General features: G+C 32.7%; 8 protein-coding genes across 8 annotated transcripts; 1 reads left to right on the forward strand and 7 right to left on the reverse strand.

The window, feature by feature from the left end:
• Positions 1 to 7,969: 7,969 nt before the first annotated feature.
• Positions 7,970 to 8,460, forward strand: LOC119610886. The gene is made up of 2 exons (XM_037966286.1): positions 7,970 to 8,010; positions 8,076 to 8,460. The coding sequence occupies exon 2, from the start codon at positions 8,079 to 8,081 to the stop codon at positions 8,451 to 8,453; it is 375 nt and encodes a 124-aa protein (XP_037822214.1). The 5' UTR covers positions 7,970 to 8,010; positions 8,076 to 8,078; the 3' UTR covers positions 8,454 to 8,460.
• A 10-nt stretch (positions 8,461 to 8,470) lies between these two features.
• LOC119610885 (hyphally regulated cell wall protein 3-like) lies at positions 8,471 to 10,073 on the reverse strand. The gene is made up of 2 exons (XM_037966285.1): positions 9,867 to 10,073; positions 8,471 to 9,562 (listed from the first exon to the last, which is right to left on the reverse strand). The coding sequence occupies exons 1-2, from the start codon at positions 9,867 to 9,869 to the stop codon at positions 8,555 to 8,557; spliced, it is 1,011 nt and encodes a 336-aa protein (XP_037822213.1). The 5' UTR covers positions 9,870 to 10,073; the 3' UTR covers positions 8,471 to 8,554.
• A 999-nt stretch (positions 10,074 to 11,072) lies between these two features.
• Positions 11,073 to 12,349, reverse strand: LOC119610888 (dentin sialophosphoprotein-like). The gene is made up of 2 exons (XM_037966288.1): positions 12,294 to 12,349; positions 11,073 to 11,932 (listed from the first exon to the last, which is right to left on the reverse strand). The coding sequence occupies exons 1-2, from the start codon at positions 12,294 to 12,296 to the stop codon at positions 11,126 to 11,128; spliced, it is 810 nt and encodes a 269-aa protein (XP_037822216.1). The 5' UTR covers positions 12,297 to 12,349; the 3' UTR covers positions 11,073 to 11,125.
• A 2,969-nt stretch (positions 12,350 to 15,318) lies between these two features.
• Positions 15,319 to 16,206, reverse strand: LOC119610883 (nuclear pore complex protein DDB_G0274915-like). Its single transcript, XM_037966282.1, has 2 exons — positions 16,134 to 16,206; positions 15,319 to 16,063 (listed from the first exon to the last, which is right to left on the reverse strand). Exons 1-2 carry the CDS (start codon positions 16,134 to 16,136, stop codon positions 15,362 to 15,364), a joined length of 705 nt encoding a protein of 234 aa, XP_037822210.1. The 5' UTR covers positions 16,137 to 16,206; the 3' UTR covers positions 15,319 to 15,361.
• Positions 16,207 to 18,170: 1,964 nt separating this feature from the next.
• LOC119610887 (uncharacterized serine-rich protein C1E8.05-like) lies at positions 18,171 to 19,376 on the reverse strand. Its single transcript, XM_037966287.1, has 2 exons — positions 19,285 to 19,376; positions 18,171 to 19,108 (listed from the first exon to the last, which is right to left on the reverse strand). The coding sequence occupies exons 1-2, from the start codon at positions 19,285 to 19,287 to the stop codon at positions 18,353 to 18,355; spliced, it is 759 nt and encodes a 252-aa protein (XP_037822215.1). The 5' UTR covers positions 19,288 to 19,376; the 3' UTR covers positions 18,171 to 18,352.
• A 2,956-nt stretch (positions 19,377 to 22,332) lies between these two features.
• LOC119610881 (flocculation protein FLO11-like) lies at positions 22,333 to 42,061 on the reverse strand. Its single transcript, XM_037966280.1, is given in 6 exon segments — positions 22,333 to 23,019; positions 23,022 to 24,303; positions 24,582 to 24,632; positions 27,831 to 27,894; positions 40,782 to 41,461; positions 41,821 to 42,061. Coding segments are annotated over 6 exon segments (2,526 nt in total). The 5' UTR covers positions 41,824 to 42,061; the 3' UTR covers positions 22,333 to 22,573.
• A 7,216-nt stretch (positions 42,062 to 49,277) lies between these two features.
• LOC119610884 (cuticle protein 16.5-like) lies at positions 49,278 to 50,417 on the reverse strand. Its single transcript, XM_037966284.1, has 2 exons — positions 50,153 to 50,417; positions 49,278 to 50,061 (listed from the first exon to the last, which is right to left on the reverse strand). The coding sequence occupies exons 1-2, from the start codon at positions 50,153 to 50,155 to the stop codon at positions 49,456 to 49,458; spliced, it is 609 nt and encodes a 202-aa protein (XP_037822212.1). The 5' UTR covers positions 50,156 to 50,417; the 3' UTR covers positions 49,278 to 49,455.
• An 11,144-nt stretch (positions 50,418 to 61,561) lies between these two features.
• LOC119610882 (TOX high mobility group box family member 3-like) lies at positions 61,562 to 62,678 on the reverse strand. Its single transcript, XM_037966281.1, has 2 exons — positions 62,487 to 62,678; positions 61,562 to 62,375 (listed from the first exon to the last, which is right to left on the reverse strand). The coding sequence occupies exons 1-2, from the start codon at positions 62,487 to 62,489 to the stop codon at positions 61,647 to 61,649; spliced, it is 732 nt and encodes a 243-aa protein (XP_037822209.1). The 5' UTR covers positions 62,490 to 62,678; the 3' UTR covers positions 61,562 to 61,646.
• Positions 62,679 to 72,089: the final 9,411 nt, after the last annotated feature.

A 72,089-nucleotide genomic window follows, 5' to 3' on the forward strand; every position in this document is an offset into this window, starting at 1 on the left:
CTCATTACTGTGTCATAACGTCCATGACGTCTGTATTAAAAGTATGTATTTCAGGGTCCATGGACATGATGACACTTTTTAAAGTATCAAAACACAATGACAAATTTAATATACCTCCCATGAAGTCTATTATAAACAGCAGACAGTCAGATACCAACCAACACCACACCAGATCATGTACTATTAAGATATTTCCAAGTGATAACTTGTTAATGATCAAGTTGGTGACGGAGAGGATGTTGATATATGCTTGTTATATTGTGGGGTCATTACAATGCGTGTTATTTGAGCTGAACATAAACAATAATTGGGAGAGGCTGGTGTTTTGTGCATAAATAATAAATTGAACATATTAAATATAGATTTTATACTTCAATAAAATAAATAGTTAGATATTTTTGGTAGAATTAAGTTTGAGGCAAGAAAATTTAAAACACAAATGATATATACGATAATTTTATATTTTCCATAGCTTCCGTACTAACCATTCCTTACAACCACCGAAACGTAACTATTTAATATATTTCAACATATTCCTTTTCGACACTCTTTAAACAAAATGTATTTCTCTTCAACTCTACACCCTAAATGATTCATATTATTTATTGTTTATTTATTAATATTATAAACAATTATAAAAGATAAATAAAAAAATCAAAATGACGCTATCACAGTTTGATACAATATTTTTAAGATTATAAATTTATTTTATATCTATATAGTATATTTTTTAGTATTAATAACAATAGAGGTGAATAAACTGTCCATTTAAATTAATATTTAAACTAGTATAATTAAGTTAAATAGTTTAACTAAATACTATAGAAACAACAAAATTAAGTTGAATAATTTGCAAACAAAAAAACAATACCTCGACATACATATTTACAGTTTTTTTTGTTTCAAAATGCAATACAAGAAATACATTAATTTTTTGAACAAAATATTTTTAAGGTGACCAGGTATATGGTTAACGAGGAAACAATTATTGCGACGAAAGCAAATTATTAGAAAATATGACCAAAGATATCATCGGCTCATGATATGTGTTTCCACTATGAAACTAGACTATAGTCTAGTCTATAGTCTAGTCTATAGTCTAGTCTATAGTCTAGTCTATAGTCTAGTCTATAGTCTAGTCTATAGTCTAGTCTATAGTCTAGTCTATAGTCTAGTCTATAGTCTAGTCTATAGTCTAGTCTATAGTCTAGTCTATAGTCTAGTCTATAGTCTAGTCTATAGTCTAGTCTATAGTCTAGTCTATAGTCTAGTCTATAGTCTAGTCTATAGTCTAGTCTATAGTCTAGTCTATAGTCTAGTCTATAGTCTAGTCTATAGTCTAGTCTATAGTCTAGTCTATAGTCTAGTCTATAGTCTAGTCTATAGTCTAGTCTATAGTCTAGTCTATAGTCTAGTCTATAGTCTAGTCTATAGTCTAGTCTATAGTCTAGTCTATAGTCTAGTCTATAGTCTAGTCTATAGTCTAGTCTATAGTCTAGTCTATAGTCTAGTCTAGTCTATAGTCTAGTCTATAGTCTCTATAGTCTAGTCTATAGTCTAGTCTATAGTCTATAGACTATAGACTAGTCTATAGTCTAGACTATAGTCTAGTCTATAGTCTAGTCTATAGTCCTATAGTGTCTAGTCTAGACTATAGACTAGACTATAGACTAGACTATAGACTAGACTATAGACTAGACTAAGACTAGACTAGACTATAGACTAGACTATAGACTAGACTATAGCTAGACTATAGACTAGACTATAGACTAGACTATAGGACTAGACTATAGACTAGACTATAGACTAGACTATAGACTAGACTATAGACTAGACTATAGACTAGACTATAGACTAGACTATAGACTAGACTATAGACTAGACTATAGACTAGACTATAGACTAGACTATAGACTAGACTATAGACTAGACTATAGACTAGACATAGACTAGACTATAGACTAGACTATAGACTAGACTATAGACTAGACTATAGACTAGACTAAGAGGACTAGACTATAGACTAGACTATAGACTAGACTATAGACAGACTATAGACTAGACTATAGACTAGACTATAGACTAGACATAGACTAGACTATAGACTAGACTATAGACTAGACTATAGACTAGACTATAGACTAGACTATAGTCTAGTTTCATAGTGGAAACACATATCATGAAGCCGATGATATCTTTGGTCATATTTTCTAATAATTTGCTTTCGTCGCAATAATTGTTTCCTCGTTAACCATAATACCTGGTCACCTTAAAAATATTTTGTTCAAAAAATTAATGTATTTCTTGTATTGCATTTTTGAACAAAAAAAACTGTAAATATGTATGTCGAGGTATTGTTTTTTGTTTGCAAATTATTCAACTTAATTTTGTTGTTTCTATAGTATTTAGTTAAACTATTTAACTTAATTATACTAGTTTAAATATTAATTAAATGGACAGTTTATTCACCTCTATTGTTATTAATACTAAAAAATATACTATATAGATATAAAATAAATTTATAATCTTAAAAATATTGTATCAAACTGTGATAGCGTCATTTTGATTTTTTTATTTATCTTTTATAATTGTTTATAATATTAATAATAAACAATAAATAATATGAATCATTTAGGGTGTAGAGTTGAAGAGAAATACATTTTGTTTAAAGAGTGTCGAAAAGGAATATGTTGAAATATATTAAATAGTTACGTTTCGGTGGTTGTAAGGAATGGTTAGTACGGAAGCTATGGAAAATATAAAATTATCGTATATATCATTTGTGTTTTAAATTTTCTTGCCTCAAACTTAATTCTACCAAAAATATCTAACTATTTATTTTATTGAAGTATAAATCTATATTTAATATGTTCAATTTATTATTTATGCACAAAACACCAGCCTCTCCCAATTATTGTTTATGTTCAGCTCAAATAACACGCATTGTAATGACCCCACAATAAACAAGCATATATCAACATCCTCTCCGTCACCAACTTGATCATTAACAAGTTATCACTTGGAAATATCTTAATAGTACATGATCTGGTGTGGTGTTGGTTGGTATCTGACTGTCTGCTGTTTATAATAGACTTCATGGGAGGTATATTAAATTTGTCATTGTGTTTGATACTTTAAAAAGTGTCATCATGTCCATGGACCCTGAAATACATACTTTTAATACAGACGTCATGGACGTTATGACACAGTAATGAGTGTAATGGTATACATTGATGTTATGAAACACTCAAACGTGTCATAATGTACATGGTGATTGTGACACTTTTAAATAAGAAATGGATTGGAAGGTGACGTGTCATAATGTCCATGGATGTTATATCGTACCAAAAAGAATCATAGTGTACATGGACATAACCTCCACTTTCAAAAGTGTCATAATATCCATGGATTTTGTGACACTTTTAAAACATAAATGTATTGGAAAATTTGTTTATTATTTAAAAAGGAGGCACTCTTATCCTGGAGAGAACTGCTCGTAAATTTAGTGTATGTTCGATGTCACATGTCCATGGACTTGTAAAAAGTGTCGTAGTGTCCATTAATCTGTAAACTTGAAGCTCTAAAGAAACAAATGTGGTCATTCAAGACCGGAATACAGACAAGGATGATTGGGCTGTGAACACTGTCGTAAGCGACGACGTAATCTCAATCTATACTGATGGCTCAAAGACAGAATCTGGGAATTAAATTTCGAAAATTCGACCATACATATATACTTGCACGGCCATGCATCAATCAGTTGTATTTAATCATTGGCTCAACTGACACAACATCACGTTGAGTCGATATGGGTTCTAGGACATGGGGGCATCCGGGGAAATGAAATATCTGATGAATGCGCAACCAAAGGGTCGTCCCTAGATTTAACCCTTGCGCAAAAGATATTTACACTCCCCTGGTGACCCTATCAAAATTGATAGATGACTGGGCTTTGAGTGTGACGGAACTCAGGTGGTCAAATATCACCAATTGTAGAATATCGAGACATAGGTAGGAACGTATGGGGTACCCACGTTATAACTACTGAAGAATCTGTTTGGGCGAAGAAGAAGTGGAATTGGTACAAGACCTTATACGTGACTGCCCAGCCTTACAAGAGCACAGACTACTCTATCTTGGTAGAGCTCTTATCCACGATCTGCACTGTCTTAGAGATGCGTCACTAGTAAACATTATAGGCTTTATTAGAAACACCGGCTGGTTTTTACAAAGACCGCAAGAACTGCGTAATCAATGAAATTAGGGAGAGAAACTATTCTCTAAACATAAGGGAATGTGAATTCTAATGGTATCACAATGGGCCACAAGGCCTCCAAATGAACTCGCTAACAAGCGAGCAACCTACGTAGCCTAACCTAACCTATAGCGAGGGAGCATAAGAAATAGCAGGAAGCTAGAGTGTGGTATGTGGAGAGACTAAGGTCTAGAAAAAGTGTTGAATAAAAAAAATTAAACAGACCCTGCATTAGCGCTTCATATAGCGGTTCCTCACAATCGCATACAACACTCTTACTTACAATTTTTCAATAAGATGTTGTTTTTTTGTTGCACACCTTAATTTTTATTTCAGAAAATTTTGTTAATTTTTTTTTTTTTGGTAAAGACGAAGACAAAACAAATTGATTCTGCATATATTTCATCTTAAATAATTCTTACTTTTGATTTTTTTTTGGCTTTAATGTAAAAAAATATATAATATTCATATGTATTGCAGAAAAGCAAATATTCAAAATGAGGCCACAATAATAAGCTACTTAATTTGTTTTTGTTTTCTGTGGAAGTTTTATCTTTGTTGAATTTTGGCTTTTGTCGATTAAAATGTTTATTTTTTCTGCGCTTCAGATTGCGTCTGTGTATCTGAGTGTGCAGTTTTTTTTGCAACAGATGAAGTCAACAAACAGCAGGTAAGAAAGAGCATTTAGCGAAAATTTGCATTTACAGCCACAGAACAGTGGGTTGTAAGGTGGTGGGGATTTGAGACAATAATTCTCACGTTATAGTACATTGTAGGTGTAGGATTTGAATACAATATCTTAATTATACATTTAAAGAAAAACCAACATTCTGAATATAAGTTATAGTTCCGTATATAACTAACTATGAAGTTTTAACATAGTTAGTTCTAATCGAATACAAATTTTTAAAACTTAATCATTATTTGCAAATTTGGTTGAACTTAAAACTTGAAAATATACAGATATATTAAGTTTATTGACATCATCTAGTCCCCTAAACAAACGTCCCGTTTTTAAGTAATTCATAAATGTTGTATGGCCAGACATGGTATGTGGAGTGATGGAAAAAATTTTCCATTTATGGACTTGTTTGTGAGGCAACCAACTTTTATTTGTCCTCTAAAAAAGCTTTAATACTTGCTCTGAAGCGAACAATAGTTTTATGTTTTTGGATTATTGAAATTTGTTGAAAGAAAAAAACTTTTTTATAAAAACTAAAATTTATTTCATTTGAGTAGGTAGTTATTTCACAAATCGTAACATCACATTATCTTGAGAAAATTTTAATCAACTAGAATAGCTAAGCAAAACTCTAGTACAAATGTTCCTATTCTATTTTAATGGACCTTTAAGGCAATTAGCCCAATCCCGCGAAGATCTAGACTTTCTTTTCGATGATATAAAATCACTGGCTGAAGTGAAGAGGTTGCCGACGGCATTGGTATTCTTCTCAACTTCTAGAAATACTGCGAAGAAGAGGAAAAGTGTGGTCTGCGCAGATTTAACTTAACATGGATGGATATAGAGGAGAACACGATTTGCGTTAAGCATGCCTGTATTCCACCTTAAAAACCTCACTGATCATTGATCTATTGGTAAACTTGCTAAAAGGTTTAAACTACCCTATAATGATTTTTGTGGAACCGGTGACGTGAAAATAACTGGAACATGCCATTTTTCTGAATTTGAAGACAGAAAGACTTCGTTCACAGAATATTATCAGCATTTCTCTATCAGAAAGAAGACGAAAAAAGTTCTTTAGTTAGATTTATTAAGACAACGAAATGGCTTGAAAGCATCGTATACTGATTTTCATGGAACTGGTGACGAGAAAATAAAGGGAACATGCAATTTCTCAGAAATTGAACGCGAAAAGAGTTCGTTTACAGAATACTATTAACACTTCTTTATCAGAATGAGATTTAGTCAATAACCACGCCTTAATAAAGGCAACGAAATGGCTTGAAATCGTTGTAAACCAGACCGTAGGAATAATTAGTGTAACATAATTAACCTAACCTATAAGCTTAAAGCTTTAAGGAAACGAATGACTATTGAATATTCTGGATAGGAGAAATTGAACTTACAGTAAGGCAACTTTTTAAAGAGCTGTGATGTGAAGTGTAGTATTGAGAAGCATTGTAAAGAGTCAAAGCTGAAGTATTTTTGGGAGAAGAGAACTAGCAGAGGTGTTGGAAATAGAAACAAAGTACTGACTGGTATTAATGATGAATGAAGCTTTAAGGGCAGAGTACTAAACCCAAACTTAAAAGAGTTGGCATAGAAAAGTTAGAGGCATAATAAGTACATTGCAGCTGCTGAAGGAGAATAAACTTTCAGGATCAAAGTATTGCTTGGAGGGGGAAGAGAAAGTATATTCAGGAGCCAGCTTAGAAGGTACCAGAGGGGGGAATCGAAGCTGGAAACATGCTTTGGAGATAGAGTATACATAATACAGACCGACAGTCTGTGTGTCTATAGAAATGCTGTTATCAAACTATAGGTCACAATCCATTGAAACTGGTTGAAATCAGCGCACTGCTACATCTATAACATGTACAGTAAGTGCCGGTTCACAGAGGGAAACTTGTTTTGGTAAACTTTTGGTTTTTGTTTGTGAGGGAATGAAATCTTTGATATTTCTTTCTCTTACTCTCACACACAAAATCAAAACGTTCCCAAAAAGAGTTTCCCTATGTGAACCGGCACTAAGGCCCCCTGAATTTGGAATTTTTAACTCATAAATGAATACTTCCCAACTAAAATTGGAGCAACTTTAAACAGTCACTAAAAATTGAAAGAGTTTATATTGACCAAAAGTCCACATAAGAACTTTCCGAAACTCAATTTAATAATACAGGCCAACTAAACGTTAAATAGTTACTTTTGTTGAAACCTAGAGGCCAAAATTTCTCCATCACATCGCATATTGGATATATCGTGACCTAAAATTTGGAAAACCACCGTTTTTGGTGATATTTGAAACGTTATAAAATCTATTATTATGTCGCCTGAAAGTCCAATTTGTCAGCTTCAAGATTCTAGTCTTCGTAAACTCCAGATTAACTATAAATTGGTATTTTCAAATAGTCTGGAATATGTTTTATTAATCCAGAAATAACCTTTAAGAAATTCCATATTTACTGGATCACATCACCACGATTTGACGGCCAAAATATTTTCAATTACATAATCTATAACTAATCTAAACGTTAACATGTTAAGCAATTCAAACCACTGTGCATGGTAGTAATTTAGTGGGAATACATGAATTTAATGTTACTGATACTCAATGAAAGTGCATCCATAAATTGTATCTTAAATATTTTGTCACTTTCTTTAAATAAAACAAGTCAACTTTTGTGTGCGTTTTCATTTACGACACGTAACGAACATTAAACCGACCACTTAATACACTTCTAATTAATTAATTTGAAAAGGCATGTTGCTTAAAAAAAGATTTAAGTAAACTAAGGCCGAATATACCTCGATCGTGAAAGCAAATGAGCAGATTTGTAATAATTGGAAATAATTTCGGGAACACACATATAAGTTAAAGTTTGATTAACCACTAAACCACATAACCAAATAGTTCAAACTTTTCCCTGTAGGGTATACCACAGTATCAAAGTCAATAGTCTGTAAAATTTTGTTTAATCATTATATCAGTTGGTATAAAAGAAAGTAGACTTACATTGAGCCTATTTAGTGTAGTTTCATATTTTGCAATATAAAGTAAAGTTAAACTAAAAAGGTAAATTTCTGTAATAATATAAACTTAAAAAATATATAAACAAAGTAACTTTTAAATATTTACAGAATATGGGTGAATTGCTTCACATGTTATTAATTAAAATTGTATTACTATGGCTCATTAGTCTACCCGCCTCAACACTGGCCAGTACAACACCCATGTCAAATGAAATTAACCCTACAAAGGCAGAAAAAGTTTATGTTCGTACTTCGGATTTAGTGTTGAGAGAAAATAGTGGCATACCCTTGATATATCATTTCATCACCGATTATCCTCATCCACACATACCCTCTAATAACTATATAAAACCTTGGGAAGTGGTGGCCTCAAAATCGATAAGAGTTAAAAATCTGGAAGGTGTTAATAGTCGAATTTTGAAAAAGAATAATATTTTGTATTTAGCTAAAACAAATGAATCGGAAGAGAATAAAATAAATAATTGAGAAAAAAGCCGGAACTGTTAAAATTTTTTTAGATTTTTTATTTGTTGTTGTTTTTTTGGTCTTTAAAGGGGATTTAAAAGAAATAGTCTCTTGTTTAAGGTTTAGTATACATAACCACCATCAGCGGCGTATTGGGTATCAACACCAGAGGCAGCAGCTTGTGGAGCAGAGTAGCTGGAGTCGGTGTAGGAGGTAGAGTAAGAGGGAGCTGAGTAGGAAGCAGCAGCTTCAGGAGCAGAGTAGCTGGAACCAGAGCTGGAGTCAGAAGAGAAGCTACCACGGCTGCTGAAACTAGCAGAGCTATCGGGAGCAGAGTATTGCTGGGAAGTGAAAGTGGAAGCAGCTTCAGGGGCTGAGTAGCTAGAATCAGCAGTGTAGCTAGTGCTTTCAGGAGCGACAAAAGAAGCAGCACCTATGGGAGCCGAGAAGCTGGAGCTAGATTTGTAAGAGCTGCTGGCGGCGGGAGCTTTGTATTCAGTAGTCTTGAAGGAAGAGAAAGAAGCAGCACTTTCAGGAGCAGAGTAGCTAGAATCAGAATCGGAAGAGAATCCACTGCGGCTGCTGAAACTGGCAGAGGTGTCAGGGGCAGAGTATTGGTTGGAAGCGAATGAGGATGAAGCTTCTGGGGCAGAGTAGCTGGAATCAGATTTGAAAGTGCCAGAGCTGGTAGAAGCGGGAGCTTGGTATTCAGTAGTTTTGAAGGATGAGAAAGAAGCAGCACTTTCGGGAGCAGAGTAGCTGGAATCCGATTTGAAAGAGCCAGAGCTGCCGGAAGCGGGAGCTTGGTATTCAGTAGTCTTGAAAGTAGAGGCAGCGCTTTCGGGAGCAGAGTAGCTGGAGCCGGAATCTGAAGAGAATCCACTGCGGCTGCTGAAACTAGAAGAGGCAGCAGGTGCAGAGTATTGTTGAGAGGTGAAGGTGGAAGCAGATTCAGGAGCAGAGAAGCTGGAGCCAGATTTGAAAGAACCACTGCTGGAGGCAGGAGCCGAAGCATAATGTTCATGTGAGCTGCTGGCTGCACCATGGGGTGGCAAGTATGTTCTGTCCAAGTGGCTGACATCGGCGGCAGCCAAGGCAACGACAGCGAACAAAACAGCGGTGAAGAATTTCTATAAGAGAGAGGATGAAAATTAAAGAATGTTAGTAATTGCCTAAATTTGATGAATTTTAGAGGAACCATAGACTTTTTTCAGCTATTTTAATTTGTTATTTTTAGAACACTATATTTTAGTAATTTCGAATATTGCAAATTTTTTTCTAGATTTTGGATTACGTCACAAAGTTCCATTTGTATTAAACATATAGTTAAATTTTTTTTGATGGTACTTAATTTTTAATGAAACATAATTTCGTTAAACACTTTTAATGATTTTTTTTTAAATCCTTTAATATTTCTTAAAATCACTAACTAACCATTTTTGTAGAAGTATTGCTTTCAAGAATGAAACTACTGATACTGATTTAATAATTGTCATACACTTGATATTTATACTAATTTTGTTTAGAACATGAATTAGAAATAGATATTCTAATTTTCTTGTTGTCTATTTTGCACTTTTTAGATGCGTCTAGTGTTTATTTTAGTATTTTGGTTAAAACTTGCTCTATTAAAGTTCTCAGACATTGGAATCTTTCTTTTGCTAACTGGGCAAATCTAAGATAACAACTTTTTCTTCTAGTTAAACTAAAATATGTTAATTTTTTTCGTTTACCAACAAAAATAATAAAATATTTTGTTTATGTTATGTTTGCATATATAATTGCAATCAATCTGAACGGAAACCGGAATTTGTTTAATTTCGGCAAAAATTATTAAAAACTGCAAAATAATTTTGTTTATATTTAAAATGGAATTTTTAAATTAAAACCCAGCAACCAGTTATCAGAAGTTTGGGGTTTAAAAAGTATGTTTTAGAGGGTAAGCAAATCCTTTGGAAAGAATGGGGCAATGTTGCAAATGATGGCTTCACTAGAACCCTTGTAAATTGTTTAGTTCTTCCGTTCCTGCATCTACATGTGTATGCTTTGTTTTATTTCCTTTTGCAATATATGGAAATACATATTTATAATGGACCCAATAGTTTTCCAATACAATTAGAAATTTGTCATAGGAATATTACACAACCGTTACACAATCTAACTAAAGAGAATCGAATTGAACCTAATTCATGAAGATCTGAGGAGGGATACTGATAATGGAACTACATGTTTTAAAACTTTATATACTCAAGGTAAAAAAGTTAAACTATTTCTTAAATCTATTTTTTCAAGCCTCGAGACTATTTAAATACATGTTTAAACATTTCCCTTCTAGTTGGCTTACTCAGGAGTCACACTTCATTTAAAACTTTTAATTAAAATATCTGACTCAAAACTGTTTAATTTCTCCGTCATAACATTACTAAACATGGATTCACTTTGATTTTGAACCACATCATCTAACATTGATTGTTTCTAAACACTCATTGGAATGAAGAGCAAACAAACAAGAATCGAAGAACTTCGTTATCACTTAAACTGCTATATAGTTATTTGTATAACAACGTTTTGCTGGGTATTAAAATGTTTATGAATTTTTAACTAATCTCCAAAAAATATTTAATAAATGAAAGAAATAAATTATTTGTATCAATATTTTTAAATTGTTTTATTGTCACTTTTGATTTTCAAGTTTAGTAAACATAACCACCATCGGCAGCATATTGGGTATCAACACCAGAGGCAGCAGTGTGTGGAGCAGAGAAACTGGAGTCGGCGAAAGAGGGAGCAGAGTGGGAAGCTGCTGATTCAGGAGCAGAGAAGCTGGAACCGGAATTGAAAGAACTGGAATCGGAGGAGAATCCACTGCGGCTGCTGAAACTGTCAGAGCTGTCGGGAGCAGAGTATTGCTTGGAGGTGAAAGAGGAAGCAGTTTCAGGGGCAGAGTAGCTGGAGCTAGATTTGAAGGAGCTACTGGATGAGGGTGACTTGTAGTCAGTAGTCTTGGAAGAGGTGAAAGAAGCAGCACTTTCGGGAGCAGAGAAGCTAGAGTCGGATTTGAAGGAGCTGGAGCCAGATTTGAAGGAACCCGAAGCGGGTGCTTTGTATTCAGTGGTCTTGAAAGAGGAGGTAGATGCAGCACTTTCAGGGGCCGAGTAGCTGAAGTCAGAATCGATGGAGTTGGAAACAGGTGCCTTGTATTCGGACTTTTTGGAAGAAGTGAAGGAAGCAGCACTTTCGGGAGCAGAGAAGCTGGAATCGGAAGAGAAACCACTACGGCTGCTGAAACTGCTAGAGCTATCAGAAGCAGATTCAGGAGCAGAGAAGCTAGAGCCAGATTTAAATGAACCCGAAGAAGAACCAAAGCTAGAAGGAGCCGATTCGTAATGTTCATGAGTGCTGCTGGCAGCACCATGAGGTGGCAAATATGATCTATCCAAATGGCTTACATCGGCGGCAGCTAAAGCAACGACGGCGAACAAAACAGCTACGAAGAATTTCTATAATAAAGAGAAAAAAGAGAAATACATATTAATTAACTGCGATATTGTATAATATAACGATAAAACCTCTTGATATTTATTTAAATATTTTTTGTTAAATATTTATTAATATTTCAGTATTAAATAAATTATGCATTGATATTTTAATAAACATTAAGCTACTGTTTTAGATAAAAATAAAATTTGCACGGATTAATTAGCTGTTTATGCTAATATGACTTGCTGAGGGAATTGTTGTATACAAATTTTGTAGGTCCGATTAGACTAAGTATTTGTATTATTATAATTAAATTTTTGTTAATAACAACTATTTTATAAATTTCACTTTTTCAATATCAATCTTTAAAAATTCACTAACCATTTTTACTAATGGAAGTACTGTTTCTTAGAATAATACTACTGATACTGATTTTATCATGTTTCATCAATTCTTATTTATATAATGGCAAAACCTTCTAATTTTGGCATTAAAAATTCACCTAATAACTTATTGTTTTTCTCGATTGTGTAATTGCACATGTGGCATCTATTATCAATTATTTTGATTTAAATGAAAGTAAATTTAACAAAAAAACTTGATCCATTAAGCTTCTCAAATATTCGTGCCAAAAATTGACAACAACTTTTTCTTCTGCGAAAAAAAAAATAATTAATTAATTTATCAAATAATTAAGAATGTCATCTATTAAGTCATTAATTTGCAATTAATACATGCATGGCATTTGTGTTAAAAGTTAGATATTTAAGATAAAGAATACACTGTTGTTGGTATTATTATCAGGGAAACCAAAAAATTTTATTTAAAAAACTTATTTTATGTGCATTAAATATGCGGGAAAAATAAAATAACAAATAAAAGTTTTAATAAGGGTTTTCATTTAAAACGCTTAAGTTTCCCATTTGTGCAAGTGGGCACAATTACAATGATCAATTACAATATTTATAAACATTTTACAGCAATGTCCAACGAAATCAAAAAATAAAAAATAAATTATTTTAACAAAAATTTGTACAAAATATGCTAAAAATGTGAATATGCAAGTCCATAATTTCAAAAGTGAACAATAGTGAACTAATAAATCTGTTCACTATTGTTCACTTGCACAATGAGTTTGCTCAAGTTTGCCAGTGTAAATAGTCGCCTCAAACTTATAAGGGTTGTGCAAATCAATTGTCATAGAATTCAATTGCAAGAATGGAAACGTGCACAGGTTGCACAGTTTACGAGGGTTTTGAACGTTTAGTTAGTTAGTTAGTTAGTTAGTTAGTTAGTTATTAGTTAGTTAGTTAGTTAGTTAGTTAGTTAGTTAGTTAGTTAGTTAGTTCGTTAGTTCGTTCGTTAGTTAGTTATTTTCGTTCGTTTCGTTAGTTCGTTCGTTCGTTGTTCGTTATTCGTTAGTTCGTTCGTTAGTTCGTTCGTTTCGTTCGTTCGTTTCGTTCGTTACGTTCGTTCGTTCGTTCGTTCGTTCGTTAGTTCGTTCGTTCGTTCGTTAGTTCGTTCGTTAGTTCGTTCGTTCGTTCGTTCGTTCGTTCGTTCGTTCGTTTCGTTCGTTCGTTCAGTTCGTTCGTTTCGTTCGTTCGTTCGTTCGTTCTTTCGTTCGTTCGTTTCGTTTCGTTCGTTCGTTCGTTCGTTCGTTCGTTTCGTTTCGTTCGTTCGTTCGTTTCGTTCGTTCGTTCGTTCGTTAGTTCGTTCGTTTCGTTCGTTCGTTCGTTCGTTCGTTCGTTCGTTCGTTCGTTCGTTCGTTCGTTCGTTCGTTCGTTCGTTCGTTCGTTCGTTCGTTCGTTCGTTCGTTCGTTCGTTCGTTCGTTCGTTCGTTCGTTCGTTCGTTTCGTTCGTTCGTTCGTTCGTTCGTTCGTTCGTTCGTTCGTTCGTTCGTTCTTTCGTTCGTTCGTTCGTTTCGTTCGTTCGTTCGTTCGTTCGTCGTTCGTTCGTTCGTTCGTTCGTTCGTTCGTTCGTTCGTTCGTTCGTTCGTTCTTCGTTCGTTCGTTCGTTCGTTCGTTCGTTCGTTCGTTCGTTCGTTCGTTCGTTCGTTCGTTCGTTCGTTCGTTCGTTCGTTCGTATCGTTCGTTCGTTCGTTCGTTCGTTCGTTCGTTCGTTCGTTCGTTCGTTGTTTCGTTCGTTCGTTCGTTCGTTAGTTCGTTCGTTCGTTCGTTCGTTCGTTCGTTCGTTCGTTCGTTCGTTCGTTCGTTCGTTCGTTCGATTCGTTCGTTCGTTCGTTCGTTCGTTCGTTCGTTCGTTCGTTCGTTCGTTCCAGTTCGTTCGTTCGTTCGTTCGTTCGTTCGTTTCGTTCGTTCGTTCGTTCGTTCGTTCGTTCGTTCGTTCGTGTTCGTTCGTTCGTTTCGTTCGTTCGTTCGTTCGTCGTTCGTTCGTTCGTTCGTTCGTCGTTTCGTTCGTTCGTTTCGTTCGTTCGTTCGTTCGTTCGTTCGTTCGTTCGTTCGTTCGTTCGTTCGTTCGTTCGTTCGTTAGTTCGTTCGTTCTTCGTTCGTTCGTTCGTTCGTTCGGTCGTTCGTTCGTTCGTTCGTCGTTCGTTCGTTCGTTCGTTCGTTCGTTTCGTTCGTTCGTTCGTTCGTTCGTTCGTTCGTTCGTTCGTTCGTTCGTTCGTTCGTTCGTTTGTTCGTTTCGTTCGTTCTCGTTCGTTCGTTTTCGTTCTTTCGTTTCTTCGTTCGTTCGTTCGTTCGTTCGTTTTCGTTCGTTCGTTCTTGTTCGTTCTTTCGTTCGTTCGTTCGTTCGTTCGTTTTTCGTTCGTTCGTTCGTTCGTCTTTGCCTCGCCGTCCCCTCCCCCTCCTTCCCTTCTCTCTTTTGGTTTCCCTGCTTCCCCGGCCCCCGCCTTCCTGTTTTCCCTCTTTCCTCAGCCCTTTTTTTTTTCGTTTTGCTTACTTAATGGTTTGTTGCTGTACCTATGGCTCTTTATTATCTCTTCTCTCCAGCTTCCGAAATTTACAAACATTAGTCTCCGAAATTTGTCTTCAGATATCAGTCTGATATTATCAGGCACCGTCAATATGGGAGAGATGTCGACCTAACTTTTTACTACTTAATCCCTTATTTACTGTCTATGAAATACGTGAATATTTAAAAAAAATATTTTTTTCCTAGTACTGAGGGAAATGTGAACCCTTGGGCAAAATTGTTAAAAAAAAAAAAAACAAATTTTTGGCATTTTGGATTAAAATTTTTGGAAATTTCGGGAGTTCCGTTGATTTTTATGGATTAATATCATCATGAACAGATAATTTTGTATAGTGTCTGCTGTTTCTCTTACTTATTTTTCGTTAAGGTTTACTAACGAAAATATCGGCGATTTAAACTAGATTTTCCCCTGCTTAACGATATTGGTATAAAATTGCAGTACAGGACAAATACAAATTATTTAATTATACAAAATTTTTAAAAATTCATTTATTTCCGTTTATAAAATTTAAAATCTAATATACATAACCACCATCAGCGGCGTATTGAGTATCGATACCAGAGGCCGAAGTTTGTGGAGCTGAGAAGCTGGAGTCGGCGGAGTAAGATGGAGCAGAGAAAGAAGCTGCTGACTCGGGGGCAGAGTAGCTGGAACTAGATTCGAAAGAGCTGGAAGCAGGAGCTTTGTATTCAGTGGTCTTGGAAGAGGTGAAGGAAGCAGCACTTTCGGGAGCAGAGAAGCTAGAGCCGGATTTGAAGGAGCTGGAGCCAGAAGCGGGGGCTTTGTATTCAGTGGTCTTGAAAGAGGAAGAAGAAGCTGCGCTTTCAGGGGCAGAGTAGCTGAAGTCAGAATCGATGGAGTTGGAAACAGGTGCCTTGTATTCGGTTTTTTTGGAAGAGGTAAATGAAGCAGCACTTTCGGGAGCTGAGAAGCTGGAGCCGGAATCTGAAGAGAAACCACTACGGCTGCTGAAGCTGGCGGAGCTATCAGGTGCCGAGTATTGTTCAGAGGTGAAAGTTGAAGCAGATTCAGGAGCAGAGAAGCTAGAGCCAGATTTGAATGAACCCGAAGTAGAGCCAAAGCTAGAAGGAGCCGATTCGTAATGTTCATGAGTGCTGCTGGCAGCTCCATGAGGTGGCAAGTATGATCTATCCAAATGGCTTACATCGGCGGCTGCCAAGGCAACAACGGCGAACAAAACAGCGGTGAAGAATTTCTATAAAAAAAGAAAAATTTTTAATAAAAATATTTATGTTTAAAATCATTACTTCTTTTAATCCACTAACCATTTTTGTTAAGGAAAGTATTGGTTGTTAGTTTGAAACTACTGATACTGATTTAATAATTGTCATTCTCTGGGTATTTATACGAACTTTTTTTAGAATAAAACATTCTAATTTTAAAATTAGATAATAAATCACCAAAAGCGATTGGTTTTTGTGATTCTACACATATTTTGTAGTTATTGATGCGTCTAGTTAGCATTATTCTTATTTATTTAGGTTAATTAAATAAAAACTTGCCGCTATTAATTAAAGTTCTAAAACACTTTCATTTTTTGTGAAAAACATTTTTTTCTGCTATCAAAAAATATGCAAATTTTTCTAAAATTGTTTAAAATGCTAACAAACAGTTTTATTTGTTTTAATTATTGATTTGTAATAAAAACATTTGCTAACATGTTTGACATTGGACCATAAATAATATCTGCATTAAAGATCTTGTTTAAAGTATTTTATTTATAAATATACTAATAAATATCCTCTCTACTTTCATTGAATGCAAAATCGATGTTTATACAAAAACACTATAATTGCATGTAGGTCCCTAAATAAACCTATAATTGAGCAAATATTAAAAATCTTTGATCACTCATACTTGTCATACAAAATCGACCATCATATGAAAAACTTAAAATCGACTTTATAACCGTTATAAGTGTTTTAAGTGAGTAAGTATCAAAAATCTGTGATCACTCATAATTATATGGAAAACCTCCAATAGGGTCTTGCTTCTTAAATAGCGCTTCAATTGAGTAAATAGCAAAAATCTATAATAACTCATATTCACCGTCAAAGATAGATTAATAGGCTATTGCTTACCTTCGAAAAGGGTTCCTTTAAAGCTTTAAAGAGTTAACACTCGTTCTATTGAACTGTTCTGGAACTAGTTCATTTATCAATGATTTTTCTTTGATTTTGCTACCATCAGATCGAATACTAGGGTACTAGAGTTCTATCTTATATACACTTCACCATGATGTGCTAAAAAACAATCAGCACGAATTTTATTACAAAAAATCAAAAAATACCAATTGTAAAATGGTAAGGTACCAAAAAGTCCCCTTAATAAAGGCTCTACATGCATAATTTCATGTAAAAGTAGAAAATTCAAAAAGTATTTGTATAACGAAAAGTACCAAAAAGTTCCCTTTAATGTGTTCTCGTCTAATCCAGGGTCTACATACTTAATTTCATGTTTCTAGCTCCAATATTATAGAATATTCAAAAAGTACCTTTTGGAGAACGAAAAAGTACCAAAATAGTCCCCTTGTGTTCTCGCCTAATCCTGATTTTAAACAGCGTTCTATTCGATCGTATTTCCGATTTCCCAGATATCTGGGGTCTTCTGAAAACTGATTTCAACATACACACAAAGAAACAGACAGACGGACATGGCTAAATCGACTCCGCTATCTATAAGGATCCAGGATATGTATATACAATGACATATATAATGACAAACTTATATATACTTACTTATACAAACTTATACTTACACAAACTTATATATATATATACTATAGAAATTACAAACGGAATGACAAACTTATATATACTTATGCCCTTCTCACGAAGGTGAAGGGTATAATAACATTTACAACTTTTATAGAACTATTTTAGAAATAGTAATTTTTTTCATCAATTTTTATTTTCAATTGTGGAGATTAGGACCAGTTTTTTTCGTTGGTACAACTACATTTAATTATTTTATTATTTATGAATAAGGCTGTTACAACATTTTCCGATAAATTCGTGAATATGTTCTCTACTTAGTCATTCATATGTTGAGTATTTTTTGGGGTAAACAATATAATTTTCACTTGTTTTCTAAAGAGATTTTTGCTTTTTCATGTAAGTTTGAATATGAAAATGGCCAATATTATCCATCAAACAGAAAAACAAGAACATTATTTTTCATTAAACTAATGTATTTATGCTTATTGTCGTTTTCAAAGTCAACTCCGACAATGATTGGATGCTATGACAACTCCGACTGATTTGAAAACTATATCAGAGTAAAAGAAAAAACTGCACAAAATATGTATTTATATATCTTTTATAAACATGTTTAAAAATTGCTTTATTTTCGTTTTTGTTTTAATATTCAAATTTAGTATACATAACCACCATCAGTAGCGTATTTGGTATCAATACCAGAGGCAGCAGTTTGTGGAGCCGAGAAGCTGGAGTCGGAAGAGAAGCTGCCACGGCTGCTGAAACTGTCAGCGGTGTCTGGAGCAGAGTATTGCTTGGAGGTGAAAGAGGAAGCAGATTCTGGGGGCGGAGAAGCTGGAGCCAGATTTGAAGGAACTGGTGGAAGAGGGAGCCTTGTATTCAGTAGTCTTGAAGGAAGAGAAGGAAGCAGCACTTTCAGGAGCAGAGTAGCTAGAGTCAGATTTAAAGGAGCTGGCAGCGGGAGCTTTGTATTCACTGGTCTTAAAGGAATTGAAAGAAGAGGCGGTATCAGGAGCCGAGAAGCTGGAGCCAGATTTGAAGGAGCTGGAAGCAGGAGCTTTGTATTCAGTGGTCTTGAAGGAATTGAAAGAAGAGGCGGTATCAGGAGCCGAGAAGCTGGAGCCCGATTTGAAAGAGCTGGAAGCGGGAGCTTTGTATTCAGTCTTTTTGGAAGAGGTAAAGGAAGCAGCACTTTCTGGAGCAGAGAAGCTAGAGCCTGATTTGGAAGAGCTGGAGTCGGAAGAGCTAGAGTCGGAAGAGAATCCACTACGGCTGCTGAAGCTGGAGGAGCTCTCAGGAGCAGAGTATTGCTTGGATGTGAAGGAGGAAGCAGATTCAGGAGCAGAGAAGCTGGAGCCGGATTTGAAGGAACCAGAGGTGGAGCCGAAGCTTGAGGGAGCCGATTCGTATTTTTCATGAGTGCTGCTGGCAGCTCCATGAGGTGGCAAGTATGTTCTATCCAAGTGGCTGACATCGGCGGCAGCCAAGGCAACAACGGCGAACAAAACAGCGGCGAAGAATTTCTGTAACATTGAAAAAAAAAATAATTATTAAGAATGATTCCAGTCGTATGAAAGGGAAGCTTTGGAAAAATCCAATAGTAATCCATCAAAGTAATTTAGTTTGCTTTGATTGAAGTGTTCCTTTTGGGAAGTTTCTAATAGAGATTTTCCCATTGTTATGTATGTATTTCACTAACCATTTTGGCTAACTGAAGTATTGCTTTCTAGAATGAAACTACTGATACTGATTTAACAATTGCCAGTCTTTGGATATTTATACTAATTTTTTAGTTAGAAATATGTTTTTGTACTTATTGATGCGTCTAGTGTACAGAAATGTAAATATGACAATAACTTGCTCCATTAAAGTTCTCAAATATACGAATCTTTCACTATCCAATAACAACTTTTTCTTCTATTTTTAAATTGTTTACTAAACAAATAAAAAAAATATTATTTAAGCTAAGTTTGCATTTATAATTGCAAGCAATCTGAACGGAAACCGGAATTTGTTAAAATCCTAAAATCAAAAAAAAGATGGAAATAATTTGTTTAATTTAGTTATTGGCTTTGCAATTAATACTAAATAACCCAGCGACATTTGTTCAGAATTTTGGCAATCGATTTTTATTATCTCGCACTTTGAAGTTTCGACTTATTGCCATAACATGGGTTTTAAATTGTTCGTTGGGTTATTTGGTTATTATTTATTTAGTGTGTTTAATTTTAAGATGCTCAACATGTTTATTTCATCTTTCACTTCCACTCACAGATGCAAAATATTATTTGACACATAAAATATTTAATTTTTGGTTGGTGTACATTATAAAAATTTATTTAACATTTTTATTGCTTATTTTTTAATTTATGTTGTTATTTTTATGTTTAACAAATTATTAAAAATAGTTTTCTATCACATTAAAATATTAAGTATTCAGTTTAGTTTAATTTATTAAAATTATATTCAATTCTATGTGTAAAAATTAACCATTTTGTTGTTATATGTTTTCTTAGATATAAGAATATTTTTTTAAGATCTCTTAGACTTAAACGTATAAAGAAACAATGTATGTATTTATGGGAAATTTTAATGTTTTAAAAACTTTGATGAATGTCTTTAAGATTTTAAAAATTGCAGCAAATTTTGTTTGTCAAGTCTTAGTACTTCTCATTCTATTGATTAAATGAAGTAGTATTAAACACTCTCGCCAAGTAGTGAGAGGTAATACTAAACAAGTTTTTAACAAACCGCTGGTGGACTTCGATCTAATTGCATAAATAATATAGTTTAGATTTTAATTTAATTCTAGTATAATTTAATTGGAAATAAGAAGATGCTGTTGGGATTTTCCAAACATTTCTATAACACATGCTTAATGTGATTGTATACTGTCCAACACTCACCCTCGAATGACTTGCAAAAGATACTAAGTTAGATAGACTAGAGACAGTTCAACACTCTCCCCCGATTGACTTGCAAAATATACACAGGTGGCTATTTTTGAATATGATTCTCCTGGATCATAAACAAGCTCTTTGCTTAAGTACTCGAGCTGTGTATTATCATGTTGTAGTAACTCGACATGAGAAGAACACCTGAATACTCCAAAAAAGAAGAGGCAATCAATAATAGTTTTCAGTTAAGAGTGCGCTAGAATATGCGATGGCTAATCACTCGTAATATCGAATAACTCACTCCAAATGGATTACATAAATAAAACCATGCTAAACTGGCCCTTTAATTTGACAAGAAAGATTTTTACGCCACGAAATGTAGATATTCCTGATAGGAAATGGTAATTACCTCAGTGGACAGTAGACTATCATTCACATTATGACAACTGTTGAGGTGGCAACAACACAGGAGGCTTCTCCAAAAACATAAGACATCGTTATAGTACCAGCATAACCTGTCTAGGGCACTCAAAGGAAAGTTTCTACGAAACTTAACGCACTTACATATAACTGATCCATACTTCTTGTATAAAGATCCTCCACGGAATGATAGACAATTATTGGTGTTTACCTGACAACAGAAGGGTGAGGATATACCCATTCGATTCAGTGTATTCCTTCCACGTGGTCGCGTAGCTTCATCGCCCAGAAATATGTTGAGATTACAACGGTACCGAAAGACTCATCCCGAAATACAAATATTTACATACATCAGAACTTTAATTAACCATCTATTTCCACGATTTAAATTTCAACTGCAGCCAACCGTACCCCAAAGTTACTCCAATTATAACAAATATAAAGGGCATGTCCAGATTTTAGGTCTCGCAGACCAGAGCTATTGATAGCAACTCTATACCGAAGGATTGCAATAACACCAAGGTAATAGCGGTTCACTAATGTAACATCTCCTTTGAGAAGGAGTTCAAAATAGGGAGGAGTGCTGCTGGACTAGATTTAAGAGACTAAGTATAAGATAATCCTTTGTATTGTTTCGAAAAGAAAACTGATTATAAGTCGGAGTAGTTGCTGTGGTCCTTTCACGTGGTTATGCAGCTTCATCGCCATGAAATACATATGCACCGAAAGACAAATATTTATATCAGACCCACGATTTGAATTTCAACCGCAGCCATCACGAGCACCCCAAAGGCACCTCAACTATAACCTGTACAGGCCAAGTCCAGATTTTAGTCTAGCAGACCAGAGCTGTTTATAGCAACTCCATACCGAAGGATTGCTAATAACACCTAGGATAAATCGGATCACCAATGTAATATTGGCTAACAACTTCTCCTTACAGTGGTGGCGATCTTGGATTAATGATGTCTCTTTAGTTAAAGATTTCGTGAGTAAGGTGATTGCGGATCAAAGAATTTTAATTATAGATTTTTGTTTAAAAAATGTTAAAATATAAATTGTCAAAATCTGACATCAGTGGAAATCATTGCTGAACGGCAGTTTTTTCATCATACACAAAAACTTTTATAAAAACAAATATCTTACTACAAAGTCTTGCTCTTCTTCTACTGCTACAACTATTCGCAATATTTTTGTATAAAAACTATAAAGCATAACTTAAGGCTAAAAATTATCATGACTCAAAACTAAACAAATTTAACCAAGCGTTAAAATTATGTATGAACAACTATATATTAATTTGCCTTTCAAACTTTTAATTTCATATGAAAATTAATGAATCCGATGATGCAATCTAATAACCATTTAGCGCCTTCAATTAAATATTTCTAATTTTGTCTTTGACAATCTTCAATTAAAACAAAGCCGAATTTTAAAACAAAAAAATTAAAAACAATTCTTTTATTAATGGAACTACTTAATTAAATGCGTTCGTTATAAAAAATTATCCTAAATGAGAAAAACAAATTATAAACAAGTAATAACAACACGAAAAAAATGCTAATATAAAACAAAATAATAATGATTAGAATTGTGTCATGGCGCAGCAATTCTATTAGTGATCACAACTTTCTTTTTCAAATTGAAAAGAATTTCATAGAAATTCTTCAATTAGAATTTACGGTAGACATAACCGCCATTCTTGCCATAGACTGTACCAATTTCAGGGGTTGGTGCTGGGGCAGCTGGAGCCGGGGCCGATGTGGGGAAACTGATCTTTTGTGGGGCAGGTACAGAGTATTGTACATTTTGAGGAGCAGCGGATGTAGAAACGGATTGTTGTACGGGAGCTGGAGCAGAGTAGGATTGTTGTACTTGAGCAGCAGGTTGGTAGTTATAAGAACCACTTTCTACGCTTTGTTGTACTGGAGCCGGGACAGGAGCAGAGTATTGTTGTTGTACAGGAGCTGGGGCAGGAGCTGAGTATGATTGTTGCTGTACTTGTCCTTGAGCTTGATAGTTATATGAACCTGTTGCTACAGCAGCGGAGGAAGTGCTGACAGTTTGTTGTACTGATGCAGGAGCAGAGTATTGTTGTTGTACTGGTGCAGGGCAGAGTATTGTTGTTGTACTGGAGCAGCAGGTTGATAGTTATAAGAACCACTTCTACGCTTTGTTGTACTGGAGCTGGGGGCAGGAGCAGAGTATTGTTGTTGTACAGGAGCTGGGGCAGGAGCAGAGTATTGTTGTTGTACTGGAGCTGGGGCAGGAGCGGAGTATTGTTGTTGCACTGGAGCTGGGGCAGCAGCGGAGAATAATTGTACTGGAGTAGCAGATTGGTATCTATAAGATCCACCTTCTACAGCAGCTGATTGAGATTGTTGTACTGCAGCAGAGTAAGATTGTTGTACAGGAGCTGGGGCAGGAGCAGAGTATTGTTGTTGAACAGGTGCGGGGGCAGGAGCAGAGTAGCTCTGTTGAACTGGTGCGGGAGCAGGAGCTGAGTAGCTTTGTTGACCAGGAGCAGGATAATTATAAGCACCATTGTCTACGGCGCCAGTTGATTCAACACCTCCGAAGGATTGTTGTTGCTCATTAACTTCAAAAGATTGCTCTTGAACTTGACCGGCAGAAGAGTAGCTTTGTTGTACTTGAGCGGGAGCAGAGTAGGTTTGTTGGGGAGCTGGGGCAGGAGCAGAGTATGATTGTTGTGGTACTGGGGCTGGAGCAGAGTATGATTGCTGTTGTTGCACGGGAGGGAGATAGCTTTGTTGCACTGAAGCTGGAGCAGAGTATCTTTGTTGCTGTACTGGAGCTGGGGCGGGAGCAGAGTAAGATTGAACTGGGCTGGGAGCTGGAGCAGAGTAGCTTTGTTGCTGTACTGGAGCTGGAGCTGAATACTGTTGTTGTGGTGCAGGAGGCAAATAAGAGCGTTCAGATTGAGCTGGAGAAGAGTATGATTGTTGTTGTTGTTGTACTGGTGCAGGAGCAGAGTACGACTGTTGTTGTACTGGTGCAGGAGCAGAGTACGATTGTTGTTGAACTGGTGCAGAGTAATGTTGTTGTTGCTGCTGTTGTTGAACGGGAGCATTATAGTTGTAAGATCCAGCAGCTTGAGCATTTGAATGGCTTTGTGAACCAAAGCTTTGTTCTTGCCCCTGAGTTTGTTGTATAGAAAAGCTAGCTACTGGCACGGAAGCTTTGATCGATTCAATTTGAGCATGAGATTGCGATTGACTATAACTCTGTTGACTATAGCTCTGACCTGCCGATGACTGTTTAGGTGTATAGGCGGCAACTTCGGTAGAAGCAGGAGCAGGATAATTATAACTGCCTAAATGGCTGACATCAGCACAGGCTAATGTGGCCAAAGCAGCCATCGTAATAACAAAGAAAGTTTTCTAAGAAATAAAAAGAAAAAAACACAATATCAATAACACTGTTGTCGAATTTCAAGGTGATATATTTGTAATCCATTCATTTAAAAGCTTCACCAAATATTTATATTTTTAGGCACTTTTCTATTAAACTTAAATATTTTATAAGTATCTTTTGTTAAAGTATAGTTTTTTTAATTGTTTTTATAGTATAGTTTTTAATAACTATTTTTTGTTTATTATTTTTATATTATCGTTTAATAACTGACCATTTTGTTTTAAATTTGCTTAAGCACGGTTACTTTTTCGGTTGTACAGCTTACAAACGTTGAGTTTATACTGATGATCCCTCTCTGGTGTTCATGACAATTTATAAGCCATCATCTTCATTTTTGGTCAAAAAGGTTTAATACTGTCTTCTGGCCATTTTCTGTGCGTGTGAATAAGTGTGTGTGATGTATTTTTACCATTCAATTTCTTGAATGGTTAGTTAAATGAATGAATACAATAGTCTGCAGACTAGAAAACGTGAGGGTCTCTCTAACGCATGCCATTATCATCGTCATTATGATCAACTTTACTTGATACGCGTGCTGCTCTGCCAGCAAAAAGACCTAAATTAGTGCAAAAGCTGAAGATAGCAAATATTCGTGTAAATCGATCGAAACTTAAACAACAAACAAAACTCTCAGGGTCTAGTGCGGTAACACGCGCAGGCGTTGCACTCTCAGGCGCCCTCTTAAAGTCTTTGGTTTTATATGTTGTCTATTGTTTCTAATAAAACATAAAATTTATCTCAAACAGCAATTTACTTTCGTCCATAAAAGCAACAAAAGAAAGATTTTGATCAGCTGTTTTAGTTCACCTCCAAATCAAATTAACACCTCTTTATAAGCCTTTTATTCATATATGCGAAATAAAAAACTAAAACAAAGACAAACTTAAAATCCAATAAATCTTTAAAAATTTTTAAACAAATAACCATGTTGATAACATATTACTTTTATGTTGCAGCAACTATGTATATAGCTTGCCAACATATTGTTCATTATTTGTACAATATTAATGAGTTTCTTGCCTCTCCACTTTTGTATTTAATTTGTAAGATTAATTATTGAAATTTGGTAAATAATTTTTATCTTATGCAAATACCTTTTTATACATAATATGTATGAAAACACATAAATATGTATATGTTTTTATATTTATTTAAAATTTTAACGTGTATTTTAAATCTATTTACCTGAATATGTGAAACATAAATGTAAGATAATGTGGTGATTCCGTAGTAGGCCTGCAATTAAGTTGATGAGCGCATTGTTTTGAAGTTTTTCTTTCCTACTTAATTGTGTTATAAAAAAATTACTATAAATCATTTTGAAGAAGTTTATTATGATGGTTTTTAATAGAGGCCTCAATTAAAGAAATGTTATTGAGATCTGAGACAATGATTCGAATTTGTGTTGATTGAAAGATATATTTTCAAGGGCCTACGCGAGCTTGTTTGTTCTACCAAACTTTTAAAGACTTCTGTAAAAATGGTAGTTTATTAGAAAATACTTAAATTGTGTAATTAGTGTTCATTCGTCATTTACAACATATTGGCCAACGATTTGGACGCGAGAAGAAACCGAGTTCAAGACGTTTATCATATGTATGTGACGGTCTATCAAGGCTCTTAACTCCCACGCAATAAGATTTAAATATATTCTCAATTGCATTTACTGTCTTTAAAAATTCAGATGTCACTTTTTTGAGTTAATATGGAGTCCATATTAAATCATGATATGAAGACATTCGATATTAATATCCCAAAATAATCCGAAATTAATGGATCTTTGGGCTGGGCAACGATATTTATCAATAAATGGAGGTTATTTTTGTAGCTAAGTTAAGTTCGTTGCTATAATAAATGCCTAGATGTTACCCAAATCCCTTTTTCACAGACAGGTATTGTTCAAGAGTGTTCGATGACCAAACTTTTCTGTCTTAATTCATGAAAAGAAGCAGGACAATAACAAAGAAGATGTTCGTCTTCTTCGTATTTAAAGAAACCATTGACCAATGACCAGTTATAACCACTATGAGGTTTCTGACAGGGAATCATTTAGGTTTCTATCCATTATGGGCAAATCTCTTTGGTCTTTGTATAGGAGCTTCTCGGCTATAAATTTCATAGTTAACTTCTTCTTCTTCTTTATTGGCAAATATTAAAATTTTTTTACATTTATAATATTTATATTACAATCCATTTGGATCTTATGACATACGTAAAATAGATTTCCATGTGATTCGATTTTCAGAACTTCTTCTCCAATTTCGCACACCAAGTTCGGATAGATGCTCCTTTACTTGATCTTTCCATCGGAGAGTTGGCCGTCCTCTTCTGCGTTTTCCCTCTGGGAAATATTCGAAGGATTTTCTCGCCGGAACATTGTCATAGTTAACTTGCTAATATTTAAAGAATCCCCATGTCCAGTAACCCGCGAGATGATAACCGTCGAATATCTTGCTATCTCAGTGGAGAACACATTGTCATCTATCAGTAAGTTAAAAGATATTTCCTTCTAATAACATGTGGTTACTTTACTGGTCACTGCTTTGGCCTGAATTGGCAATTATTTAACTAGTTCGAATAGATTCCACAGTCTACTCTTTCATTTGATTTTGTTCCGTCTGTGTGAAGGATTTCGTAATAAGAGTAAGATCTCTCTGAGTAACAAATTTCTGACTAGCAAATCCGTTGTCAATAGTGAGCTTACCACGTTTGTTAACTTTTAGACAACGGATGTGTATAAAATTTAGATTTGAAAACGTTGCGTTGTCAACATTACATAGTGTTGTCGATGTTATTGAACATTTGTTGTCAATTTGGTACCAGGCGTGTATATTTCTTTTTCCCTCTGAGTAATATTGCCGGAAAATTTTAAAAATGTTCATCTTGGGGAGAGAAACGTGTAATAAGTTTTGGTTGCTTAAGTTAGAGAATTGCTACTCCTGCAAAGACCGGTTAGTTGGAAGGAAAACAGAAGTTCTTCTCTTGATCTTGAACGAAGATAAAAACAATTCGGCTGATCTTAAATGTGAATAAGAATTCAAAATGATTGAATAAATTACATTGAATTATAGAAGAATATGATGAAGCAATTACATGTAAGGAGTAGTCCAATCGACACTATTAAGAAAATTATTGGACGGGTGCGTAATCCTGTTGTTTATATCTCTGTCTGTTGCATTTACCGTTAACCAAAGTGACGTTTTCAGCAGTTGCATACTTTCGATCACAATAGCGTCATTCTAAGTCTGTGCACATCGTACGAAAAGAGGGAATATTGTGTAATAGCAAGCCAATTTCAGGATGTTGTTGCATTTTTGTCCTTATACAAAGATATACAACTGTAAAATGTAATTGATAATCTAAACTTTCGATTGGATAAATACCGATAAAACATTTGCAAATATATAATAAATAAAACAGTTAATGGACTAATTGGTGACATTCACTAATAAATCATTTCGATTTTCCAATTATTCTAAGAAAATACTTTTACCTGTACATGATTAGCATAAATTAGATCTTTAATTCTCAAATAATTGAAATTCTCCCCATTATTACTAAAAATCAAATTTAAATAAAAACGCTGTTAACACACCTTCGCAAAACTAAGTCTAAGTTATTGAACTTATTCAAATAGAATGTCAATATTTAGGCTGGTTAAATATATAATTCCGCATTTTACGATTATAATACCAAATATGTCAACTTTGTTTTTATTACTCTTTTTTTTTGTTAATCTAATGACCCATATACATACAAATAACAAGATTAAATTTCTTCAGGGATTCCAAAAAATCTTTATATATACATATATTTTTTTTTTTTATAAAAAAAAAATAAGCTGCATAAATACATATTTATTCGAAAAACAATAATAGTATTTAATGCATTTGCATATGAATTTACTTGAATTATTTGCACAGTGGTCAAGTGACAAAGAAAAAATAAACATAGTTCGTGTTTAACATATTGTATTTATGTAAATGTCAAATACTTTAATTAATCAAATCAGTTAGATGTTTAGTTGATGGACGAAGTCAATAAAAGATGAATAATATAACAATAGATTTTTCAACAACTCATCTATGAAAGAAATATATCCATTGTTTTAAATAATGGCTAAATAAATTGAAGGCGTGTAGTGGTTAAAAACTGAATTGAATAGGTTTAAGACTTGTTAGCTGATTGTAAACTTGTTAATCAGATTGCAAACTATCTAAATCTTAAGATGATATGAGCGAGAAACCTTTTGGCAATAATAATCTATAGCCTATTCTATAGTCTAGTCTATAGTCTAGTCTATAGTCTAGTCTATAGTCTAGTCTATAGTCTAGTCTATAGTCTAGTCTATAGTCTAGTCTATAGTCTAGTCTATAGTCTAGTCTATAGTCTAGTCTATAGTCTAGTCTATAGTCTAGTCTATAGTCTAGTCTGTAGTCTAGTCTATAGTCTAGTCTATAGTCTAGTCTATAGTCTAGTCTATAGTCTAGTCTATAGTCTAGTCTATAGTCTAGTCTAGTCTATAGTCTAGTCTATAGTCTAGTCTATAGTATAGTCTATAGTCTAGTCTAGTCTAGTCTATAGTCTAGTCTAGTCTATAGTCTAGTCTATAGTCTAGTCTAGTCTATAGTCTAGTCTATAGTCTAGTCTATAGTCTAGTCTATAGTCTAGTCTATAGTCTAGTGTATAGTCTAGTCTATAGTCTAGTCTATAGTCTAGTCTATAGTCTAGTCTATAGTCTAGTCTATAGTCTAGTCTATAGTCTAGTCTATAGTCTAGTCTATAGTCTAGTCTATAGTCTAGTCTATAGTCTAGTCTATAGTCTAGTCTATAGTCTAGTCTATAGTCTAGTCTATAGTATAATTTATAGTCTAGTTTATAGTCTAGTCTATAGTCTAGTTTATAGTCTAGTTTATAGTCTAGTCTATAGTCTAGTCTATAGTCTAGTCTATAATCTAGTCTATAGTCTAGTCTATAGTCTAGTCTATAGTCTAGTCTATAGTCTAGTCTATAGTCTAGTCTATAGTCTAGTCTATAGTCTAGTCTATAGTCTAGTCTATAGTCTAGTCTATAGTCTAGTCTATAGTCTAGTCTATAGTCTAGTCTATAGTCTAGTCTATAGTCTAGTCTATAGTCTAGTCTATAGTCTAGTCTATACACTAGTAAAATCAAGTTTCGAAAATGTTTGATATTTTGTTCTATTGAGTTTCACTGTATATGTTTGGATTAACATATTGGCAACTATTAATTAACAATTAATTAATAAACAAGTGACGTTTTTTGATTTAAATTTGCAAGATTTTTACGAAAAAAAAAGAAATAAAGTTTATGTTAATAAAAAAATGCAACTAATAAAAACTATAAACATTTTTAAAAACTCGATTAAATTTTAAGAAAAGCAAACAAAACGACTAAACCCATAATTTAGCTTTTTTTTGGCAAAAACGTTAATAAACAAAAGAGTTTGTACGTATGCATTTATTAACATTAATCAATAAATTAAATATTATTATAAAACATAATAATGACATTTGTCGAATTGTAGTATTAAAGTAGCCTTGTAACTATTAATAATGTCAATACAGCAGATAAAATGAGCAAAAAAATCCAAAACTGTAATAAAACAAATAAAATTTAATAAATTAACATATTTGATTTGTTAAACTAAATATTACCTTTTAACAAAATGTTTTAAAATATGCACCCAATTCAAAACCAATTCAGTTTTAATTATAGGCCTATATCTTCTTTTAGACTTATAAAGTTGTCACAAGATGTCATGTTATTTCACACCCAGTATTTTAAGAAATCTTATTGAGTTTAATGTCAAATATATCATATATTTGAATATTGATAATTTTTTTGAATTTTATTACTGTCATAAATTATTTGAATTTATTAATATAAATACTTTTTTAATATATTTAAAAAAATTATAAATAAATGTACATATTAGTTATATTGTATTTCATGTTAATTAATTTCTCTGCAGAGCTATTAAGACAAACAGCTGCGGAGCTAAACAAAAACAAATAAATGTGTGTTTTTGTCAATAATTATAGTATGGATTAGTTAATAAATTATTTAATTTGTAACCCTTTTCGTGGCTTTTAGTTAAGTTAAATACAGTGGAGTCTTATTTAAAAGAACACTTTTAATTTTTGGAAAAATTTACATAAGCTCCTGATCCATAATCAATTTTCTCACACTGAAAATCCTAATCAATCTAGACTTTAGATTGTCTCTAAATGCTGCGGTTTAAAATACTTGGCATCTCTAGAAGATATAGCATGTTATGTAGAGCTAACGCAATTGCGAATACTACTAATCCAAGATATGAAGGAATTTAACTCTTTACCGGAAACCAATTAACACAGCGTTCCAATTGAAAGCAATTGGCTCATGGTCATATTATTACTGAAGGCATAAAAACTACTCCAAATATCGACTTTCACGGAAACTTGAGTTTTACGAATATGATTCAGGAATGTCCGACAATAGAAGGACGACCTTAAAACTTCAGTTTTCTGATCTTTAATAATATAAAATCAGATGGCAGTTTCTCTCCAAGCTACCGATTTGTCTGCACAAGTGGTGGTGACTTTTCCGGTATTTGGAATTTGATTAAATTTCACAATTCCGAATGAGATATGAAGTGTTTGGCGTGAGCGCCTCCCATGTTGGCATAAGCTTGTGCTATCTAATCTGTGAAGTTTTCGGATTTCCATTGTGAAATGTCCGGCAGTCTTCAGACCATATGTTAGACATTGCATGATTGCGATACAGACTCCCGAATTGTTTGGCGTGAGCGCCTGCCATGTTGGCATAAGCTCGAGCTATCTAATCTTTGAAGTTTCCGGATTTCCGTTATGGAATGCCCGGCAGTCTACAGATCATATCTTAAGCCTTCGTCAACAACAGTCTTAACCAGACTGCTTTGAACGACTCTGTTTTTTCAGCAACAGCTCCTATGTAAATGAAAGTACAATCTCATCAATAACCCAAGACTTACTTTCTAGATACAGTGGACACAATGTGGTAGGTTAGGTATTAATAGTGTAAATCCCGAAACAGACCCAGGCAAATAGAGGAACTTTGTCGATAACACATGAATAGGATACCTTACATCCATCACCATTCAAATCATCTAGCAAGTCTTTCATCCGACGCATTCATAGAGAAAGTCATCCGACCCATTCGCTTGGTTGTCCAGAATAGCAGGTTAGGTTCTCAGGACAGAGCTTGTTTGAAATTAATCCAATTGTTTATAGTCCCTTCGGTCTAAAGCTACTTTATACATTGGGTTTGCTATAACACCAAGTTGAACGCGGTCAACCAAGGTAACATGATCCTGGGGGGAGTATGGCGAGGCATTCGAGAGTAACACTTTATGGGCACGAGAATACACTTGGCAATTAGATTAAGATTGTTCAGCGTATCTCTTAAAACTGAGTTGCCTGGACTTTAGCAACATGATTGCTCCTGACTATGGGTACTTCAAATTTGGATTTCTTATGTGACATCTGATTAGGAGGAATTAATCAAGCAATCAATCAAATGATCAAGTTAACCGTTTACCTAGACAGATAAGAAAATCTAATTAACCATCAGACGAAGTTAGCCTTGTCTATTAAGTCAACTTATATTTGGGGAACTGCAAGTACTAACGTCAATTTGGCGTTCCAAAAGGAAGTGTTCCTATGAGCGATGAGCGAAAAATTGTGTGTCAATACTATGGGTACACATTTAGATCCAAGTGTGCTTGAATTTAACTTTAACACCACGAATACATAAAGCTAAATCTTTCATTATCCAAAACTTTTAACCTCTGAAAGTTCTATTAAAGAAATTCGATATTTGAGAACCAATATCTTAACAGAATCTTTAAAACTAGATTACTTTGTCTTAGAACATTATCCCTTTTATTTTAAGCTGAAACACCCGAAAATTAAGAGAAGGCAGTAATATCCTTTCCAAATTAAACTATAAAATTATATTCCACCCAAGTTTGCTAGAAAATTTATATTATTTAAAGTTATTGAACAATAGTCCATTTCATAAACCGTTTACTGTTGCTTACTACTGTGACTTTTTCACAATCTCTTATGAATATTTAATAGTTATAAATTTCAGTTTCAGTTTAGATCAGGTCACTTATAATAAATAATCAACGTGTGAATGTTGCGTTTAGATTTTTAAGATAAATAGACAAAATGTGTAATATATAAACGTCATTAAGTCTAGTTTCATCCAAGAAACACTTTCTAACTTGCAAAAGTCTGTGAACTTGGGGGAATTTTTTCCCCCTTTAAATATTCGCCATAAAAGTTTTAATTTTTTTAAACGTATTTAACTAAACAGATTTTGTAAAATTTTGACACAATTTAGCGCTTGAACGGAAATTATAATTAAGCAACCAACCAAATGTCTTTATGATTTATTTGGCCGGAGGTTAGATCATTAAGTGTATTTAGCATAGTTAATATTTCAACAAATATATTTTTATTTCATAAAACAGTAGCTAAGGTCAGGATTATAGTCATCTTTTTAGTTTGAATATTTAAATTTTTGTTATAAATATTCAAAAGTTGAGGAAAGTATTGTTGTTATCGTAGAGGAATTGGGTTTAAATTGGAGTTCAACGCAAGAGTATGATAATAAGCAGTAATAATGCATTAAGTTAACTGTGATCCATACTTCCCTTTTTAATATAGGTGAAGTTAATGAGGATTATAAGGGTGCGGATCAAATTTCATATTAATTGTTAAGCTGTTATATTTTGTTATATGAATACTAGATTTCTTCTCACGTTTTATATTCACATGCAAATAGCTAGTAATTTATACATTTGATATTGCAAAATCCCCAAAATATGAGTTGAAAAAAAACTTATTTGAAGCTGTTTTGTATGATATGAAATTTGTAGTGGGTGGGTTTTAACATATGTAAATTTTTTTACCTTAATAATTAATAATCTCTATAGTTTAGAGGCACAGTGGAGAGATATTCGTAAGAATATGAAAATGTGTATAAATAAAATTTAAACAATTGCAATAGGATTTTGCCAGAAACGGTAAATGTAACTTAAGAGATAACTTGTCGGTGATCATGCTGATCTTAACAGGACAATTACTCCACAAGATAGTATATTAGATAGTTTATATCTAAAACTCTTGGAAATCACTTCATTATAACGAACAAAATTTTTGCAATTATGAACTCTATCCACCATGATATTTATATTTCTGTTATCTCATTCTTTTGAATGTGATGTTATATAGACCACTGTGCGGCTAGAACCAGTTTTTTTTGTTTAGGAAAAAAAATGATGAGTAACTTTGTTTTACAACATCTAGCCAATCTTAACTCTCATCTGTTTCTTTAAACTTTTCAATAACTTCATGTCAAAATAGACATGAGATATTGAAGATCTTCGATAAATTTATGTATGTGTATTGATGATCACTCTATTATAATAAAAAGAGTATTTAAAGTTTAGGTTAAGATTTGTTATAAATGAAAAATTACGACAGAATATGAACATAACATAATAATTTGGAATATTTTACGATATCAGTTGAACTGTTGGTGTAAAGTTTAGGTACTCTCATCATTCATAATTTTTAACTTGTTGACTTCTGAAAACTGCAAGGAAGAAAGTATGAAGCTTTTAGTTTAAACGATTACACCGACTCAGATATCAAACCAAATCTGACTTGGGAATTAAAAGAAAGACTGAAGTCGTAAAATCAAGTGATTATACTAAGTCAGATAAAAAATCAAATAAGATGCGATCATGAGAAACTGTAAACGCAGTGATACTCTATTCGTTCTATTGTTTCGAACACATTGTTTATCGTCTCAATTGAACAATTTCCGGAAACAAAAACTAGATTATCTTCGTAAGAGATTTATACATTACACTTGTAGCATCATTAAATACTTAAATTAGACACGATAAATTATTGCTTGATTCTCTGTCTTTAAAGTCCCCGATTTTATCAAAATCTACTAACTTGTTAAGTATTACTCTCAGCTTCCGAATTAAACCATTGATAAAGAATACGCCTAAGATTTATTCCTGATGGTAACTCCATAGTGATGTTCTCTGTTCTTGGAAAAGTTGGACGGTAGCAGATAATGTGGGGCATTGTCTCCTCATCCTCCTCATTATATTTATAAACTCCTTCAATAGTAGTTTAAATTGAGACCAAATCTCCTCTCATATACATACACCTAAGATTTATCCCTATAGCATTTCCATATCTCAAACGAAAGGAGTGCCAATGTGACGTTCTTTGTTCTCGAGAAATGTTTGACAGTAGCAGATAATGTGGAATACTGCCTATTCATCCTCCCCATTATAAAAGCTTCTATAATAGTCGTTTAAACGGAGACCTTATCTCCTGTCAAATACGCCTATGATTTATTCCTAATTGCTCCTCCATTCCTGAGAAGATAAGATAGTCTGACTATCTCTGTTGTACCAGAAAGGTGAGAAATTTCATCCTCTTCCTCCCTATTATAACAAGTTCTGCAGTAGTCGTTTAAATTGAGACCTACTGGCATGTATACCTATCACACAATATCTGTGATAAGTAATAATAACAGTATATTTCGCTCTCGGCGGATACTTCTGACTAACCCAAACCTTCAGTAAAACCCTGACTATCAGAGTTTAGTTACGGTCTGTATATTTCAGACATTTATTATCATTTGAGAACTTACATCGAAGAATGGAGATACACGATCGCGGTGACTACAGTATACTCAACATAAGGTTGGGGTTAATGTTCCAAACAATATATGTATAAATACCTAGTGATATCCCATGAGTGCTTAAATTCGAGCAAATTCTTCAGAGCCTATCAAGTTATTGCTATACTTAACTTTAAAATCAGTGTAGAATTTCAAATTCAGCTTAGAGTAGGATATCACAATGTCGACTTCATTCACCTCTTCTTCTTTTATCTTATTAACAACATTTCTTAAAACGCTATTTGGATCTGCTAAATTAAATAGTGCAAAAAGATGATTTTTATTAAGTCATCAATCAATACAAAGAGAAAGTATAGAATTATTTCTATTCAAACTTTTCAAACACGAAAAAAATTATAAAAAGAAGAATTTTACAAGAAAACTAGTTAATCTAGTAGAAAGATCTTCAAAAGAAGGGCCAACGATATGGTAAGTAATAAAAATTTACAAAATTCTTTCGGAAGAAATTTAACAAAGTTTCGTTTTATTTTCTAGTTACTAAAATTTCTAATATGCAGCACTTTAATGTGCTTGGCTGTGGCTGATGTTAAGGATTTGTCGAGGATGTATTTGCCTCCCTCTCAGGTGGTTGCTGATGTTAAGGATGTAAACCGCATGTATTTACCTCCCACACCAGAGGTATCTATAGAAAAATCAGATGTAGTGTCTGAAACTGTACCAGAAGTTGAAGATTTGTCTAAGAATGAAATAACCAACAATGACATTCAGTTGGATAGTTTGGAACCTTTTACCAAGGATGCTGTTAATGATCCCGCTTATGGTAATAGTCCTTTTGGTTTTAATGGTTTACCTGGTGGTTTTCCAGGAGGCTTCCCTGGTCAAGGTTTTCCCGGAGCTGCTTTTCCACCACAAGGTTTCCCAGGACAAGGTTTTCCCGGTCAAGGTTTCCCACCACAACAAGGTTTCCCTGGACAAGGTTTCCCCGGGCAAGGTTTTCCTCCATCTCAAAATTTTGTAAATCCTGGTTTCCGCCCACAAGGTTTCCCCGGTCAGGGCTTCCCGGGACAAGGTTTCCCTGGTCAGGGTTTCCCTGGTCAAGGTTTTCCCGGACAAGGTTTCCCCGGTCAAGGTTTTCCCGGTCAAGGATTTCCCGTTCAAAGATTCCCACCACCTCAAGGTTTCCCATCTGGTCAAGGTTTTGTTAACCCCGGTTTTAACGGTCAAAGTTACCCTAATTACCCCGTCTATTCCGAACAATTGAAAAAAGAAGAGAACGGTGAAGGCGAAAATAAAGAAGATGAAAAATTACGCGTACTTGTTGTCAATAGCGACACTCAATATGATGCTGCTAACGGTGGTTACTTGTACAAAAAACCCAGTGTAACATTTTAAAAATGTCTCACGGAATAAAGACACCGCTTTGGAATTAAAATAATTATGATTGTGGCCAAAAATTAGCACGAACGAAAAAAAAAAATAATAAATTTAAATATAAAATTTATAGTTTTGTTTTGTTTATCTATTATTTTACTTTCTAATTGTTATGCAAATTTATTGAGATCATTTTAAGATTGTTTACTGAATTTTATAATTTTATTTTGTTTCTTTAAATCTGCTTTTGTTTGGTTGGTGTTTGGTGATGATTTGTTATAATGGCCATTTTAAAAATGTTGGAAAAAATCTTGGCATGAGTATAACTATTAACAAAATATGAGTGGTTTTGATGATTTTGCTACTTTTAATAAGCGCACGCACCTACCAGTTCCATTTCCAGTTCAAGTGCTTATCAACCTCTTCTAAGACGTTGTTTTGTGTACTTTTGTGTTTTTATTATTATCTTTTTGTAAATGTATGTTATTTAACATACTTGTCATAGTTTATTTTTTATTTTTTTTATTACATACTTATTATTTTATTACAAATCTTTGTGAACTAGTATTTTCAAGTTGAAGTTGACTTGAAATTGGTGTGTAAAATTTGCTTATGGCATATAAATTTATGTGTAATTTTTAATTAATCAATTATTTAATATTTTAAGTATTTATCTGAATGTTAAATGTGATGAATGTACATATTTTGTTTTGTTTTTGAGAGACCAGATTTGGTTAATTTTAAATAAGATTTGTCGTAGAGGATAAAATTTATGCTATGGACCGTTACATATGGATATATGTATGTATATGTAGGTAATTTCCGACATTTTTTGAAGTTATTACCACGATTTTTGTGTGCCTCCGTTAGGTTAATTAATAGTTTGTGTTCTAGTCAATCAGACTAGGGGTGGTGGGTTTAATTCCCATGAACAAGTGGTAAATGAGCGGACAACAGAACTGCTAAAGGCCTAGCTGTATTTATTTTGAATTGATGTTACGTACATCTTCCTTTTAAACTATAAAATTATATGGATATCAATATAACCATTAATGCGATTTTCGGAAAAGGTCCTTTTATGAATGTTTCGGGTTAATTATGGAATGATTAAGTTATTTTCTTAGAACATATCATTTTTGTTGAATTTTTAAACAATTTATTTGCAATAAATGGATTTTCTGTGTGAAGGTTATAAGAAGGATAGGAACCATTATGTTCTAACTTCAGACTACCAGTGGGAATTGCAAATTCACTCCTATTTTGAGAAATTTAAAAATAAATTTATTCGTTCTACTTAATTGAACTTTTAACAGATCAGAAAAATATGCCAATTCTGATCCAGGGCCGGATAATTCATCAAAAATGAGTTGTATCTTTCTCTTCATTTTTTTTCAAGCTTCTACAGAAGTCATTATAGAAAGACTTATATGGATTCCAAATTTGCAATGTACAGTGCAATATTAGAGATCTATGAAAACCTGTTTTTTATGCCACAAATTCTAGAGATAAAGTGAATGTGGCCATAGGTCTTGAGCCTTAATATTGCATGTTTCAGATATGTACTTACTTTTTAATGGCTGATAAGAGTACACGACAAAACTGATCTCGCCAATATATCAGCAATATTGCTGTCATTTACATCTCAGTGTCACTAGGCCTAATTAAGGTGTTCAGAGACGACCGGAATTCATTCAGAGATTTAATAGCAGTTTGACTATCAGTATATATTGTAATATCACTACTAGATATCGGATAGTATCTTAACCATTATGTTCTAACTTCAGACTATAAAAAAAAAATAAATTTATTCGTTCTACTTAATTGAACTTTTAACAGATCAGAAAAGTATGTCAATTCTGATCCAGGGCCTGTTCCAGTAGCTTTCTCTTACAACATTATAGAAAGACTTATATGGATTCCAAATTTGCAATGAACAGTGTAATACTAGAGAACTATGAAAACCTGTTTTGTATGCCACAAAATTTTAGAGATAAAGTGTATGTGGCCATTGGTCTTGAGCCTTAATATTGCATGTGTCAGATGACGACAAAACTGATCTCGCCAATATATCAGCAATGTTGCTGCCATTTACATATATCTCAGCCTCACTTGGCCTAATTAAGGGTGGCCTCTTGTTCAGAGACGACCGGAATTCATTCAGTATAGATTGTAATATCATTATTAGATATCACATATTATCTTAACCAATTCCTTCCCCTGAAATATAAGCGATTTAGAGGGAAACGAATTGACTGAGGTACTATCGGATATCTGATAGTAGTATCAGAATTTAATCTGAAGCTACTATTAGGTTAAGTGCTCCGAATCGCTGATATTCCATATAATTTTAAACAAAATCTTAGTCCCATATTCTTCGCTGAAAATGCCTCTCGTTGTCTTTGATCTATCAGTATAGATACGAAAACAAACCGGCGGGGCTGAGGGAGATTCATCAGATTTCGTGAATATATATTAAATGTTTTCTTAGTTTTGGAATACTTAGGTCGCACCAAATGCACCAAAATGCATTGTTATTGTTTAATTTTAAGGGTTTTACTCCAATTTTTATACCCACCATCAAAAAAGATGGGGGGTATATTGTTTTTGTCATTCCGTTTGTAACACATTGAAATATTCAACTAAGACCCATAAAAGTATATATGTATATTCTGGATCCTTATTAAATTCTAAGACGATCTAGCCATGTCCGTCCGTCTGTCCGTCTGTCTGTCCGTCTGTTGAAAACACGATAGAGTCCAAACGGAAGTAGCTAGGCAGCTGAAATTTTGCACAAATATTTTATATTGATGCAGTTTGTTTGGTATTGAAAATGGGCAATATCGGTCCACGATTTCGCCTAGCCCCCATATACGGTCCCCTTCAGAAAATGACTTTAACGCTCATAACTTACTAAAAGAAACATCTATAGCGATGAAATTCGACATGAACATATTTTATAGGAACCTTAATATCATTGTAAAATTGTATAAGGATCGGTCCATAATTGACCCTATCCCCCATATAAGGTCCTCCTCAGAAAATGACATTAACGCTCATAACTGACTAAAAGAAGCAGCTATAGCGATGAAATTCGACATGAACATATTTTATAGGAACCTTAATATCATTGTAAAATTTTATAAGGATCGGTCCATAATTGACCCTATCCCCCATATAAGGTCCCCCTCAGAAAATGACATTAACGCTCATAATTGACTAAAAGAAGCAGTTATAGCGATGAAATTCAACATAAATATATTTTATAAGAACTTTAATATCATTGTAAAATTTTATAAGGATCGGTCCATAATTGACCCTACCCCCCATACAAGGTCCCCTTCATAAAATGGCTTTAAGACTCATAACTGTCTAAAAGAAGCATCTATAGCGATGAGATTCGACACGAACTTATTCTATAGAAACCTAAATCGCTTTGTAAAATTTTATAACGATCGGTCCATAATTGATCCTACCCTAGCTTTAACTAAAATTGTTCTAGAAAATTTGAGGAGGATCGGTCCATAATTGACCAAACGTCCCCCCTAAATAAGGTCCCTCTCAGTAAATAACTTTAACGCTTTTTACTACCTTAAAATTACAAGTACAGCTACAAAATTTTACAAAAATTTCTCTACCAAATTTTAAAAGGATCAGTTCATAATTGATCCTATCGATATACATATGTATGATGGTAAAATTAAACATAGATGTAATAAATGAGAAAATTGTTTTGATAATAACAAAAGCATCGATTCTTAAATATCAAAGTTTATTTATAAGGAAGCATTCCTTTTTGGCAATGATTTGATGGTGGGTATACAAGATTCGGCACAGCCGAATGTAACACTCTTACTTGTTTTGAATTAATTTTTTATGGAAGGAATAAAAGTCATCAAAGAGATCGATGAAAAGTCAGAATATTTAAAAATTCCTATTTTTTTTCTTAACACATTTACCTTAATTATCCTTGCTTGTTATACTTAAAGATATATTAATTTATATCCTTTTCTCTATCTCTTATTTTCAGGTAAGTCCCTTAAATGTTATAAAATCTGCAGTGGTATGTACGTAATATTATTAAATTATTTAATGTACCTTTAGATCCTAGTACCTTTAGAACCTTAAATAAGTGTTCAATTGATAAAATAAGCAAAACAAACTCAAAACCTATAGAATTTTCTTAAATGGGGGTTATTTCAATTTCCAATCCAAACGCTTTTTTTTCTGTAAATTTTCTAAAATTTTTTATTATTTTTTTTTTTAATAAAAATGAATAATTATGTTATACAAACATATTGACTCTTCGTTTAAAGCGTTAATTAAACTTAACATCTATAGTGTAACAACGATTTACTTCTTTCTGTAAACATAACCACCGTTGGAAGCGTATTGAGTACCAGAGCTACCGCTGGAGAAGCTGACAGAGGGAGCTGAGTGGTGGTGTTGTACAGCTGGGGCAGAGTAGGTGGTTTGAACAGCTGGAGCGGAGTAGTGGACAGCGGGAGCTGAGTAGGTTTGTTGTTGTACAGCTGGGGCAGAGTAGGTGGTCTGAACAGCTGGTGCAGAGTAGTGGACAGCAGGTGCGGAGTAAGTTTGTTGAACAGCTGGGGCAGAGTAGCTTACAGAGGGAGCAGAGTAGGTGGTTTGGACAGCTGGGGCGGAGTAAGTTTGTTGAACAGCTGGAGCAGAATAAGTTTGTTGAACAGCTGGGGCGGAGTAAGTCTGTTGTACAGCTGGAGCAGAGTAGGTTTCTTGTACGGGAGGCAAGTATTCGTTAACTGGTGCTGGGGCTGGAGCAGAGTGATGGTGGTGTTGAACAGCAACAGTGTGTACAGCGGGAGCAGAGTAAGTTTGGTGAACAACTGGTGCGGAGTGATGGACGGTTTCAACAGCAGGAGCCGAGTAGCTGTGATGAACAGCAGGGGCAGAATAGTGGACAGCAGGAGCACTGTGTACAGGAGGCAAGTATGTCCTGGACAAGTGGCTTACATCAGCAGAGGCAACAGCCAAAAGAGCAAAAGCAATGAAGAATTTCTAAAAAAAATACACAATGATATAATTTATTGAACACTTTATATAGCAAATTATCTAAACTAAAGCATAATTTAAGGCGCTTTTTTTTTAACAAAAAGAGTTTTAATAAAAGTAACGAGTAGTTTAAAATTAAACAATGTTTAGACACAACTTCATTATGATAATTGAACGTTAAATGTTTTACAAAAAAACTTTATGCAATCGATTTAATTTTGAACAATGAATTTAAAATAAACCACACACGATTTTAATTTATATTTAATCAGTATTTAGTTTAATAGGATTTTGTATTATTTTTTTCGAGTACGAGTTTTGGTTTTTTAATATATATATTTTTTTTTTGGCAAATTTGAACTAACCATTTTAAACGGTGGTTTAGTTTTTTGTGAGTAAATCAAGTTAACCGTCTGAAGAAGTCGTTGGTACTGATGTTGCTGATGTTCATCATTGATTAATTTATACTAAAACATTTTTATGTTGATTCAACATAGTTTTAGGTTGTTTTTGCTATTTAACTAGATGTTGTTGTTGCTACAGCTACAGCTGCTGTTGCTATTGTTTACTAATCTAACATTAACTTTAACAACAACATTTCAAAATCTTTTCTTCTGTTTTATGTCTAAAACAACATTGATTTTGTACATACGATGCGTATTTCTGTCTGTCTGGCTGGATGTATGGTGTCTGTCTGTCTTTCTGTCTCTTTCTTTATTTTATGAATTTTTAAGGCATTTATTTTTTATTGTTCAACAAAACCACAAAATATGTTTTTTTAAAGAGGCTTAAAACAAGTTGTATTTATGCGTAAAGGTCTGTCTTGACGTTAACTGATTTGTAGTGCGAAATTCAGAAAAAAAATCCCAAAATTCTGCAAGAAAATACAACAACAATAGCAAAGTGGTATATTTACCTTAAAGTGACTTTTGAATTTTTTTAGCATTTTTAAAATTTGTCCAACCAAATCCAGATTTTGACAATTTTTTTAAGTGGTTTTATTAACATAAGCGTATTAAAGGTTTTTTCCATGAAATCATCAAAAAAAAAAAAAAATATATTAAAATAAAGAACGACTTTGAAATAGTACTATGTTAAGAGTTTTGATTAGTAGGGAGAAGGTTTGTGCCTTAAAATGACATTTGGAACCTGACTATATTAAAAATAAAATAGTTATACACAAACAATACTTCCTTTAACAATAGCCAAATTATGCATATTTAAAATATTTCTACCATTATCTAGTTACAAATATGAATGATATATTAATACATTATAATAAATCCCTATTGTAATTTAACTAATTCAATAGATTATGTTAATTTAGATATTGTTGTAAATAAATGCAGATAAAACCTTTGTAAATGTACAAGGTTTACTTGAGTGAACAAACAACAAAACATAGACAGGCTTGATTGATCGTCTTCGAAAGTACATAATTCTAATTAAATCAATGCCTTTGATGGCTGAAGGCTGTGTTATATTTTCGAAGTGTTAAACATATCAAAAGATTAAATTTGTAATTCCTAGACACAATGCACTGTAATGCAGTATATCACTCCCTTGTTAGTAATAGAGCATCAAAGTGGGGAAAACGAATAGTAAAGTACTCTACACTAAGTATACGTACTTCAGATGGGTACACGTGGATTTTAATTGGCTCCCAATAACATTCCAAGCGTTGCCAATAGTGGTCAGCAGATTAAACAATAACTAGCGGAGTGATAAACGATGGGTTTTTATGTGCAGGATAGGTCATGAAAATAGAACCCCTGAGATGTTATCGAGACTTTTTCCTAATCGCAAATCAATGTATTTGGATGTTCCTTTATTGTAGAGGTTCTAGAGAAACCAGTTTTAGTGGAACCTGTTGTGGAATTGATAGTGTGGGAACATTTTCACAAAATGATGCTGTGTATCTTTAAGACGATTTTTATCTACTTAACGTGTACTTTTTATAAGTTAAGCAGATTCAAAAAAAAAATAAAGGCTGCATTTTCATTCAAAAAAAGTTCAACTTTGACTTTAAATTTCCAAACAACTAATAAACCTTTTTAAAATGGAAAAACATCTAAAAGACATCTCTTCACCAAAAAACTGCACTCTTTCGGTGCAAAATATGCAGATTTTTAACCAATGAATAGCGATTAAAAACCACTGTCGGACGTCTATTTTAGTAATTTTTATACAACCAAGAATGTAAAGAAAAACATAGGCACTGAACCCAGTAGTCCTATATGGACCATATCGTTCATATGTAGGGTAGAAGGGGAATCATTCGCCATAAGACACATTTTCCAAAACCGAATAATCGATTTTATCATATTATCAAATTCTGTTATCAAATTTTGTTTTCAAAGGACTGTGAAATATTTCACTGTTTTAAGTGGCGTATATTCCCCCTTCTATCATATAAAGTATATCGACGAATATGTTCTAGCATTTCACTGTAATTTACGCATGCTCTGAATTCTTCAGAAGATGTTTTTGGATTTTTTCATTTACACTTCTTGAGGAGGCTTCTAATCTACTATATAAAATTCTTGTGGTCTTAACCATTTTTCCATTAATCCAAGAAGTCATACGGTATTCTTTCATCACATCAATTAACGTCAAGATCTGTTCAGTTCCACCTAAGATCATTTTTTTGGTCTTTGCCATTGTTTCCTTATACCATTCAAAATATACCAGAATGGTATGGACTTCCGACTGAAAGCTAGTGTTGTTATTTGGAGGACATTAATAGATCTCGATTTCTGGGTTTAAAAATACATCTGGGTTTAAAAATACATCAGATCCGTTCATTTAGCAGCAGATTCCCACTTGTTTTTGAACTAAATCCACTTTACCGTGATCTTCCATTTAAGATCAGTGCTTCATAATCTCTTTCGTCATTGATATGTTATCGGTTACATCTACGAACTGGCCAATTAGCCTATTAAAAAAAACTTGGTAGTTAATGCTACCAAATAACATACATATACATATGTATATGCCTTTCGATTGGAGGAATATCTAGTAAGGATCACAAAGCTTTCGCTCACATAGTATTCATGGTCTCAATTATATTGTAATAAGTTGCATGTTTGTTTCTAATTTTTGCAAAGTTTTGGTCACATAAAGGTCCTCATAACACTACAAAATAATCAGCTGTTCGGGTACACTCAACTTCATTTAAAAATATAACAATTAGTTGCCTTTAAACTCCTGTAAGAACCTTATAAAAACATAATAATGTCTATGGTCCACGAATTAGATTAAAGCGCCTATGGAACGAAATTCAGTGAGATAATATTTAAAAGAAGTTGTATGTTCCGAATTTAACTGCAAGGGGTGTATGTAGTTAAAACCATATTATAACCTTTTCCCGTAACTTTGGTTATAGTTACAGACGACTTTTCGAATATATATTACATATCATATTCTGTGTAGCGTTAAATCGATTTTTATTTATTAGATGATAAACAAAACCTATCAAAGAGGTGTAAAATAAAATGCATAAATTTAAAATATTTGTTTTATATTGATATTTAAATAACACGGCTTGTCTACTGGCAGTGTGTGAGTGTAGAATAGCTGAAGACTATATACACTGATACATACTTATTAAAATAAATAACAAATCATAAATACTTTAATAATTTACTAAACGCATGAGTTCAATATTTTTTCACACCAACAGAGCTACAAAGAAACGCATTTCAATGGTGCCTTCTTGTCTGAAAGCAAACAAATTTTAAGTTTTCTTTAAACAAACATAATTACCTATTGAATTTTATTTTGGATGCTTAAGTTGCTGTTAGTTTTAATTTAAATTCAACATTCGAATTGAACGTGTTTAACACTATCAATGTTTTTTAGGCCTACATCAAGTTATCAACTTAAACAAGTCAGACGAAATACCTACCTACCTACCTACCTGTATTCGCAATATAAATGGTGTGAATATTAAACAAATAAACAAATTTTATTATGATCTTCTTTAAATAAACATGAGTATAGCCTGAGGTGTACAAACTCAGGCACAACAGGAAAGTAATAATAATGAAAAGTTGCTACAAATAATGAAATATAAATGAGATGTTATGAGTAAAAATGAAGCTTCTGTCAGAAGCTTCAGATTTAAATCAGGCTTTTAACAATATGATTTTGATGACCTTTCACCTATAAAGCCACGCTAGCCACAACTCTCATAAATGATATATCATCTCGGCCCCTCCTAAATACATTCATTGACCCCTTGAGCGTATAAAATTTTTGCAAATTAAAATATAATTTAACTATTTGCAATTAAAAGCCAAAATTTTTTTTTTTATAATTAACATTGAAAACAATAATTGTAATAGTTAAATACCTACTGTGTGTTTACGAGTAATTATTATGTGTGTAATTAGCAGAAATTTACTTGAAGACCGGTAAACAACTCTTTAATTTTTAATTAATAATTGGATGGATGAATTAATGAATGGAATACATGTTTAATGCAAACTGTTAATTTTAATAACCAAGCCCATTATTAAGTATTAAAAATAAATTTATTTATAATTAAATTGTTTATAAGAGTACTTATGATGGCATACAAAAAATGTAAAATTTTATATGGATCATAAGGTTAATTCTGCGAATATGATTATAAGTTAAATTTATTCTACTTTTTATAGCTGTAATAATAAGTTATGATTATAATTAAATAAATAATTTGTAGAATTTTTGAAAAAAAGTATTTGTTAAGAATATTAAAAGTGTTTATGCTTTTGCAACGAATGGGTTAATGGAACTATAAAAGCCGAATATGTATAAATAAGAAGGATAATTGTCTATAATTGTATATATTATAATTTTCAAAATATTATTAAGAATTTCTTTAGCAATGTGTTATTTTGAATTAGGTACCCTACAAAAGAGTCGAATTGCATATTGATTTAAAGTTAAGATTCAATACATGTTAAAGTTAAGAATTCATACATGAAATTAAATTTTTAACTTCTCCTTCCATATACGCTCTAGGAAATTATGGCGGCGGACCAATATTTTGTATATATGTACGTTAGAATATCGAAGTTAAATGCAAAAGCAACCACAGTACTATTAGGATTGAAGAGTAATAGTAATATGGTCGGCAAAACGCAGTATTTTTTCAGGTTGTGCAATTATCCAAGAGTCCCAGAGTCTGAGACTGAAATGACTAGGTAAAAGATTCCACGATGAACTTAGAGATGTATCTGGGTCTGACTTAGGTGATATTCTAGGTTTCATCAAGGGAATAGTTTGGTTCTTTAACCTATTTATTGGGGTTTATTTTCACTCTTCTCATCTTTCTCTCTCTTATCCTTCTGTCTTCTTTCCATATTCCTATTATTAAAGGGAATTACAATGTATCTTCGGGTATAAACTAAACTATCATATCAGATTTCTTTTCAAGCTGAAATTTAGCTGGTATAGGAAGATCTATTGACTCCTTTTTCTGAAATTTCTATGAGTGTAACTCTCGATTTCATTTCATTTCGACTTTTATTAGTCTTACGAAGATCTACTGATTCCTTTGTCTAAAATTTCTATCAGTGTACCTAATTCTCGACTTCATTTCATTTTGACTTATATAAGTCTTCTCAATACTTTTTAAATTTAAATAGGAATGTCATTTTTTTAATCACTATCACCTCTTTAGGAGTCAGTTGTTTTAATGTATATCACGGCCTTAATATCTTCTGATTACATGGAGGGATTGGACACGATTTTATTTAAGTATTGACAATATGTATAATATTATCCTAAAAGGTCTCTGCTGACATCTGGATATATTCATATATCCATTTTATACATTCCGCAGATGCTCGGACTTCCTGCTGTAAAACAATATTGTGATCTGGAAAACTTTAGTAGATTTTCAAGCCGATATAGGAAGATCTACTGACTCCTTTTTCTGAAATTTCTGAGTATAATCCTCCACTTTATTTCATTTCGACTTTTATTAATCTTCTCAATACGTTTTAATTATAAATAGGGATGTCATTTGTTTAGTCACTATCACCTCTTTAGGTGTCAGTGTTTTGAATGTTTATCAAGGTCTTGAGAATTTTTTTAAGTATTCACAATACGTTTAATATTATCCTAAAAGGCCTCTGCTGACATCTGGATATATTAAATATATCTATTTTATACATTCCGTAGATGCTCGAACTTCCTGCTGAAAGACAATATTGTGATATGGAAAACTTATCTCATGACACTTTTATCTCCTTTTATTTAAAGCCCTTCATGAAAGAGCCATAATACTCTATCGGGGGTCAATGTCTCGTTATTTACGACAAGTTCTATAGCTAGTATGCAATCGGGAACGTTTAATGTATGTGACAAGTTGTGTGTTGATCAATTCTATAGGAATAGGTCGGTTGTAAACGCCGCTTTTTTATCTTGCATGCTATTCGTTTGTGGGGAAAGTACAACAAGCTTTACACGGATTTTAGGTTGACGTAGTGTACATGACATTAAGCTTCAGTATTACATCTTTATGGACACACCTTCATACAGTGCTTTTCAAGAAGTTCTAGAAAATATTATCACTTGTTTGTTGTCTGTGATCTCTGCACTGAGAGAAAAAGAAATATACACGCCTGGTACCAAATTGACACCAAACTGTTTATAATTTTTCAATACCATCCGTTGTCAAAGTATACGTTTGTTAACATTTAGACAACGGGTGTGTATAAAATTTCCTACGTATGTATATACATACTTTGACAACGGATGTTATTGAAAAATTATAAACTCTTTGGTGTCAATTTGGTACCAGGCGTGTATATTTCCTTTTCCCTCTGTGTGGTCGTTTAGAAAGCGATTTTATAGTTTCATCTTTAAGTGTGGCGACAAAGCTAGACAATTTGACAAAATTCTATAAAGTTACCAATGATGTTACCATTACTATTATACCGTCTATGACTGATCATCGCAAAAGCATTATTAATAGGAATAAGAAATAATTTTTTAAATTTATATAGTTAACCGATCTCCTACGTGAAATTCAATTATATTACAACATGTGTTAGCTTACGTGAGAAGCTTCCAATTTAGCAAGAACAAAAGAATTTTCCTCTTACTTTGGTTGTTTTCGTGAATCCCGCGACTCAGGATAGAAGCAACCAGTAATTTTTACAAATTTGATTAGATTCGTAAGTGACAAAACTTTTAGTTAGTCCACTTCAATTGGAATATAAATATATTTTTCTGAAAAAAAAACTTTGTTCAAGGACAAAATTCGCTTCCGTTTGCAATTTCGCATCACAATATACTTGATGGTTCGCACCACAATATACTTGATGATGATAATGATGATTGATGATAAACATAGGTGGTGATTGATGACAAACATAGGTCAACACCCATGATAACTATCAGATTATAGATTGAACAGACATTTTGTCACAAACATAAATAAATAGTAACCCTGGTAGAATATTTTCAATTGATCCACGTTCACTTTTTAAAAATTCTCTTATTAATCATTTTTCTAATCTGTTAATTTATGTAGGGTTGCAGAAAATCCGCATTGATCATCTATATAATTTTGACACAATATTCATTCACTTACCAACAAAATTACGTTATGAATTTTAAAAACATTTAGCCATGACTTGAATACTAAATATTAAATTAGACTTCGAGTTGAAATTTACAATCTATACAATGCTCAAAAACTTAATATAAAATTCAAATAATGCAATTCATTTTGGACGAAAAACATTTTGAATAAATTTGCAAGTATATTGATCTATTTTCTTAAACTTAAGTTACTCCTGAATTAATTAAAAAAAAACACACGCCATTTAAATATTTAACACATAAATTGTTTTATTTATTAAACAAAAAATTGAAATACTTAACAAATATGTTGGTTTTGTTTTAATGGATTTTAACAATGAAATGATCTACTAAACAATTACTTAAGCTTCAATTCTACAAAATGAAAATTGGAATCACAGTTTAATCCCCTGGTAAACAATTTACTTCTTTCTGTAAACATAACCGCCGTTGGAAGCATATTGAGTACCAACATCAACAGAGCCGGAGGAGAAGCCAACAGAGCCAGAGTAAGATTGAACAGCGGGAGCTGAGTAGCTGACTGAGGGAGCAGAGTAAGTTTGAACAGCTGGAGCAGAGTAAGATTGTACAGCGGGAGCTGAGTAGCTGACTGAGGGAGCAGAGTATGAGTGGTGGACGGGAGCTGGAGCAGAGTAGGTTTGTTCTACAGGAGGCAAGTATTCATTGGAGGGAGCACCGAAGGATTGTTGAACAGCTGGGCCAGAGTAAGAGACGGATGAAGAGTAAGATTGAGCAGCTGGAGCAGAGTAGGTTTGAGCGGGAGCGGCATAAGATTGTTGAACATGGCCGGAGAAAGATTGAGCCGGGGCGGAGTAAGTTTGTTGTACGGGAGGCAAGTATTCGTTAGAGGGAGCAGAGAAGCCAGCGTTACCAGATGAGAAAGATTGTTGATGATAGCTGGCACCAGTGTACGATTGTTGTACGGGTGGCAAGTAAGATTTGGACAAATGGCTGACATCAGCGGAAGCCAAAGCCAAGAGAGCGAATACAGCAGCTACGAAGAGTTTCTGGAAGTGGATAAAAATACAATTATTAAATAAAGCACTTGTTTTGTGAAATATTAAACTATTTAATTTTAATGAAATCTGAAGTACTAACCATTTTTGTAGAATTTGTTTTGTTTTGCTTAAGTTGTGATCTTAACAAAGTGAAGGTTGGAACTGATACTCTTCAGTGAATTCACTGGCGAATTTATACTAAAAACTATGCTATGAGGAGGTCCATTCCAAAAAACCAAAAAGCAAAAATTAAACATGACAAAAAACCTTTAAAACGCAGTCGCAAACATTATTTGTTTTTGTTTTTACCCGAACAGCTAGCATACTGCTGTAAAGAAGAGGGCTGCTAAACAAGTTTTAATGATTTACAATGTTTTGATGAATAAAAAAAATACTCAAAATCGGTTACTGAGGGTATAAAACCTAAGCTGCCAAAAATTATAGCAAAAAATAAAAACTGCTAAGTAAAAAAAAAAAAACAAAAATACAAGCAACATTTGCAAACTGTGAAAAAAAACGCAAAGAAATCTGTAGATAATTTGAATCAATATCATTTGATTGACTAGCAACAACAAAATCGCCGACTTCATTTAAATTTCAATGTTAAAAATTCCCATCATTGATGGATGGATTTGATAATTATGCACTTTCTGTAGTCAGTCTTGGCATTTCAATTTGTTAACACTAATGAATCCGTCTAATTAAAAGATTTAAAACAGTTCATTATTGATCGCTTAGATGAAGCTATAACTGGTTAATGGAATTCTGTGTAAATCTGTGATTAGAAAACATAAACTTAAAATAAATTTATAATAATGGTTGAAGCCGACAAGTGAAACTGCAGATAATATAATTATTATTGTAAAAAATATTATTTTGTATGAAACGGGATGCTGCTCTGAAAATATGCTCTTAAATCTTAGCAAACAGTACGTAACCAATTATTCTAGTGGTCTACTATGTTGGTAAACTCTAAAAATCTTTTCAAGGACTATAATGATAAACGATCAACTCAAGCATCCTGCAAAAGCTTCACCTTTCTGTCTGTATCTACATGGTTTTCCATGCTACACTTACAGTCACTCTTTGGCCCAATGTGGACAATACTTCAAATGTAATATTAATAAGGATTCTAAAACATAAAGATATTCCTGGAAATTGCCAAGAAATGTGCAATTAACAAGTTGTTCTTGTACGAAACTGTCTCAAAATGATTATCAAATTTCTCTTGCGGCAGTATCGAACAGTTGGTCTTTTTACCCTTATATAATATCCAAAATAATCTGGGTCTGGCCATTACAGGAATTAACTCTATTCACCTTTTCGTCTGCTATCTCTGCCTACATTGGAGCGGTGCTAAACGCGACTGGATGTTGGCGATGAAGGACATAAGGCAATGCAAGGATTGTAAGACTCAGTTTTGAACTAACCGTATCACCCACACACTAACTTTGACAGAATTTTCAGAATCAGGAGACCTTCCTGAATTGGTTAACATAGTGAACGAGTCTTAGACCAGGATCTATATAATCAATAATCAACTGATGTACAAATTGACTCTGATGTTTTCTGTCCGAATTTGGGATTCGAATGCCTCTTTGTGTACCGAATGACTGAAGAGTCTTTCGCAGTGAAATATTTAATGACAGTCCCTAAACTGCTATATAATCTTAACATTCATGGGAACATTGGAATCTGCGTAGACGATGTAAGATGATCTTTTAAGACTGGGTCGCCTGTCTAACATCACTATAGTGTGGGTCCTTGAGCATAAAGACTACTATGGCCATGAGTAGGGGTATGATATACCAAAAGCGGGATCTGCCTTGTATACGCTGTCCACTGGGGTCAATCAAAAATTGTGTTTTTAGATTTTACTTCAAAAGGCTGAAAATAAGTGTCGCAGTTGTAAAAAAGGGAAACGAATGAAACTGTTCTCCATCTTCTCTGCGAATGTCCTGCTCTAGCCGTCAAGAGAAATATGTATATTCCTTAGCAACTACATCATATTCAATTGACCTCCTATAAAATATTACATCTGAATGGAGTGATCTTGTCGAACCAGAGTCCTTCTGATTCTACTTGACTGTTTGCTCGCAGTGAACTACCAAGATAAACAACCAACCAGTTAGTCCTCTCAGGAACCACATGAATCATTTTAAAAATATCATAATCAATAGTGTTCTCACAAAAATGTGTGCTTCCCATATAACCTTAACGCTGGGTTACCCTGATAGTTTTTCAATAATTTTTGCTCAACCGCAATAAACATAAAGTCAATACGCCTTCTTTGTAAAGTGGGCGTGGTGAAAAGTTTTAAAATAAGTTAAATAATATGATACAAGATATTTACTCTATAAATATGTCAAACTGATTGTTTACATACGAAATGTAGAGAAATAACGACCACAACATAAAATTTAAATTACAAGAAACTAAAAATTAAACACGAGTCCGTCAGTTCTACAAAATGTACAGGTACTAAACAAGATTTAACGTATAAAAGAATCTCTGTTAAAAAATATTACTTTTTTTAATGATATCACGTACTATACGATGAAGGTCATTAAGTAGAGCCACATATTAATTCTTCAACTTATGAGTGATGATCTAAAGATTATTCAGAAGAAATGATTTGTGGTATTCAACAAGAAATATGTGTATCGAATGTAAACAACAATAAATTTGTCTTCTGCATAACTAAAAATTTTGTTGGTTTTTCCTTGTCAATACACCAAAAGCTCATAAACCACAACATATTTAAATATTTGGACAAAATTTTTAATCTAAAAATATTCTAAACAAATCAATCGCAAAATATTGCCAAGAAACCTTAACCTTTGCCGCTGGCTGCTGCTTAAATATTTAATTAAATAATCAAGCAAACAAGTCGCATTAAACTAAAGTAAATATTTGAATAATTAATTTAATGAAATTTGAAATATTGCATAATTTTTATGATATTTAATTTTCTGTTTATTTCTTTTTTTGCTCTTTGCTGAAATGTATAAATTATAAAAGACAGAAATCGATTTTATTTTAGCAACCACATGCACATGCAGACAACACCAACAACTTGAACTTTTAAAATCCCTAGTCATTGTCTTTAAGCGGAAAAAAATCTAACAGTAACTATTTGTGGGGAGTAATAATAAAGATCTATAATAGCAGCCCATAGCAGCTAGACGGTGTATAAAGTAATGCAAAAGTGCTTTTTAACCTAAATTTGTAATGCGTGCTAAAGCTAAGCAATGTTAATTAAATATAATGCACTTAACTAACCCATTGTGGGTAGAGGATAAGGAGGAGAAATTAAAAGATCTGAAAAACTTGAAATCTCTTTCTTAGAATACGTTGATTATATGCAAGAGTTTCGTCTACACTCATTTGAAAGGACAACTGTGAAAATTATATTGCAAGCACTGCAGTGTCCGAGTACAAACTAACATTAAGACCTGACAGAACATATGTCTTTTAAACTACTTACTTCAAGAGCCACTATAGACTAGACTATAGACTATACTAAGACTAGACTATAGACTACTAAGACTAGACTATAGACTAGACTATGGACTAGACTATAGACTATACTGTAGACTAGACTATAGACTAGACTATAGAGTAGACTATAGACTAGACTATAGACTAGACTATAGACTGGACTATAGACTAGACTATAGACTAGACTATAGACTAGACTATAGACTAGACTATAGACTAGACTATAGACTGGACTATAGACTAGACTATAGACTAGACTATAGACTAGACTATAGACTAGACTATAGACTAGACTATAGACTAGACTATAGACTAGACTATAGACTAGACTATAGACTAGACTATAGACTAGACTATAGACTAGACTATAGACTAGACTATAGACTAGACTATAGACTAGACTATAGACTAGACTATAGACTAGACTATAGACTAGACTATAGACTAGACTATAGACTAGGACTATAGACTAGACTATAGACTAGACTATAGACTAGACTATAGACATAGACTATAGACTAGACTATAGGACTAGACTATAGACTAGACTATAGACTAGACTATAGACTAGACTATAGACTATAGACTAGACTATAGACTAGACTATAGACTAGACTATAGACTAGACTATAGACTAGACTATAGACTAAACTGTAGACTAGACTATAGACTAGACTATAGACTAGACTATAGACTAGACTATAGACTAGACTATAGACTAGACTATAGACTAGACTATAGACTAGACTATAGACTAGACTATAGACTAGACTATAGACTAGACTATAGACTAGACTATAGACTAGACTATAGACTAGACTATAGACTAGACTATAGACTAGACTATAGACTAGACTATAGACTAGACTATAGACTAGACTATAGACTAGACTATAGACTAGACTATAGACTAGACTATAGACTAGACTATAGACTAGACTATAGACTAGACTATAGACTAGACTATAGACTAGACTATAGACTAGACTATAGACTAGACTATAGACTAGACTATAGACTAGACTATAGACTAGACTATAGACTAGACTATAGACTAGACTATAGACTAGACTATAGACTAGACTATAGACTAGACTATAGACTAGACTATAGACTAGACGATAGACTAGACTATGACTAGACTATAGACTAGACTTAGACTAACTATGAAAAGCTAGACTATAGACTAGACTATAGACTAGACTATAGACTAGACTATAGACTAGACTATAGACTAGACTATAGACTAGACTATAGACTAGACTATAGACGAGACTATAGACTAGACTATAGACTAGACTATAGACTAGACTATAGACTAGACTATAGACTAGACGATAGACTAGACTATAGACTAGACTATAGACTAGACTATAGACTAGACTATAGACTAGACCTATAGACTAGACTAGAGACTAGACTATAGACTAGACTATAGACTAGACTATAGACTAGACTATAGACTAGACTATAGACTAGACTATAGACTAGACTATAGACTAGACTATAGACTAGACTATAGACTAGACTATAGACTAGACTATAGACTAGACTATAGACTAGACTATAGACTAAGACTATAGACTAGACTATATAGACTAGACTATAGACTAGACTATAGACTAGACTATAGACTAGACTATAGACTAGACTATAGACTAGACTATAGACTAGATATAGACTAGACTATAGACTAGACTATAGACTAGACTATAGACTAGACTATAGACTAGACTATAGACTAGACTATAGACTAGACTATAGACCAGACTATAGACTAAACTATAGACTAGACTATAGACTAGACTATAGACTAGACTATAGACTAGACTATAGACTAGACTATAGACTAGACTATAGACTAGACTATAGACTAGACTATGGACTAGACTATAGACTAGACTATAGACTAGACTATAGACTAGACTATAGACTAGGCTATAGACTAGACTATAGACTAGACTATAGACTAGACTATAGACTAGACTATAGGCTAGACTATAGACTAGACTATAGACTAGACTATAGACTAGACTATAGACTAGACTATAGACTAGACTATAGACTAGACTATAGACTAGACTATAGACTAGACAAGACCATAGACTAGACATGACCATAGACTAGACAAGACCATAGACTAGACAAGACCATAGACTAGACTATAGACTAGACTATAGATTATACAATAGACTATAAACTAGACTATAGACTATACAATAGACTATAAACTAGACTATAGACTAGACTACAGACTTAAATACAGACTAGACTATAGTCTCGACTTTAGACTCGAATATAGAATAGACTTTAAGCTAGACTATATACTTATCTATAGACTGGACTATAGACTAGACTATATACTGGACTACAGACTAGGCTATAGACTGTATTATATACTAGGCTACAGACAAGACTATAGACTACACAATAGATTATACTATACACCCTACTATAGATTAGACTGTAGGCTAGACTATAGACTATATTATAAACTAGACTTACTAAAACTAGACTAGATTATAGACTAAACTACAGACTATAGTAGAGGCCAGACTACAGTCTAGTGTATGATACTCGACTTTAGACTAGACTGCTTATTGCAGTGTTAGGATAGAATGAATGTATACTGAAAAGTGATAATAAAAATAAATATAATTTTAGAAATAATTACTATATCTCGATCAACCTTCCTATATTTTACACAAAGGGTTAAATTTTATCAAAAACATTTGAACTAAGTATTTCTTAAAATCACAACTTCATGAATAACTTGATATTTCCAATAAAGAAACGATATAAAACGTTGGTCATTTACATTTTATATACAATTTATAAAAAAAGTCAAGAAACAAAAAAAAAAAAAAAAAACACACTAAAACTATATACACAAAAAACCTGACGATTAATGAATGGATGGATGGATCTATGAACTTCAAGTAAAATTAGCAACAAAAAGTTATGTCTCAATTGTAGTTTTGCTTAATGAATAAAATAAATACAATTCAATAACAATAAAAATCAAAAAAGAAAACAATACCGGCATATGAAACAACAAACTAAGTTTAGTAAAAAACCGGTAAAGAAGAGTTAAAGTCTTTTTATTTTTGATTACTTGCAGACGCAACTATTCTCCAGATACTACTGGCTTTTGTACAAGTATTGAACAGCAACTTCTCTACTTTTTTCAGTTAATTTTTTAACTTTTCTCACTTTTAGCTACATAATTCGGTCAAGTCTTTTTAGTGTGTTTATCTGGACTCTCATAATCATCATGTATCAATCACAATATAAATGTGCAGCGGGTGATATAACCTTGCCCATAGTACCTTCCATTTTTAGTTGCTGGTTGCTATTTCTTTTTGTTTTTGTTCATTGTAGACTTCATTACTTACTCTTAGAGCTATTGTTCATGATCAGCTATAAAAGCAAATTAAACATCAAACATTTTGTGCATTTCAACCAACAACTGAACGGAACTTTTTTTGATGAATTGTAATAGATTTGTTTGAAAATAAAAAACTTCGTCATGATTTTGATCGGTTGTTAGTAATTTTAATAACAAACAATTTGTTTATAAATTGCTTATTTCTAAACCATAAAAGTTAGTTTAAATAAATTCAGCACTTCATTTGGACGCTATTAAATATTCACTCTACAGTGATCAAAACTATCGTTATTATGTTGAGTACTTAAACCTGTTGAAAGAAATACCAGTGATCGCGAGCTATTATTACTTTCAAAATATCTTTCAACATTCAGCGTAATTGTAAAAAGCATCTGGACAAGGACGTTTTCAAGGATCTTGCCAGAAAATAGGTTATTACGACTCAGTGTCAAAAATACAGAATTTCTCGTAGCTAAGATGACGGATATATTCGAAACAATGGAATGACTATGTGATATCCATATATCTTTAAAGATCTAAGAAAATACACGTTAAATGTTGATTTTAATCTGGACTTTTCATTAATTAAAGCCTTTAACTTCTCGTAGATCGTTCAATATATTACCAATTGATATTAGTATTAATTATTATTAATCTCAGAAGAACTAACCCGATTTAATAGATCTACAAGAGACGAATACACCCAAATTTTTCTGAAGAATTTTTAGAAATATTTATGGGTTAGCGTTAGCTGCACCAAAGAAAGGAATGACTTTATTATGTCATTCCTTTCTTTATTTTTATAGGCTAGAGGAACGGTCTGAAAGGATTTCGAGAATTAAACTTTGAGCTCATTCTCGATCGTCAAAAATATTTCTACGTTTTTAAGTAATTATTGTTTTAAATGCTTATAAGATCAGTACCGCAATTCAGTAACTTTTTAACTACGAAATTTTGTCGTTAAATAGTATAAATTCGTAAGTTAACAATAATTGTCGTTATATGGTATTCTGAATTTTATTTCACCGATTTTTTTCGTTAAACAAAATCATTAGTTAACTAAAAGTATCGGCAATGTAACGACAAATAAAGAGTTCACGTTAATAATTTTATATTTTAAAAATATTTCAATACAAAACTTTTCACATTCTCGTATTTTTCCGACCTTTGTTGTTAAAATATTCTAAGTTCGTTAAAAAGTTATAGAATTGAAAATTCGTTAATGCAACCGATATTTGTCGTTACTTTACGATATCGGTAGTTAAAATTAAAAAATTAGAGAATTGCGGTACAGGTCAGAAGAAGCACTATAAAACTCTATATGACCTTAGCTCAATCTCGATCGTTATTAGGCTTCTAGGTTGAAGCTGTATAAATCGATGAAACATATTTTGTGTGATTGATCCGATCCACATAACAGACTCGAATCTCTATCGAAACCTTGATCGGCTTAAAGATCAAGACTAAGAAAACCGCTTGGGATTTTATGCTTAAGCTGACCAAGAATAACAACAAGTTAAAGAGCTATAGAGCTAATAAGTACACTCAGCTATTCGACCTTAATAGATAAAAAATCTCTCATAACAACTCGTATATGACTATAATTATGAGAATATTTTGACAATGAAAACAAATTAACATGATGATGCCGATAATTGCCCAAATCTCTGATATTATAAACACTATGTTTGAATGCAGTTCTAATTAATGAAACACACCTAAATTTGTAGTTTTTACTATGACAACAAATATACTATTATCTTCTACAGATACAACAACTTTATGAGATTATTTTATTAATGAATTAAAACTTCCGAGTAGTACTTTTTTTATGATTTCCTTTGGTACTAATTATAAAAACGAGTCTATGTTCCTGATTCATATTATGAAATAAAATTTCTATGCTAATTTAAAAAAAAAAAAACTAGTAAATCATTTTTAAATAAACTTATAAATTTTGTCATAAGCTTGTTATTAAAAAAAAAACTAAACTAGACTAGATTTTTAACTTTATTTTAAGTTTAATACTAGCTTTAAGTAAATACTAAAATGATGCGTAAGCTTTCTTAAATGCTACGATGACTAAGTTAATGGAATAAATATTGTTTGTCCAAAACTTGAAAAGTGATTCTGCATGCATTACAGCTTAAGATACTTGTAGCGAATTCGTATTAATCGTTGTTTTCAGCTTAATTATTACATCATAATGCCACATTGTGTACAACGTACAACATGAAATTGTAAATAATTTTTATGGATGTTTTAAAGTTGTGTGAAATAAAAAACACGATTCTTTTTTTGGGATATATGAAGCGTCCATTAAAATGCTGACGCAGCAGCATAGGTACCTCAGTACATGAATTTATGCTCGCACACGTGTAGATGATCGTGAACTTGGTCAAAGTGTTATACATTGTCTGGTTAGTGTGTATCAGTGCAGTAAGGAACATGTAATTAAGTGCACTAAGGTTAGGTTACGATATCTGCGGATATAATTGCAATCCTGGTTTTTAAAAACGATGTAAAAAACTCTGAGAATATTTTGGCCAAAAACAATCTTAAATAAAATCTGGAGAACTTCTTTGGACAAAAGGTCTAATATCAAACTACTACATAGTTTAGCTTAAATATAAGTTGAACCATGAACATTACGTCAACCAAGGTTCTGGCAACGTTGCTAGATATTCCTCCCATTGAAACATATATAAAATATGAGACGGCCAAAAGGATTAAAGCTTTGGGCTAACTGACAAAATGCGGTTATATAACACGTCTTCAATGTATGCTGGAGACATTGGAAGGCTATACACAAACATCGAACGTGCTTCTAGTCCCAGATAGAATATCATGGTCAAGCGGATTATTAGAAGAAATATACAACCAGAAGTCAGTTACGATCATACTGAAGGTAAACTTTGCATCATATGCGTATCAAGGCAATCGGGAATAATCCGCAATGAAAGAGCGATCGTACTTGCTTTAAAGGGAAATGAACTCGAGATAGTTAACCTCATGAATGCAAAACTGTTCGACGCAACGGGGGTGAACTAAAAATATCCATAAGACAACTCAGAATAGTGAGACGGTGGGTCCAGCGGGTTCAGATGAATATAGACCATGTGGAGAGAAGGGTGAAACTCTGAAAATTCTAAGGAATTAGAAGACCGAGTTCCTAAACATAGATCACTATGTAAGGTTTTTATTTTTACCAACAAATATTTCCATTAAAAAGACCGCACAACAGGCCCGATAGTGGCCTAGGTATATTTCATCGATCCTAGCCTACGATCAGGTAGTGTTAGAGGAAATAAGTAAGTATTAAGTATTTTGTAAATTTTCGTCCTGTAGGGATTTAAGCATGAGCAAAGATATACCAGCCACGAGGATTAGAGTATTTGGATTCTAGTCAAACCATTCATTTGCACAAAGGAATATCAATTTTTCGGCGATTTGCAAAGTGGAATTGTAAGCAGTTTTTAAGTATCTTGAATCACCAACAAGTAGGAGTTTTCATGTGTTACTAGCCACGAGGTGTATTTAGTTCCTAATCAAACCATTCATTCTCAACATACTAAAGCATTTATGCATCTGATGTTTATTTTCGAAAGATTTGTAAAGTGGGGTTCAAGCGTATCGAATCTTCGATACAACAATGGCCCGATAGTCTTGGACTGGATAGTCTTAAGGGAAATGGGAAACCGATTTTTTCTCCTCATCAGAACTTCAGCTGAAGTCAGGATATGAAATTTTCGATTCGCTACGACTGGATAGTCTTCAGCTGAAGTCAGGATAAACGGTTGCCATTCTTTGGACCTTCGTGCTGGATTTTGGAATGATATGTATTACCACAGTTTCGAAATATGTTGTGATTTTGTGAACCTCCTTAGTATAAACGCTAACTCCATTTAAACCCATTTAATATCGGGAAGAGTGGGAGGTATATTTTCTCAGGATTTACGTTTAGTTCCTCCAAACTGTTCTAATTGCAGAGTGGTCGTAATGCAGATGCTGAAGTGGACTTGTGACACAGCCATAAACACTATTTACAATGGGTCCAAACTTATAATAACTTAAAAATATTATTTTGCTTCTAGAGTTTCTTAGGAAAGAGTGATCTATGTTAAAAGATCCAATAAATCTTTTGTATTATGTTTTTTATTAAAGCTTTTTGTCTTCTGTCGATTATTATGTATGTTTTTGAAAACACATCGAATAGAGCAATGAACTTTACGAATGTGATAAAGAATAACTAACATAAAAAGGTGCTTCAATATAATTAAACTCGACTGTAAACTTTAAACTTATTAAAATAAATTTTTGGCAACACACAAAAAAAAACAGAAGTCTTTTGTATTGACTTAAAGTAAATTGCAATTTAATAGAGGTGTGTTTTTAAAGAACGGGTTATTGAAAATAAAGAGGCTGCATTCGTTACGGTCAAAAGTGATAAATGAAAAGGGAAGGGATGTCTGGCTTGGCAACAGTCATCAACATGGATAATAATGCTGGCGAAAGGAATTTCCTGTGACCAACAAAAAGACTATTAAAAAAGAAACAATGAAGTCAAGGCTGAAACATATAATTGATTTGCAACATGATTAAAAACAAAAACGGGAGCTGTAAATTTGGGTTATAATAGTTTTTTTTTTATAATTTTTATTAATTTATTTTTAAGTTTTTTATTTAAATTCTACAGGAACTAAATCTAATAAACGTAACCACCATTGGCAGCATATTGGGTATCAATTCCGGAGGAAGAGGAAGCAGAGGAACCTACAGAGACGGAAGCGAATTGTTCGCCAGCAAAGTCAGCTTGAGCTTCTTGGGCAACGGGAGCAGAAACAGCTACATGGTGTTCAACATGAACAGCAGAGTGTTGGGGTTCAGCGTGGTGTTCAACATGGTGTTCAACGTGATGATATTGGTGTTGTTCAACGGCAGCTTGTTGGGGAGCAGCAACTTCAGCGTGTTGTTCGAAAGCTTCTTGGCCTTCGTGGTGGACCAAACCGGTGTAGTATTGTTGTTCGGGTTCTTGAACTTGTTGTTGTTCTTGTTCTTGTTGTTGGGTGTAGTATTCGGCTTGTTGGTGGGTAGATTGGTAAACTTCAGAGCCAGGAGCGGCAGGGGCATCAGCTTCAACAGTAGCAGCAACAGCTTCTTGGACATGAGCGTGAACTTTGTGGGCAACAGCAGCAGCGGCTTGAACATGGTGGGCAACAGCGGCATGTACTTGAGGAGCGGGGGCAGCTTCGACAACAGAGTTATCAACTACTTCTTGGACAGGGGCTTGGGGAATTTCTTGGGCTTCTTGGGCGTAAGAAACGTGTTGTTTGGGGGCCAAACCAGCAAGTACGGGAGGCAAGTACATGTTGTTCAAGTGGGAAACATCGGCGGCAACAACACCCAAAAGGGCCAAAGCAACAATAGCGAATTTCTGAAAGAATAAAATTAAATTTTTATAAAATGCTCACAAAATGCAATGTGCTATAGGTAACAAACGTTAATGTAATAATAAATACATTTTTAAAAATTCTTTACAACTAACCATTTTGTTAAAGATTTTTTTAAAATTTCTGCGACTTAATTCAAAGACTTTGAATCCAGAACTGATATTCTAAATAGCTCTTGACCATACTATTTATACATATGTGGCATGGCGTATACAAAAATCAATATCTCAAATCAGCATTTCATTAGAGCCAATCTAAAACAAATTTTCAAAGGTGTTCTGTAAACGTAATATACTACATAAGAAAATAAAAATCAAATAAACAAACAAAAATTTAAATATTCACAAAATCTTATTTAATTAAGAATTTTTTTTTCCTAATTCTGCTCATCATCGTTTGCCAAAAGGCAAGAAAAAAACTCACAAAACTTTAAACTCTATAAGAATATTTGTTTTAGTTTTTGTTTTTTCTAAAATCTTTGCTGTGTAAAAAAGCTCACATGCTTATAAATTGATGGCGTTTTTGAGTTAAAAGCCTACAACACAAAAGGAAAAAAAAAACTCTAAAAACAAATCAAAAACCAGTTGTTAAAATTTAAAACAACCAACTACTAAAAACATCAATAAATAAATAAATCTTTATAGCATGAATATTAAAAAGAAGATGAACTTTCAAAAAATCAAAATTTCAAAATTAACCCATTACCTCTCCCCTCTACTATATGCCTGATCGTTATACATATTTTGAACTGAAAGTTTTTTTTTTATAATTTATTATAACATTTTGTTTTTCTGGTCAATTAGTGAACTTTAGCGATTAAAAATTAAGTTTATATTTTTAACATAATTCCTGCTTCTTGTGCTATTTTACAATCGTTTTGTTTTATAGAATTTAAAAATACAAAATCTATTTTTATTTTATAATTTTTGTAGAATTTGATATAAATCATGTCAATATAAAACTCGTGCTGTGCTATTAACATGTTCATTAATTATCAAGAATATAAACTAAATGGTTCGGTATTGAAAAATCCAGGCGGATGTTAGAGGGTATTTTAATATGATGTGAAATTCAAATGTCTTATTAACCATCAAGCTGGATACTGCTGGCTCGCCTTTAAAGGTGTTTTTTGTCATTTAACATATAAGGTAATCTAATAAGTCTTTACAGCTATTTAACTGAAAATCACCTTATCACCCAGTGGCATTGTTACCTTGATGAACTTTCCCAATCTTGGTTCAATTGCAATTCATTGTACCCCCAGGGGCTGTTACCTTGATTACCTTGATCGATTGCAATCCACTGTACCTCCAGGGACATGTTACCTTGATGAAATCTCTCAATCTTGGTTCGATTGCAATTCCGATGTAAAGAAGGTGCTACCAGTACCTCTATCCTCAACCTTTTCTTGAAATGATTTGACCTGGTGTCGAACCAGAGCATATATCTTATCTGCTACCATGGAAACCGGTAGTTTCGAACTCTATCTTATCTGGTACCACGGGAACCGGTAGAGTTTCGAACTTAGTATTGTCTCAGTCATTGAAAAGGTCCCATAGGGGTGCAAGTGATGGCTGTTATATAAACCCAAATTCATTGGAAGAGAATGTTGGTCAAAAGATTGATTTCCAGTGAAATCTATATTTCAGGATAAGTTCGGTGCTGTTGCCGAAAAGTCAACTTATACCCCTCATTGAAGTGACCTAAGCGTTGGGAATGGGTTGGTGTCCAATGAATAAGAGACAGACTTCGACTACCCGTATACATAGAATGAATGTGTCCAATTATTTCTCAATGAATCTGTCGGATAAATGAGAAGAGTACTGGTTTGAATGGTGATGGATGTACGGCATCTTATACAAGTGACAACATTGAATTTCCCTTCCTTGTCAGGGTATGTTCAGAATTTTTCATACCAGATAGAGCAGAAACTTTGGTACATTTGGTTCTGTATGAGTTAGACCTTTACTTTTGTTAAATTGATGGATAGTCTCTAGGTACTAGGGTGATCGATTATTCGACATTTTCCAAAAACCGGTTTTCGAATAGTTCGAATAGTTGACATTTAAAAAAAACCGGTTGAAATTTTTCAAATACAGAAAAAACCGGTTAACCGGTTTTTCATTATAAAAAAAAATATATTTTAATTTAAAAAACTTAATGTTTATGTTTAAATTTGATTAATAAAACATGGCCCGAAATGATTTTTAACAGTTAAAAGATTATAGCTTTAGATCTAGTCGTCTGATTTACATTATTTCTTTAATATAAAAAAAAAATTAGGAAAAAAGTGGGACACTTCTGTTAAACATAAGGTACTATGTAATCCTAGCTTATTTTAAAAGCCCTGTTTAGGAAATTTGCATAGGCATTCCAACACTTCCATAAAATTTCAGCCGTAAATTTATTATTGTAATTGGAATATAATCTTAAGATTGATAAAATTTTATCAAACAGTTATCAATTTTACAAATAAATTTTTTTAATTAATTAGGAAAATCAAAGAAGTTTAACCAAAGGAGCTGTAGAAAAATATACGCTAGTTCCTCGACTCGAATATTTTTAAAATTTAGACGGGCTGTATTATAATTTACTTAAAAATTTCATTTAAATAATCTTTGAATACAAAGCAAATAAAAGTATTCGAAACCGGTTTTTAAAAAGTGAAAAAACCGGATTATTCGATATTCGAAAAATCAACATTAAGAAAAAACCGACACTGGTAAAGCAGAAAAAACCGGTTTTAAAACCGGTTGAAAAATCGAGTCGATCACCCTACTAGGTACTTTTGACAAATCAACGAAGACCATCCATTTGAATATGAAAACCGCATGGGATAAGAAGCCGTAACATTTCATCATGACTACTATTTGTTTCGATCGAGAGCAGAGCTTCTCAACTAGAGTGCCCCATACTTCCGGAAAGAATTTTTGAAATTGACTTGTTTTGTTTTAGTCTTGAAAAACGATCAGATAAAGATTGTCTTCTAATCGATTTCGATTTTATGTATAGTGGAGCAAAATCAAAATATTTTTAAAAATATTAAATATTATAAAAAATCTTCGATTGAGTGATGATACAGTTATCAGTTATCTTAAAGAATAACAGAGAATAACTAGTATAACGGAGTTATGACCGATTCAGCGTTTAAAGTTGTCTGGCCGAAGTTAATAAACAACAACATAAAATAAAAAACTTAATACTTTTTATTACCATTGAACAATTTTATGTATCAATATTTTTTGCCTATAAATTTTAATTGTCTCCAAAAAGATTCACTTTCTAAAAGAATAATTAAGTAGGACTATTAAATTAAACTACAACAAATCAGTTATATCATTAACCCATTAAAATTATTTTTAGAAGGGAACTAACTTTGAACGTGTCTATTGTTTAGTCGAAAGCTACCAGTTTTTATATAGTATATGAATGTGTCCTGTCATTTTAAAACAATAATACACACCTTCCAAATGTCCGATGAACAGTAGTAATTAAAAAATTATTAACTCGGACTTTCGACATATTATATAAGTCCTCTTTTGGCTACACTGACCAACAAAGGGCTAATGTTATATTAGCTAAATTACCACATCAATTTACTAGAGAAATACCAAGAAGAAAACACACTTCTTAATGATGTAATAATATCATTAAAAGTTCATTAAATTATACAGGTTTATTTAAATTTCATGTAATATGATTTGTTATTCTTGCATAAAATTATAAGGCCTGAATCTAAAGCAGCTTCTTTACTTCCCCCTATTATTCATCATGCAAAAAGTTGGTGTCAATAAACGAGTTTTTGAGTTTAAGAAATTTTTGTCGACATTTGTTTTTTGGTTTAATTTTTTTTAATTAACACTTTGATTTTGCAGAAGATTTATTAAGTCAATATAAAAGCCAAAGAAATAACTCAATTCAATTTATTGTTAATCGTACTTAATAGCTGAATTTAGTTTTGTTTATATTTCGGAATAAAAGATGTTATTTTTGTAATTATTGTTGATTTTATTTATATTGGTTGTTCCTTTTGTTTTAAAAGTTTTAATACTATTAACATGTCGGATTACACCGTACAACAATCATTTTTACACATGAAAAAATCTATGTGCATAGGAAACTATGGACCATTAGTATTAACTCTGTGTTGTTAGTTTTTCATAATAAGCTCTTATGTCCTTGTAAAAGGTTAAAATTTAAACAACATTCGATGGAAATCCAAATTTATATAAAAAATTTGGTATTAATATCAAATAAAGTTGAGACCTCTGCTTTAAAATAATATTATTTATTTCAATTCATCAGGATTAAAAAATAAATAGAAGCTTTAAGAAAATTTGTCACAAAAAATAATTAACAATTTTTGTTTCGGAAATGAGACCATTTTTAAATGTAATTTCTGTTTACATTTTTGTCTAAGTGAGTAAAATAAATAATATATGTATGTATGTGGAATTTCGTGTCAAGTGACCAACGTTTAAAATCGATGTTTTCCTATTTGAATTAAATTTGCACCAATTTTAGCACTATGGGATAGTAGGCCAAAATTTCAGCTCTATCGGTCAAGAACTAACGGAGTCAGAGGGGGCCAAATATGGACATGTTGGTAATACAGGATTTTATTCAAATGAGTGCAACTTTTCACCTATTGGTCCCAGCAATTATCCAAATTTCGTCAAAATCGATTTTTTGAGTTGGGTCACTTGACATGAAATTACCCTTATATGTATGTATATACCAATATTAGCACCATACAACACATATATATATTTAAAATATTTGTTTGAAATTGTAAGTCCTTTTACAAGGACATCGGAGCTGATTATAAAAAGCGTAGTTAGCAGAATAAACTTTTCGATGTGTTATAGCTTTTTTCTATCATCTATCTCTATCTATCTATCTATCTATCTATCTATCTATCTATCTATCTATCTATCTATCTATCTATCTATCTATCTATCTATCTATCTATCTATCTATCTATCTATCTATCTATCTATCTATCTATCTATCTATCTATCTATCTATCTATCTATCTATCTATCTATCTATCTATCTATCTATCTATCTATCTATCTATCTATCTATCTATCTATCTATCTATCTATCTATCTATCTATCTATCTATCTACTATCTATCTATCTATCTATCTATCTATCTATCTATCTATCTATCTATCTATCTATCTATCTATCTATCTATATATCTATCTATCTATCTATCTATATCTATCTATCTATCTATCTATCTATCTATCTATCTATCTCTCTATCTATCTATCTATCTATCTATCTATCTATCTATCTATCTATCTATCTATCTATCTATCTATCTATCTATTCTATTTTTAAACATTTCAATTGTATTAAAACAAATATTTTTATTTACTCTAATCACTACCCAAGACTGTCCCTCTTGTGTGAAGTTTCATTAAAATATTTTGCCTTAGGAATTATCTTATTAGCGCTGATTAATAAGTGGACAAGCTGTCCAATTTTGCTCAATGTGTTTACATATATTTCAGTACAACTTAACTATTGTCATTTGCCATTATGTCAACAACAAATGTTGGTTTTAACCAATTTTCGACAATATATACTTAAAGAAATACGGAAGTAAATACATTCAATTGATTGAAGACAAACACGCTTAACGATTAAAATATGGGTAAAATTGCACGTGAAAGTGATTTAAAAAGACAGTGTGGGAGAGCTAAAGTGAAGAAGATTAATTAAGTTATTAGATGTTATTGTCTTCATATTGTCCAGACTCGACTGTTTCTTTTTGTTTACTACTTAATTTTAAATGGTCATTAATATTCATTTAAATAAATAAGCTATTGTTTTCAATATAAACAATTTGTTAGTTAATAATTTAAACAAAACAATATTGCAATCACAAGAAAAGATGAAATAAAAAAATTGTTAAATTGCGTTCACACTTTAGTGAGGGGCTTGTCACTTGTATTACTGACGGAATGATCGTTAAACTTTACAACGGCACATTCATGAAACTTTTTTTGCAATTTAACAAAAAAAAAAAAAAAACAACAAACAAATTATTGTAGGTAATGGCCTACCCTACCGGTCATGAATTTCATCTTAATTCCGATATATATAAATAACTATAGTGCTGTAGGGTACAAATAGTGGTTAGGTCAGTTTATACGAATTTTTTAAAAGTTTATTTTAGATTTTTTTAGTAGCTTTGTGTTCAAATAAACCTTTATTTATTTAAGTCTTATTTTGTTGTCTATTTCTGTTAAAAATGGTTTTATTTATTTTATAATTTTGCTTTTTTTAACATAAATCAAATAATGTTTATTGGCCACTAAAAATAAACATTTCAACCGCAGCACCTCACCTGCGTATTTTGTGTTTTTAATCAAACAAAAATCAACACCATTGCTTCAAAATACAAACTGCCATAAAACTTTGACGTTTTTCATTAAATGTCATTTGATTAAACCACCTTCTCCTCATCAGATGTATGACTTAATTGTATGCAAAATAAATAGATAAAGAGCATTTGTCGGCATTATGTCTTCAATTTAGTTGTTTTGGCTTGTACAGGAATTAGTACAAGGTTAATATAAAAGATTTAAGTAATGCAAAAATACAGGTAATTTTTAAATAAATTGAACGAAAATGAAAGGGAATTGCTTTATTACTAACTAGCTATACCCAATATTCTTCGCTACCTTACGACAGAAATAACGAATTCACGATTGAAAAATGGATCATCATTTGCCCCATATTCAAATAAATAGTAAAGTTATTCTAAAAAAGTTTAAGACTTTGCCTGTTATCGTTATAATATTTACTTTTTATGGGAAGGAACACTTCTCAAATGTTCCTGTGGATGTCAAAGCTACCATGCAAAGTTTAAGGACTCTAGATCTAATAGTTTCCAAGATAAAGGAATTTTAGTTTTAATTTATATGGGAGGTGCCACACCCACTATTGATGGTTTATGCATTTCTAGTTATAGTTTCTCAAATATAACAGGTGAGAGTGTTATATTTGGCTGTGCCGAATCTCATATACCCACCATCAAACCGTATGATGTTAAAAGGAATGCTTCCCTATAAACATCAGGATGATATTACTCATCAAATTAACTGAAGAGGACTTTACATGAGAGATAGGGTTTATTTTATTCCTAATTGTTCACGTATTTTTAAGTCAGCAATGATCGTTAAAGTAGTTTTCTTATGAACCGATCCTCAATAAATTTGGTAGAGAGATTTTAATAAAATTGGGTAGAGATGTTTTGGATTATAACGGACTTAATTGTGTCGAATTTCATTGCTATACTAGTATTTTTAAGCCAGTAATTAGCGTTAAAGTAATTTTTTGAAGGGGACCTTATATGGGGGTCAACTATGGACCGATCCACATAAAACTTGATAGAGATTTTGCCTCCATTGAAACTTATGTGTGTCGAATTTTATCACTATACTCGTATTTTTAAGCCAGTAATGAGTGTTAAAGTTATTTTCTGAGGGAGGGCCTTATATGGGGGGTAGGGTCAATTATGGACCGATCCTCATAAAATTTGGTAGAGAGACTTTGGACCATATGAAACTTATTTGTGTCGAATTTTATATCTATACTCATAGTTATGCCCGTTAAAGCTGTTTTTCGGGGGTCCATTTGTATGGGGGCTATCCAAAAACGCGTACCGATATTGCCCATTTTCAATGCCAAACAAACCTTACCTATAGAGAATATTTGTGGAAAATCCTCTTCAATCCTCTAGCTCATTCCGTTTGCACTGTATAGTGCTTTCAACAGACAGACGGACGGACAGGCATAACTAGATCGTCTTAGAATTTAATAAGGACCCAGAATATAAATACTTTTATAGGTATACAACAAAATCAATATAAACATCTTTTTTGATGGTGGATGTACAAATTTTAGTATTTATTTCGTATACATGTTTTATTTTCCCATTTTATATGGAAGATGTCCCGCCCACTATTGTTAGTCTTACTGAATCTCTTCTATTGTTGTTAACTTGTTGGTCAATGTCAATATAATCTCACAAAAAGATCAAAAGAGTCCATCTGTCTTTTTGATAGGACATCATTTAGGACGCCAAATTCATCAACAGATAGTAATAGTTTTTCATATTAGGAGAAATTTGCTCATATTATAGGCACAAAACTTTCAGTGAGATTTTCTACAGATAGAAAATTACTCAATTTAATACAGTTATCTACAAAGACGCAATTTTTCTAGATACTTTTTCTATACAAAAATTACACATGTCTACTTTTCCATTCCAATTTATTTAAATAATGATTAAATATTCCTTAATACCTGATTTAAAATTTCTTAATTTATTTCTTAATTATTCCATTTTTCTACATCGTCTAAAGAAATAAATAATCAAAATGATATAAATAATTTTATTAATAAAGCTAATAAAAATTAATAACATTAAGCATTTAAAATTTTTAGTGATTGTGACATCATTTTGAAATCATTTACATACTCATTCTATTATTCTTACTATTCACATTAAAACGTTTCTAAATTAATTTAGAACTTTTCTAATTTCCATAAGCTTGTTTATTTCTTATTAGAAGTAAATAAACAAATTATACAAAATAATACATTGTTGATGTTAAAATCACAAACTGGTTAAAATGTATTTTTAGTAACAGAACTTAGATAAACAATGGCGAATGGATTTATCTGGAGCAGTAATATTAACACAACTTTTAGTCTGATTGGAAATTTACTGAAATATAGATATTTTTTTAAAGGAGACAAAATTTCTTTATAACCTTTAAAAATTAAATCAAATAATCATTAAAGTCTAGAAAAAGAATAACAAAAATTTATATATCTTTTGTCTAGAAGAATATTGCAACTTTTCAAAATCTAAATGCTTGTTTATTAAACATTTCACAAAGTCTATAATAGAGTTTTTAAAGAAATTTTTGCTAATTTTAATGAATTCTACTGAAAATCAGCTAAAGCGGAAGTGAATATGTATATTCACGCCACACGTGCAATTTAAATAATATTTAAAACTCAACTTCCTCTATTATCTTTTTCACTGTCATTCTTTGCTAAATCACACTTCTCAAAACCTTAGATTAAGGCACATGCATCTTACTGCCCTGTATTTAACGGGGCCATTAACCAAATATCTTTTAAACACGATAAAGTTCAAATATGAATTTATATATATATTTTTTCTAAACATTAAACGTTTTTAGTCATAAAAGTCATCTACCTCTGCACTGCGTTGTCATGAATGAAGCCGAACGCATAAATATTTATATTTTATATGATTTGTATGCCCTACACCACTATAGGGTGTTATGGGTTTGTGCAGATGTTTAGGGTCCAAGATATTGGTCTTACAACCAAAAAGTATACCAAAATTCATTGGATCACTTTTTAAGTCGATTTATCTTGATCGACTGTTTGTATATATACGGAATATTTAAAATTGTTCAAGTAATGGAGCACACCACCGGACCCCATAGAATTTTTATTCTCACAATTAGGTTCAATAGTCTAGTATCTCGCCCTACAAAAGCAGGCAAAATTAAGTTTTATAATGGCTTTAATAACACTGCTGACTTTCGTTATAATTGTACCTCATTTTACCCTAGCCCCCTTATACAGTCCTCCTCAGAAAATAATTTGATCTATAATTCACTTATAAAGAAAAG

Source organism: Lucilia sericata, unplaced genomic scaffold, assembly GCF_015586225.1.
Source record: "Lucilia sericata isolate MDLA Ls3-8-SP2 unplaced genomic scaffold, ASM1558622v1 Contig001300F_arrow, whole genome shotgun sequence".
Taxonomy (NCBI): Eukaryota; Metazoa; Arthropoda; class Insecta; order Diptera; family Calliphoridae; genus Lucilia; species Lucilia sericata.

Excerpts from the sequence above, each read along its gene's own strand:
- LOC119610886 (XM_037966286.1), top strand. The coding sequence starts at position 8,079 with ATGGGTGAATTGCTTCACATGTTATTAATTAAAATTGTATTACTATGG.